The sequence below is a fragment of the Gymnoscopelus braueri genome (assembly GCF_963280865.1).
Source record: "Gymnoscopelus braueri genome assembly, chromosome: 6".
Classification (NCBI taxonomy): Eukaryota; Metazoa; Chordata; class Actinopteri; order Myctophiformes; family Myctophidae; genus Gymnoscopelus; species Gymnoscopelus braueri.
Genome location: NC_137607.1, coordinates 45,992,486 through 46,064,574, shown reverse-complemented (window position 1 = coordinate 46,064,574; position 72,089 = coordinate 45,992,486). Strand labels below are relative to the sequence as shown.

The following is a 72,089-nucleotide window of genomic DNA, read 5'->3' as shown; positions in this document are numbered from 1 at the left end:
TTTTCAGGTTCTGCATCAGGCAGGATGATAGTATAGGGTGTACTGTATACATGTAGCCTATACTTTATTCATGTTTGTTTTAAGGTGCATTTATGGTGATGTTATTCTTCTGTACCTATTGTACTTCTTTGTCCTCATCTGTAACTTGTACTGCTGTGCGGTCTCTGGCGCCTGAATTTCCCCTGCGGGATCTATCTATCTTTTAAAGGTATCTATCTATCCATCTATCGTCACTGCATGTTTTTTGCACAGGTTTTTCATGTCCCAGTGAGCACTAAAGCAGCAGCTATACTGTAATAACTCAATCACCAAATGGGACCGATTTCTAGACGAGACATATTGTGTGGCTTTGAAGAAGCATAAGGTGGATAGGTGGGATTGGTGCAGCCCGGTGCCCTCAATTCAGTTGTGCTAAAAATGTACGATGAACGTCAAACCGTTTTAGAGGGGCGCACAGTCATCTGCCATCTCAACTGAGAGCAATAGAGACATGAATTTGTTATGCGTTTTCTGTTTCTGGACAAAACAAACAAAACAAACCCCCCCAAAAAACAGTTTAGCTTATTGAATGTCTTTGTTAGATGTGGGTAAACGTATCTATCTGTTTATGTGCCGTAACAGCACATGCACCCGTGGCAGCAGGGCATGACATTACATTACATTACATTACAGTCATTTAGCAGACGCTTTTATCCAAAGCGACTTACAATAAGTGTATTCAACATAGGTAGGGAACGAAAACTACTAATCACCAGAAGTCTTTAGTGCATTTTCTGCAAAAACAAGCAACCAAGAGTATACCCAGCGCTAAGGTAAAAGTGCAATATATCAGCTACCTATTTCCTTAAACAGATGAGACAAAATAGCTAAATCAAATGAGCATGAGCTAAAACAAATAAGTGTATCGACTAAACAAGATCCAATAAACAATCCAATAATCCAATAAACAATACAGCAATAGAGAACAAGCGTTCGTACAACTAGTTAACAACAAGTAGGTCAGGCAGAGAGGAAGGGTAGTGTTTCCTGAAGAGGTGGGTTTTCAGTCTGCGGCGAAATATGGGCAGTGACTCTGCTGTCCTAACATCAGTGGGAAGTTCATTCCACCACTGTGGGGCCAGAACAGAAAAGAGTCGTGACCGTGTGGATCGGCCAGAAGGACCCTTGAGTGACGAGGCAATCAGTCGCCCCGAGGTGGCAGACCGAAGTGGTCGGGCAGGGGTGTAGGCATCGACCATAGCCCGGAGGTAGGAAGGAGCTGTTCCTTTCACTGCCCTATAGGCTAGCACCAGGGTTTTGAACTGGATGCGAGCCGCTACGGGGAGCCAGTGTAGAGAGCGGAGAAGGATGGTTGTGTGGGAGAACTTGGGGCGGTTGAACACCAGACGAGCCGCAGCTTTCTGAACAAGCTCCAGGGGTTTGATGGCGGATGCCGGAGCACCAGCAAGGAGGGAGTTGCAGTAGTCCAGGCGGGAGATGACGAGAGCCTGGATGAGCACCTGGGCTGCCTTCTCCGTGAGGAAGGGGCGAATCCTCCTGATGTTGTAGAGCAGGAATCTGCAGGACCTCGTCACTGATGCGATGTTTGCCGAGAACGTCAGTTGATCGTCCAGGGTCACACCCAGATTCTTCGCAGTCATGACAAAATGTGCACTGTCATATTCTAGCTGAAGTGACTATTATAGACAATTGTCATTGCCTGAGAAAGTTGTGTGGGAGGTTCAAAGTTGTTTTGGATTTCTTTGAGTAATTATCGCATGACTTATTTACTTACTTGCCATTCACTGCACTGCTCAATGATGTTCCTGAGAGTGAATATCTGGTCGACGCATCCCTTTCCTTTCCTAAAACGGCTTGTTCCTCGTGGAATACTTTGTCAACTGCTGATGTAATATGGTGTATAATGATTTTGCAGAATATTTTGCTGGGAACAGAAAGACGTGTGATGCCCCTCCAGTTGTTACAATTGGACAGTGTGCCTTTCTTTGGAACCTTAACTATCATTCCTTTTGTCCAGTCTGATGGTATCTTCCCTTCCACCCAGATGTTGGTGTATAGTGGAAGTAGGATGTTTGCAGCTAGCTCTAGATCAACTTTAAAGAGTTTTGCGTCTAGGTTATCAGCGCCTAGGGATTTTCAGTTTCTGAGTGGAGGATATCCTCAAAGAAAAGGTATTTTTCCTCTTCTTTGGCATCATTGGTGGGAGAATAGCTTTGAATAACTGTAAGGTGATGTTGTCCAGCTAGAGTGGCAAAGACCAAAATACTTGTAATCAGCACATCACTTATGTAGATATGAATCAGTTCCCTGCTCTGGTGGCCCATTTGAATGCCTTATACAGAGAGACAGAACTGTGAATTTTGGTCATTAGTAGTCAATAAAGTGCATCGATTTACAATATTTATGTAGTCCACCAAAAAGTGTATGTACTTACATCAACTTAAAAATAAATGTCAAATTTGCTCGTATTTGAGTGTGAACAGCTAATGTTACGTGCCTTTTTTTTTTACATTAATAGTATACCTATTCAGGGGGGAACATTCATGAAAACATGTCTCAATGTGTGGCACATTGGTAGATTGACGTGCGTGCGTACGTGCGTGCGTGCGTGCGTGCGTGCTTAGGTTGGAGTGGGCATGGGCTGAGTTACAACAGCTGTCTTTGGATGCATGCAACTGCACATGTTGCCATGGGGATATAGGGGGCATGGATTGAAAGTTTTAAATGATGGCGCACAGGCACAGATTCTCTATCTGTGTCCGAGAGAGAGAGAGAAAAGAATCTCTGACAAGACACTCAGTCAAAGAGATTGACTGCCAAGGGAATTAACACAAAAAAAGAAAATATATTTGGCATTCTGGGGCTCAGCAATATTGTTCACTGACAATAACCAAAGTGAAACAGAGGCTTTGGCTTAAAATGTAGCCAACACCAGTGCCACCAGGAGTTGATGCTCCTTTTTGCAACTTTGTGTGCCAATTAAATATCATCTGAAAAGAAAAACATTCTCAGGAATGCGTTATATTCTAGTCATGAACTGTGCACACTTCATCCAGGAGCAATCAATGGAAACACATTTGTTTTCAGCAGATGGAGGAGAGAGAGATCAACAAGCTTAATTAGAGTGTTATAGACGTGTTGGTAGGACTGTTAACGACAGGATTTAAAGCTGCAACCCGTAGTTTGGTGCCATACATAACCTGGATTCAAACCTTCGTGGGAGTCCAAAAATATCTCACGCTGGGTCAAGAGGAACCCCCGCACATGGATATAATGTGCTTATGAGCTTCCGGCAGTATAGGCTACAACTTGTCATCTAATATGTTGTCCGTATACCTGACACCAGTGTAAATGTCTCAATGAAAGAGTAGGGAGACCACCTCCAACCACTGCAGATGTGTTAGTTATATTGTATTAACATACTCTACCATACAGATCTTCTTTTCCTTTCGGCTGGTCCCTTCAGGGGTCGCCACAGCGAATCATCTGCCTCCATTTCACCCTGTCCTCTGCCTCCTCTTCTCTCACACCAACTAACTTCATGTCCTCTTTCACTACATCCATAAATCTCCTCTTTGGTCTTCCTCTTCTAGGCCTCCTGCCTGGCAGTTCCAACCTCAGCATCCTTCTACCGATGTACTCACTATCCCTCCTCTGTCCAAAACATCTCAGTCTGGCCTCTCTGGCTTTATCTCCAAAACATCTAACATGCACTGTCCCTCTGATGTACTAGTTCCTGATCCTATCCATCCTTGTTACTCCCAGAGAGAACATCAACATTTTAGTCTCTGCTACCTCCAGCTCTGCCTTCCGTCTTTTCCTCAGTGCGACTGTCTCTAAACCATACAAATGTGCTTGTTATATTGTACATACTCTACCATACAGATGTGCTAGTTGTATTGTATTAATACTCTACCATACAGATGTGCTAGTTATATTGAATTGACATACTCTACCATACAGATGTGCTACTTATATTGTATTAACATACTCTACAACACAGATTGGTTAAAATACAGTTTTATTTATTAAAATAATTATGTTCCGGATTGCACCTTTAAAGGTGGAACGCTGCAACATCTGCTCCTCTGTTTTCACAGCCTTCATTATGAGTATGCTCACGTCATCATAACGACTCAGACAAAAATAATGTAATCGTGTGGATCTCGGGGTTCACATGGAAATGGTGTGGCTCCAATCAGGGTTAATTTTGACAGACAATTGTGATTACTAATTTTTTTTGTCACAGTCTTTTGAATAAAAGTCCATTTTATTTTTAGTCACATTTTAGTAATCTATAATGTTTTAGTTGTAGTTGACTAAATATCACAAGATTTTGGTCAACCAAAACTACAGTTTATTTAGTCGACTAAAATTGTACATGGTTTAGTTCAAGTGTGTGCCAATTATTCTCAAACGTGCATTCTTATTAGGCTAATTTGAGGACAGTGAAACTTTACACTCATTCAGAGTGTCAATCAATCTTCTAAATTACAAACAAACATAAGCATCTATGGGCTGTTATTACTTAATTTAAGACGTGGAGGTGTGACCAATGCCATTTTGCTATGGGTGAGGTAATCTGCGCACTGGACCAAGGTGCTATGCAGTAAAACTGCCCTGAATTAGTCATGGGTGTGTTTGGGCGTTACTTTAATCCAGCGCTACTCAACACGCGGCCCGCGGGCCGCATGCGGCCCGCACGCCGCGTCTTGGCGGCCCGATGGTCAAACCCCCCAAAAAAAAAATATATATACATTTTAAAAATATACATTTCCGTTCAAATGTATGGGTTGCTAAAACATTTTTCAAAAACAAACAGACAGACATACATACAGGTGCGTCAATTGTTACAGGTATAATGCATAGTTTTCTATGCATTTGGGGTTTTTGGGGGGGTTTGACCCCCACATTTTCCCGCCCAGGATAGGTGTCCCTTATTTCAATCTCTGGGAGTTGGCAACCCTAACCTTGCCATACCTTAGCTTTTGCTGAACTGATGCCACTGGACATACACACAAAATAAACTGGTACAGTGAAAAGAATATGATCAGGGGTGCACATAACTGGTGCGCAGGTGCGCATGCGCACCCAAAATAAATAATGAGCACCACATCAGACGACGCGAGGCGCTTTTGCGTACCAACAGCTGGGACCGGAATTTCCAAGCTTTTATTTTTTAGCAAAACTAAAAAATAAAAGCCTGGAGATTTACTTCCTGAAGCCACACTCACACACTCACGCTAAAGCACGTGTCGGCCCCATGTACAGCCATAGGCGCAGGGGGACGCATGCTGTGATTGTGTGAGCCTCGCATCCTGACACACAGACAGGCTGCGACTCGCAGCCCGCTGCACGCAGCGGCTGTTAGAGGCACTCGTCAGTCACCGATGATGAACGTACCGTAATGGTGCAAAAATATGCCGTGAACGTCCCAAATTTGGCGGATAAAAGCAGCGCAGCACAGGGCACCAACCTTGGGGGGTTCACCAAACAGCGTGAGTGAAAAAAAAACGGCGAAATTCTGTCCCGGTGGGCACCGTGCTGAAACCCCCCCCCCCCCCCCCCCCGTTGACAAAACGGAAAGTTATGTGCACCCCTGAATATGATGTCAAAATGTACATTTTATTGTGTGTTACAAAATCGAAAAATCCAAAATAGGACCGTAATTTTTATGGCGGCCCCTTGGACTTTTGGTATTTTGCTGAGTGGCCCCTTAGCCATCTTAAGTTGAGTAGCCCTGCTTTAATCAATCCAATCAGAGTCCGTTGCCATTCCCTTTAAACTGCCTTACAACCTAATATTTCTTTTTGCACTTAAGATGTGGTCTGTCCACGTCTTAGCGGTATGCGGTGAGTCTTTTTAAGTCAAGGTGCATAATAGCAGATACCGCATTGCGCCCCTTAATTAACATATGGACACTCCCCCATGTGATGTGAAGCACTCACCCATGACCCACCACCACAAGAAGCATTAGAGTTCTCGTAACAGCAGCAAAGGGGCTTTTATTTAAATGCATAAAATTAATTATACATTTTCTGGTCTTTCTACAAATCTCAATTTATTTTTCTTTCTGGATTTGTTTACAGTGCTTGGCAAGGTGTCGTCACCACGGGGGGTGGGGGGGGGGGGCGTGGCATAGGTGCAGACATATTAGGGGGTAAGAGCATAGAGTTAAAAATAATAGAGAGGGCACCCGAAATCTCCTCCCATCCACTTGCATTGAGTTGCTCACCCAGCGCATAGTCCTAAATCACCCCTTCTTCCGGGTTGGAAATTTGGTGGGCGCGGCCTATTTTGGGCCCCAGTGCGTCACTTCTGTGACGCGTTTTGCGTCACAGAAGCGCGCAGCCCCGTGCGCAAGCTCGTGCGCAAGCTCGTGCGCATGCTCGTGAGTCGAGCCCATTGGTCGAAACCGTTTTCGCTCGTTCATGGCCCCTAAGCTGCAGTACCATGAATGGCCAGCATGTCCATTTGGCTTCAATGAAACCACTGGGTTCTGGGGGCTTGGGTAAGAGTCAATGTCAAGCTGTTTATGACCCCCCCAAGATGGCCGCCGCTACCAAGTGACGCTTGTTGGCCCCCTTCAGGACTTTTTGCTACGCACTATAAGCCTAATGGCCTATATATGCACTAGTTCCATATATTCTCTGTTGGGTGGAAACCTCCAAAACTGTTACTTTTCAGGATTCAAATAAAAAAAAATAGCAAAAGTAGATCGACAAGGTAAAAGCACGCCCCTTCGCACCGCGTTTCACGCCACGTTTCAAGCTTGTAGATCTGCTACTTTGGATGCTTTTGTGTGACATGAGTATGACGTTAATTTACGAAAAAACACAAAAAGTTAGAATGTGGAGAAGTTTCTGCCCAGCAGCAACGATATACATTTGAGAAGTAGTACAATTTCCTCATACAGTTCCAGCTTCACAAGCATCACAACAACTACAGAGGATTAGAGACACAGTTCAAAACATACCCTGGAAGCTTTTAGGTCTGACTGGAATCAATGAGTTATTGAGTGTAGCTATTCTTTGCCTGCCTGCTGTGTAAGAATCGGCGACCCCCGAAGTGTCATGTCACTTTTTATGCCAAGTCTAGACAGCCTAGTGCTTTTAAAGCCGGTGCTGATGACAGCAGTATTGTAGTGCATCGTTAGCTTAATTACTGTGTAATTACTGTGAGCAATAGGATAATGGACATTACTGGATAAGCATGGCAGCAGAAAAAATTAACTGGTGTAGTTCGTATATATCAACTTTTTGATTCCGTTTGTTGAATAACTTTGTAGACAAAATATACTAAATCTAGCAGCAGAGGAAATTCATTTTCAAGAAACACTTCATCATAGCTACTACAGTATGAATACTTCCTTACCACCGCAAAAATGTAATGTGACGTGTTGTAGATTTTGTCGAAAAGATTTGCGTAAAAGGGAAAAAATGAGGGGACCAAGTGCAGGGGGACCCCGGTCAATGAAGTATAGAGTTTAAGTGGTTAAAGAACCGTACAACATACAGTTGAGTATATAAACTTTTCTTTTTTTTTCATACAAATTAATGGCACATTTCTTTCCTGGATTGTTGCCTGCACATGATGGATTATCTGTCACAATCACTAGGGAGATAAATTATTTCTGCTGGCAAGCGAAACAAATGATCTTTGACTGTTCGTGATGGCGTTCAATATGTGAGGTGGGCTGACTGCCCTGAGACTTGTTAACCACAGTGTTGAAGACAAGAGCCATCACTCTGTCCTCATTTAAAACCGTTAGCCTCTCAATACACTTTTGAGAACTTTACTAAAGCAAAACAGAATTTCATGTGGTTTGAGGGGACTTAGCCAATTAAACTTGAGACAAACGTTTTAAGTGATATTTGTCAAGCATATTTGGTGAATTTAAATGTTTGATTATTTGAGGGAGTCCTGCATTGGAATTTTTCCCTTAATTTTAATCACTTCTGCCTCATTTAGAAACTTTTTAGAAGCCTAATATATACGGTACCTAATCATAATATGATTAGGTACCGTATACCGTATATTATTGTGTGCTGGCTGTTTTCTCAGTTTCATGTTATTGTGAGCCATGGACCTTGAGACTTTCGTTTAATCTGGCATTCTGTTTTTGCAGTGCTGTCTCTCAGTATTATTTTTGTACCTTTATTTAACCAGTAAGAGCACATTGAGACAGTCTCTTTTACAAGTGTGAACTGGCCAAGAGGCAGATAAATAATTACACAGCTATGCTGAACAAACAATATATGGATGCCTAGGCCTTTCAGCTTTCACACCAATTGACAAGAGAAACATGCAGTAATGGACTAATAATAGACTAATGGAATTTCTCACAGGCATACTGTAATTACCAATGGCTTGCATAATTATTATTATTATATCAGTCGAGCGAGCGTCGGTTCCTGGTGATATTGGTGCTAGAGAGAAGGACACATCGACATGTGATGGACACATAGTTATTCAGGGATAATGTGTCACAATGATGGTCCGAGTGACACGGCCGACTGGACTAACGATGTCCGTTCTTAATGTCAGCAACAAGGGAACAAACGTGGCTGGTTGTGAACTTGCTACTGCATCTATCTGGTTAAGATAACCTTTTTGGGCTTGTGGCAGCAAAAGAGAATGACTACAACAGATTACTACAGAGTACAGACTGGCAGTCGAATGAAGTCGGGAGATCGGTCGGTTAGATGGTGTGAAATAAAGTTACTGAATGCACTTGAGAGCCGACACCGACAGACCACTACTATGGTGCTAAAAATAGCCTATGGCATGATGTCTTTTTCAACAACAAGCCCGCTGCTATAAGATACTTCCCTACAACTTGTGACCCGAGGCAACAGCGTACCCACCGCACATTCAACAGCAGATTTTCGCCAACAGACGCTTTCCAGCACCTACCGTCGGCGACGTCGTGCGGTGGAGAGCTACTTTAAAAGGTGCAGGGCCAGATGTTTCAGCACTAAGATTCTTCCTGGTGTGGAGTTGCAACACTCTCTCACTCCCCAAACGGCCTATCGTGACTTCTTGGGACAAATGTGACCAAAAGCAAAGACTGGAAGGATATATATATAAAATCTAAAATGATACAGATGCTTCCCCGGATTGATTGGGTTAATAGGCTACCTCTGGCATCAGCAGACGACTAGAGAATAACTAAATTGATTTAACTGAACCTGATCACGTCCACGTTTCTATTTTAGTTTTTTCTACCTCATCAGCTCATTCTTATGTGACTCATCGCATCTGATTTTCCAGTTGGTTGCACAGAGGAAGCCTGCAAATCACTGGAAAGTGTGTCTGAGAAGAAATGGTCACAGCCTGTCTTCCATCAAATTATAGGGATTCTAAGCATGTTAGTTAAGGCTCTATGGTCCTATAGTAGCACCCCAGGCCCCTGGCGAGTGACTCCCTGCAGTTTGTTTGTCAGACAAACATTGATGTGGAAAATGCCATCATTATCAATTATCTACCTGCTCAACAGAGAACACACACACATCGAGAGGCCAAGCAGCGCTGTGAGTCACGGTTTCTAAAGGTTTAATCATGATTACTGTAGTTGTTGATTTTGGATACTAATGAGCAGAGTCTTTACATAAATCAGTACTTCTCAAACTTATTTGTGCCAAGGACCCCCAAATTGATACGTATTTGGCCGCGGACCCCATCTGAAAAATATGTTGTGCCAGTGACCTCCAGAAGCTAAGATTTGAGTAAAAAATAATCTCTTTAAATATTGTAAGATTTGCACACATTTTCATGATTTAAAAAAATAAAACAAATCTACACTCTACAATCTGCTATTTTTGAATAGCCAAAGTATAAGATATGGTTAATGTGGTTAAAATGATTGTAACGCCATATTAACTAATTTAGCTGGGGACCCCTTGGTACCCACCCAAGGACCCCTGGGGGTCCCCGGATCCCACATTGAGAACCAATTACATAGATAATAGGCTCCGTGTTGGAGTGTCCGATGTGCAACTTAAAGTGCTGTAACAGAAAGATAACTTGAATAATAATAAGAGTACATAAAATATTTTTTAAGCTACTACGGACTACGTTCACTTTTAACTGCTGTGATTGGGGACCAGTCCTTCTCAGAATCAGAATCAGGTTTATTGTCACATCACAGGTTTACTAATCTCTCAAGAACAGATTCTGCTCTCCGCTTGAATCTGTCGGGGGGGTTCGTCATAACGTGTTCGCACTGGCCTACAAGTGGGCGTGCCTTCAGATCAGGAAGCAGGCCGTGCTTTACCCAATCAAATGTAGTGGGCGGGATTTACTGTCTGTGCTCCCGCTTCCCACTAAAAACAAATAGCGTCCTCGGAGCAGACAAAACCACGGATAGATATTCACATTTTAACTTGCTCTTTCATCATAGAAACAAGTGGGCTTATAACCAAAACGATCCATGTTCTCTGGGAGAAGTGGTGTTAGTGTTCCGTGTAGAAATATTGTTAGTGGGAATGAAAACATAGTCGCACCACCGGAAGTGCAGCGCTGAGGGCAGACCAAAACCTTCTTTGCGCACGGGTGCTACATTGAGCCCCCCCCCAGAGCCAAGTGAAAGAGTAAAAAACAGCAGAGGACGCTGTTTTTCCTTTTTTATTTGGCGATGGGTTCCCAGATTGCAGATTTACAAAGAAGTGGGTGAAATTCGCTTTTGTACATCGTTCCCATCGTAACGTTATTTCCATAGAAAGAAGAGGGGGAGGGAGAAGATAAAGAAGAGGGAGAGTCACTCCTCTGACTGGCGCAGAAACAGGTTAGCAGACGTTTAGATAGAAGACCATCATTGACTTGGAAGTAGTTAAATATGCCAGGGATAATTATTGATGGCAAGCCGGTCATTGTTGAGAAATAAAATGATGATTAGATCCCGACACAAAGCGGAGGTGTCTAATCATCCTGTCTGGGTTTATTTCTCAACAATGACTGGCTATCCCGCTTATTACACAGCTATAAAGAAATTAATAAATTGCCCCAAAAGTAACAAAACGAAGGATCTCATTGCTTACGGTAATGAAAGTAGTCTATTAATTTATGTCAGGTCACGGTGCGTCCAGTGCAACATGTCGCCTCGGAAAACAACAGGAAGTGTTGATCAAATAGAATACATTTTTGGTTACTGCATTGTCCATTTCTCGCTTCAAATGTTTTCAAAAATATTCTTGAGAGCAACGTTTAGCTGTAAATTGTGTGTTTGTTTTACATGGCTGCCATGTTGGATACGGCACAAAATCAAGCAGCGCAGCAGGTGCTCTGAGCCTTTGATTAGACAGCGGCCGGTTATTTAGCTCAGCGGTCATTATTCAGAAATAACACACCGCTGAATTCAGTGATTGAATCAAGCATTCAACCAAACCGTGTAATAAAACACATTAGTGTACCTGGATAAAAATAATAATAATGCCATGCTCTACAAGTGTGTGCGTGTGCGTGTGCGTGTGCGTGTGCGTGCGTGTGTAAAAAGGGAAATAGAAGTCAGTTATATGCTAGACAATGTGTGTGCAATGTAGACAGGCAAACCCCATGCAGAACATGCTACAGGAATCTATTGCCTATTTCCTCGCAATATGTTCAATATGAACAACATGTTCCTATTTAGAGCCAATTTAAAGCAGATATTTTGATGGGTTAAAGGAGTAGTTCACCCAAAACATTAGTTGTTTTCTATCAATTACACACCCCATGAAGCGTTGAATTCATGGATATTTTTTTGTTTTTGTCGCATTCCCAAGCCAATAATTTGATGACCGGCGGTCCATGAATTCAATGCTTCATAGGGTGTGTAATTGATATAAAATAATTTATTTTCTGGGTGAACTACTCCTTTATCACAGCTGCATCTTGCAGGTAATTAAATTCATTGTGAGTCCGTTTCATTTTGCAACACGTGAGTTTGTAGATCAGCCATTTTCGGCAAAGAGATTTGGTGTAGACTACAGGGGAAAAGGAGAGGACATAGAGCCCATGCTGGTCAACTACATTTTGATTGTACGACCTACAGTTCAAGAGTTATAGGCCAATAGTTGTAGATCTGCTATTTTCTAAAACATTTGACACATATGAATAATTTTACTTTTGAATTGTATTTATATTTTGATGCTAATACCTGTGTACTTTTATACAAGTAAAATGTTTAACTCTTTGACTGCGGACGACGCGATAACGCGTCAAGTGCTACTTTGTCCAGTTGGCCGTCGACGCGCTCGACGCGCTGGACGCGCGTTCATTGTTTAATCTCTGATTGCGCTATGCTGCTTAATATTCAATGTTATTCTCGAGTTCCACTTACTTCACGGACATCTGCATCCGGTTTCATGACCTGGATTCCGTTTCCGGTTTTTGATTCTTTTCCCCAGTCATTTTCGTCCAAAATAGGTAAATAAACGGTCTTTCACACGGTATGACGGACAAACGGACAGTTTCTCTTCTATAATCTATGGTCTGGGTGACGATCAGTCATCGCCGTCGTGTATCACGACGGCATTTTGGCGATCAAAACAATCTGGGACGACGTCACTTCCGTTTTCATGTTTTTCCTTGTCTAATCTACCAAGAAGGCTGAGAGAGACCCAACGACTTGATCAAGCAGTCATGTGCTGCACTCTAGTGGCGGATTTGTGCTGGGTCTTTACATTATGTCCCCTTAAATTATTTTCATGAGAAAAATTCAAAATATAAAAATAAAAAAACACGAAAATTGCTGGCACTGGGGGAGTACTTTATGAAAATACTCTGGCAGTCAAAGAGTTAATACAGGCCTTTTACTTGTCACATAGTATTTCCATACTGTGGTATTGCTACTTTTACTGAATAAAAAAAAGAATATAATAATAACAACCAGGGACTGGGAGCCCTGTTCATTTTATTTCTTCAGTTTTATGTTAAGCACTTTGCCACCTTGTTTTGATAGTGAATTGCCATTATTATAATTAATATATAACTGGAATATCTACAGTAATTATAATCTTTTGTGATTTTGTAGCTTGAAGACATGAGAAGATGCATTTACATTTTAAAACATTTAATTTTAATTGTTTTTTTGTAAGACACATATACAGTAGGACGCAATCAAAGTTGTGCAAAACTATTCATGCAGATTCTGTATATTAATCTTAATTGCATGCATTTTGAAACATGTATGAAGAGAAGTGGTTTTGACTTGTTAAACTCTCTTGTCTGCACAGTACAGAGAAGACCAGAGCTCAGATATCACTGAGTACTGGAGAGGGCAGGTGTAGAGCGACATCTAGTGGCTGAATGTTGTCTATATAGTAATTTTTGTTCTGGCACTCTTACGTTTTTCTAGTATACTGTACCCTGTCACAACTCACTACCTTCAACAACACAACAGCCTAGTACTGTATATGTATACCATATGCTGTCACAGCTCTTTACCCAACAATAACCACAACACAACAGACACACTGTAGATTCCCATCAGCCTTTAATTCCAGAGCCAGAAACAGCCACTGAACATGTTTCATTGCCACCCAGTCATTGAGTCATAATATGACACCCATAGAGCAGCTTAAACCACTTCACATTAGTACACAACATAGGGTGGGGTCACACTTTAGAAGCCATGGGGAGAAAAAAAAAGACAGAGGAATAATGTCCATGATAAAAATGCCTACATAGACCGATGTGTTGCCACTTGCAAGCCCATCATATGAAACAATACATCCACCCTGTCACAACTCACTACCTTCAACAACAGACAACACAAACAACGGACACACTGTAGATTCACATCAGCCTTCAATTCCAGAATCAGAAACACTGAACATGTTTCATTGCCACCCAGTCATTGAGTCCTAATACTTATGACAATGGAGCATGAATCACATTAGTAGCCTACACAACACACTATGACAACAATACAGCAACAGCTTGAATCACAAACACAACATACACATACAAACACAATCAGCAACATCAGCAGCAAAGAAAAACAAAACAAACAGGTTCCTACCCTGAGAAGTCTTCTTCTTGGCTGTGTAAGTGAAGGCCAAGGTCAAACTTTGGATCTCATGGACCAAACTCATGGTAGACCCCCTTTAGGTCCTCCTCGGACGAGCCCTACAGTGGCGTCTCCAGTCATCTCCATACTATACATCTGTACTCTTTAGTACGTCCATGTATGCATGTGTGGGACGCCCTAGTGATTAATGCCCATGTGTTGGGTCCCATAGCACACGTTTGCTGGCTGGGAGCTCCCAGTGTCGATGGCAGTGACGGTCACCAGCCTTATTCTCCTGGCTGGTATATCTTCTCACTCTCCCTGCAGTAGCCCTCCATGCCATCCTAAACAAAACATGCACGCATTATTGTTAAAGGTCTACACTAGAAATCTGATAATGGTATACCCAAGTAAATTGACATTAAATTTACTGTGTTAATTCAGGTTGTAGGACTGTAGGCTCTAATATCAAGTTACGAATGATGGTATAATTTAACGCCAAGTAGTGTGAAATATTTGTATACCATCTTATATTCAATCATTTCTCTTCAGCCCCTTAGCGTCCCTATTCTAGAGCAAACATTCAGCGAAAATAGACGATCTACAAGCTCATAACGCTTCGGCTATTTTCGTGTATATGGAAAAAAGCAGTCTTTTTTATGACAGGTTGTAGCAGTGTATGTTACAGGGAAATTGGAAAAACAGTGAAATTGAATAAGGAGCGCTCGTTTTCACCCCCCTGCTTCCCCCTTTGTTATCGATTCACTTTGATTGCGACTGGTGACGTTAATCTGTCTATGTAATCAACACACCTGTTACTAGGCAATTCTGTAGAACCAACACTAGAGGGCAATGCAAGCCACACTAGAGCCCCCCCCCCCCCCACACACACGCATGCACACTAATTAGCGTGTCGTGGATAGTAACCCATGAAAAGATCTACTCTCCCCCTATCGGTTTACAACTCGGACGGCGCTGAGTCCACTAGCAGACCATCGGCCGGTCGGCGCGGGCACTTGCGTCTGGAGGCGCTCGGGCGTGCCTCCTCGGCCTCAAGGTCTGCTGAATCGGCGCGCCTCCGTCATGGACAATAACTATTATCACGTCTCGCGAGTTAAAAATACAGCATTACTCTGCTCAGTTTGGCTAACCGCTTCATTATCCAACCTGTCATAGAATATTTCTCTCATATTATCCATCTCATTTTCAGCACTCCTCCGCCTTGCATCAAAGCCCCGTGACTAAAAACGAGCATACCTTTCCAATTTCCCAACGAATGCCAATTTCCCTGTAACATATAGTAGAAACATCCTCTACTTCAGTGGTTCTCAAAGTGGGGTCAGGGGACCGCCATGGGTCCTTGACGGGGTTCCAGAGGGTCCCCAGCAAAATGGGTGACAATTTAACCACTTTAACCCTATTTTATACTTCAGATATTCTAAATGCAACACGTTGTGTGCTTGTAGATTGTCTATTTTGTATTTTATTTGGACATTTATATTCACAACTTACAAAAGCTAGTGGCTATTTAAAAATAATAAAATAATAATCTAAAAAAAAGAAAGAAATACATTTAAAAATCAATCAATTTGGGGGTCCTTGCATGAAAACGTTTGCGAACCCCTGCTCTACTTGATCACTTTGTTTGTTGAGAGCTGATGCTCTTTATACATAGGAACTTACAGGTGAGGGTTTAATAACTATGAGGTTTCATACAGGAGTTCTTGCATTGGTCTTGGGCCAAGACCAATGCATCCCTGACAAGGACACTGACAAAAACCCAACAAAACATTGTTAACATATAATATTTACATTTACAAGTAGCCTACATATTAGCCCTGAAACATCGACAGATATTATCTGACAGTCATGGATGAACTTCAACCTGGTGTTTGCACGTTTTTCCTTTTTGGCCCGTCGTACATCTATAAACGTTCAGATTTCAAATATAAAGTGCTTACCCCATGGCCATGGATGTTAAAATTCTGTACGGGCCCTCAGAAGTACCCGTATGTTCCGTATTGTTCAATAAAAAGCATTTTAGTCTGATCGGTGGCAATTTTCTCTGCATTTCCTCCATGTTATTTAGCCCTGCATGTTGCGTCACAATCAAACACTTAGCTCATTCAATAACACATGTACTATCCTGACTACTTTTTGCTTTAGCATTATATCTCAAAGTAAAATAATAGCAGTGAAAAGACATACAGTTCAGCACCTCTATTTCATGGACATATCCATGCTGAGTGGCAGCTTTAACTACCTCACATGAATAGGCTAATATAATAATTCACTCGTATATTTGCAAAAAAAACGACGTTGTGAAGTTAATTAACTTATACTGCTGTCACACTAACTCCTGGACAACTCTAACAACTCTACAATTCTTCCATGTTGTGTAACATTAGCCTACATAAGAAATTAAAATGAGTTTGTATCAATCAGCTGTGTGTCTCCTAGCCTAGGCTGCAGAGGTGTGTGGGATTGTGGCAGTGTTGCCATGTCTGATTATTCTAAGCGACTTTGGGCTTGTTCTTCTATAAATTCGCGTGTAAATATTGGTAGTTATTTTTTGTATTGATTAAATACTTTATTAAGTCTGCAAAAAAAAGGCACGGTGGCACAGATGTATACAAAAGAATGCTAAAAGGACTACTCAGATAGGTCCTCAGGGCTTGTTTCCATTAAGGTCCTGTGTATTCAATTCATCATCATTCATTCATCGAGTTACAGGACCACAATGGATGGAAACAAGCCTTTTTGTGTTTTCCTTTTAGCATCATTGCATAATCGTACCACTGTACTAGTTTCTAAAGATGCTCATTTGGGCTTGCTTCCTAATTAAGAAAATTTTGATACCAATAATTTTGTACTTTTACTCAAGTACATTTTGAATTCCGGACTTTTACTTGTGACAGAGTACTTCTACATTGCAGTATTGATACTTTTACTAAAGTAAAAAATTTGAGTACTTTTTCCACCACTGCCTAGAGGTCCCTAACCTCATGTCCATGGGACACTGGGACATGTCAACTTAACTAGTTCAGATGGAACTATATACAGAACTCACTCCCACCTCACATCAAAAGGTGCCCCCACCCTCTCCTTAGACCTGGAACACCTATATGTTGTTATAACTTTCAAGCCGGGAACACCTCTGTGTGTAGTTGTTGTTGCTATATACAGTATAATAGCAACATTATTTCTTTTTTTAATTTTTGGAATACAAATTTTAAGTATTTTCAGAAAACTTCGGTCAGGATTTAGAAGGCGTTTTTATAATCGGCCTCAGGTCTAAATTGGCAACACGATCTCATTAGCACACGTACAATGGATAAGTAATGACCACACCACGAAAACGTGCATGCATAGATTAAGTTAGGTCGCGAAATAAGTAACATATTTACTGCCAATACTTACATTTGTTACGTGTCCCCAGTATATATGTTACAGTATGATTGGAGAACCAGTACGATTGAAGAAGGCTCGCTCGTTTTTACCACCCACCCAGCAATTCTGTAGAAGCAACACTAGAGGGAGCCACAAGCCAGGCTTGTGCACAAGCATATATTGCCGCGACCACACACACACGTGCGCGCGTGTGTGACCGGCTTCGAGTGCTATCAATGCATTGAATGGGGAAATAGGCGAGTTTATTAGACCTTTCAATGGGCGAAATAGGCTACTACCTACCCGCGATTTATCAGACCATTCATTCAGGAGCTACTGACCTACTTGGAGGCGGAGCAGTCCGCACAACAATATTTACGATTCTGTGCCTATCGGTACATAACTCAAACGGCGCTGAGTAGGCACAGGCGAACGTCACACCGTTCAGGACGGCAACTCGGTCGCCTTAGCTCCCTCTGTGGTCCTTCACGGGGTGACAGTTCGCCTGTGACTGCGCGCCTCCGTCAGGGTCCAAAACCAAAAGCGAAACCTAAACTGAACTATTAAGTCATGTCAGTTGGTAGGTTAGTATGTCTTGATAACACCCAATGAATGGTCTGATAAATCGTGGGTAGGTAAGTAGGTCGCCTATTTCGCCCATTCAAAGGTCTAATAAACTCGCCTATTTCCCCATTCAATGCAGATAGCATTCGAATCAGGTGGACTGTTAAGATACTTTTATTGTGTTCTGCTGGCTTTTGTTTTAGTTTCTCCCTGACACACACACACACACACACACACACACACACACACACACACACACACACACACACACACACACACACACACACACACACGGAGGAGGAGAAGGAGAAGGAGGAGGAGCTCCTCCTCCTCGCGAGCCTCGCTAATAAACCCTGTCTCGAAAAGCCCCGCATCGCCCCGAAGCCCCGTGCCTAAAAACGAGCGCTCTGTCTTCAATCGTACTGGTTCTCCAAACGTACTGTGACATATATATGTATTCAAATGGGTTAAAATCATCCTCCAAACACACCTCTTCAGATATGCCATCTCTATTGTAATTCCCATTTTTACCATTCTAATTGAATATTTTACATGTTTTAAGTGACTTTGAGTACCTTGAAAAGCGCTATTCTCATTCTCATTATTATTACAACATGCTGAACTCCATTAAATAAAGAATACAACTGGGTGCTCAATCCAACAAAAATACACAATCAACAACATTCGAGGACAGCACTCCCAATAATTTTAATTTGCACGACTGTTTCAGGCAAGGCACCCCTTCTGAAAAAGACCATTATGCCCAATTTGTATGTGCAGAATTAGAATTATTATTGGATACATTCAAGCATGACAGGACAAATGTACATACTGTAAATACAAATTGTTTAATCAAAATAGAAATCTTCATTACAGTCACATATGTGTACAATAGCTTTTAACTCATTGTCACAGTCATGTTGTAAAACTAATTTATTTTCATGTATTATACAAAAAAAAAACTAAGGGTCATCATTGGAATGCACCTCAGCATCATTACAACATGTTTAGGATCAAAGGGAAACCAAAGGGACCACTATTAATGTTGGATGACGCTGGCCTCTGAGCAGCATCATTAAGCATCCTGTAATCTTCATCAGACTGACAAACTCTACCACCTCACTGTCCTTTGTTCCTCAGTAATAATAGCATCCGAAAGCAGCCGCCATGCAGAACAAACTGTCCTGAGGAGGCAAAGCAAAAATCAATTAACGAGTCATTCAAATACATTATCCAGTTGAACAGACAACAACTTGAAAAGGTGCCCCTGGTATTATTACAGACTCTAGCCATGGACTGTTTCAGAGATGCTACCGCATGGCAAACAGTTCTGCATCTTCAAGACCCATACAGTACCAGTAGGCTCCGAAACAGATACTTCTCAGAGACAACACACAACCAGTTTATGAACAATTTGCATTGCCACTTTTATAAAGTCCACTATAGACTTGTTGCCTGTCTGCCTAGTACTGCATAGCACCCCTCGCACATCTACTATATTATTTATTTTAAACACACCACACAGACACCTGACTGTATCAAGATTGCACAGACAAACATACAGTTGTTGCTACAGTACAATGTTGAGGATCCGAAACCAAAGGATTTTACTCTTGTTTAACACTGACAAACAAAGATAGATGAAACAAATAAAAATCTTGAATCCTTACGTTCATGAAAATGTCTTCTGCATAGCTGTCTGTATCGGCATCCCAGAAACACCTTGAAGCCATCCTGGTGAAAAAAAACTAAGTATATTTTGATTCCAACATTGTGTCTTTTGAACATCAAAATACATAAAATTAGCAACCAGACATATTAGACAGGTAACAAATGAAAAAACTGAATACATGGAAAAACTAAAAGGAATATTTATTAAAAAAAAGGAATATAGATGATTCCAGGTGTACTGTATGATAGAATTTAACTATGTGCGGCGTACACCAAGAGAACAGCATAGGCCTGAATGCTTGACCCATACAGTGAGGGTGGCTCTGTTATGCTGTGGGGGACATTTCCCTGGCATGGTTTGGGTCCCTTAGAGGTAAGGGTTCCCAAACCTTTTAGGCCGTAACCCCCCCCAAAAAAAACATATTTGAACTGAGGACCCCCCCACCCCCTGTCAAGCACTTGGAATTGTAGGAGTTGAGGCATTACATTTACTTTGACTCTCGGTTCCACAGATGAATATTGTGAAAATAGTCAATCTACAAGTTCACAACGCCTCGAGTTGAAAAGCGTCTTTAAGTTGAAATCTAACCAAACCTGGCGTGGACATTCTATTCTTCAATGCAACGAGCATCTATTGTTTCAGTCTGCCCAAGAGTGACTCACACAAATGGGAAAATGGGTTTTTAACAAAAGCATATGTCCAGTCTTTTCCAATACTTTATATACTGTACAGTAATAGTGCACTTATTTTCTCACCATCATACATCCGTATTGTAACTTGTCGCTCACTCCCAATACGATCTCAACACGACAATATTAAAACTATATATATAAAAATAAATGCAGCCCAACAAAGTTAAACAAGCCCAGTCAAAAAGGTTTGCCTTTCTCTCATCAGAAACATCATGGACTTAAATAACCTGCCCTTATCATACAGTATACCCTCTAGTAGTGACTCAGAGGAATATACACTAAAACATAATTCAAATATATGGCTCTGACAGTTGAATGACACTTGTTTGTAGCAGCACTTCACTTACTTGACTCCCTGACCTCGTTGCTCTCCGATGGCCACTTGTACCACAAGCTTGTATCTGTCAAGACCCACACCTGTGATGAGAAGAGATGACATGAAAGTGTGACCGTTGACAAGGTGTGTGTGTGTGTGTGTGTGTGTGTGTGTGTGTGTGTGTGAGACAGACAGACAGACAGACAGACAGGCAGGACATGTGTGATGTCTCACTCTTCAGTTTGTTCTTAATGCTGTCTGCCAGGGTCCTGGACAGCCCTGGAACCTCTTCTGGGTCATACTGAAGCCCAGTGAGTTGCTCACGCAGGATTTCACGAATACACTCCTTCACAATGGCTGGTTTAAACCTATAGGGTGATTGAGTAACAATGGTGACGTTAACAGACGTCAACACACACACACACACACACCACATGCACGCACGCACGCACGCACGCACACACACACACACAATTTTGTATTACTATACTTTTGAGGACATCAACCTTTTTGGACATTTAATTGTTTTATATATTTTGCCATTTTTAACTTTAAGGCTGAAGCTGAAAAATAGCAGATCAATAAGCAATTTTTTGGACCAGGAAAATGGTCCTCACAACTTAGAATTCTCATATTCTACTATACTTGTGGGGGACAGCTGGCCCTCACAAGTATGGACACACACACACACACACACACACTTTAAAATCCCAACGTTGTGACATAGCCTATCGGTCAAATTACCCTTGACATGACGTTCTGTATAGTAGTGTGTATATCTGTCTATCTCTTATATGTCATCATGATTTGTGTGCATGGGGATCTCATTTTAAACAAGCTTAGTGCTTTATATTAGTCTTCCAGTTAAGTAGACCTTGTATTGTGAATGTGTACTTCCGTGTACTGTTGTTCTCATGTCTTACTAAATAAAGTACATCAATCAATCAATAAGGGCTAAATTAATGTGTTCAGGGATATATTAAAGCCTGTATATCTAAACTGTGCGATACGTGTGAATGGAACATGAATTAGAGTTACTTGATCATTAGCAAGCAGGCTAACACAACTCTAACTCTAATCTCGAGTACTTTGAACAGCTTACTTGTTGTGGTAATTAGGTCTTATAAGGTATGTGTTTCCCCCGGTGTCTCCGCCCTCCATAGCTTGCTAAGAAACATTAGAATCCAGACAAATGTATGAGAAGTCTGTCGGCTTGCCTGGCTAACAAGAAGTTAGCTAACGTTAGCTCATCTCTGCAGATGCAGACATGTGTTACCATGGCGACGCTGTGTCGTCATTTCTCCTTTTCAAAATAAAATAAAATAATGTTTTTTATTGTGTCTAAAAATAATGTAAACCTATTTTAGGGACGATGTTTTTAGGTCACAAATACAAACGCATACACGTGTCGGTTCAACTGTTTCAATCCAAAGAATGTTGCATGAACCATTCATATCCTTCAGTTGGAATTAAACCAGGCATGAATAAAATAATATCTGTTTCCATTTAAACTGGCAAATGAGCCTTATGACATGAGTTTTTAATAATGATTTATAGGCCCATTTTGAGGAGGGGGGGGTGCTGCATGCTATTTTCCCTTTGATTAGGACAAAAATGAATGAACCCCCTGTGCCATGCCATTTTGCCATTTTGAATTACAGTTACAATTAGCTGTTTTTGCCAGATAGACGTGAAAAAAATATTATTATTAATGGTGAAGTATTAATGTCAATCAGTATATGTTTTTCTTGAGTATTCCAGTTAATTCCAGCCCTGCCATAAACATCATCATGTTTTTGTTTTGATTTAACACCACTAGATGGCGGTGACGAGCGCAGTATGACGTAATGTCTCTCATAGATAAAAGCCCAACTAGTCCCTGTATTTCTTGCCGGGCGCAGTGGCGTGCGCCTGTAATCCAAGTTACTGGGAGGCTGAGGCTGGCGGATCGTTTGAGCTCAGGGGTTCTGAGCTGCAGTGGACTATGTCGATCGGGTGTCCGCACTAAGTTCGGTATCGATATGGAGCTCCTGGGGGAGCCCGGGACCACCAGGTTGTCTAAGGAGGGGCGAACCGGCCCAGGCCGGAAACGGAGCAGGTCAAAGCCCCCGTGCCGCTCAGTAGTGGGTTCGCGCCTGTGAATAGACACTGCAGTGCAGCCTGAGTAATACAGCGAGACCCAGTCTTTTTTGACGGTGGTTCTCAAACCTTTTTTTCTAAATCCCATAACGGTTGTCAAATTTGACCCTGTCAAATGGAAACTTGTCTTCACAGGTCCATTTGGTACCGGTAATAGGTCAGAGTTACAGACCTCGAAAAGGTCCATTTGGATCCCCTTCAATTTTAGGAACCCTGATCTGAGAGTCCCTGGACCTTGACAACCACCGTTTTATGCCCCCTTTTCAACAAAGTTGTTTTCAGTCCTTGTTGACAACTATAACAAGTTGTATAATAATAATAAACTTTATTTATATAGCACCTTTTCATAGTAGATGTATGCTTGTCTCTGCTGATAAATAATATCATCATAATAACCTACTGTGTACAGATTTCTGTTAAAAAAAAATAAGAAGATTCTGAACGGTTTTGTGTTCAGAATTATACTTATTTCAAATATATAATGTAAATAACCATATAAACATGTTGTGGACTGTATGGTCTACACTGCCTCCTATTGGAACAGAAGGGTAAAACAACAGACTTGAGATGTATAATGTCCCTAGCTGCCCAGTGGGTGTCGCTATTTAACAACATATCAAGGTGGGCTTTTCACAGTCAACGGTTCTCTCTCTGTATACTGTATACTGTACACTACATGTTTGTTATACATCAGGCTGATACTCTTCTTGCACTTTAATGTCTATATTATAAATAGTACAGCTGCTATGCTCATACACCAAAAGCCTACTATCTCCCCCGGCTTAGAATAGTATAGAATAGGATTGTACTTTTACTCAAGTCAAGTAACATTTTGAACACAGGCCTAAAAAGTATTTCTACATTGTGGTATTGCTACTTTTACTTTTACTTTTACTTTTTGTAAAATATCTGAGTACTTCTTCCACCACTGCTTGAGCTCTGCTGCGATGGCACTTTGTAACGTTGTAGAACACTGTTTGAAGATTTAAATCCAGTGTTCTCCACCACTGAAAAGGCTTGCATGTCACGAGACTGCGCTCGTTATTTCTTGAGCGCGACCCGCGAGTTGAATTATGTGTGCGCGGAATGTACAGGAAAACAACGACGCATGGCTACCCTTCGACCAGCGTTGCCAGGTTTTGTGAGAGAAACAAGCAACCAGGTCTATGAAAAGAAGTCCAAAATAAGCGACTAGGGCAGTTCAGTCAAACTTTATTGTCGAATGTTGTTTTAGAGCAGTGGTTCACCAACATTCTCATGTCAAGGACCCCCAATATATTCAAGCGACTTTACAGAAAAACAAGCCCGAAGTAGCTTATAATGAGCAGACTTGGCAACACTGCCTTGGACGCACTGCTCTAGTCTACACTACACAAATTCTGTCAAATGTCGATGGCTGCCCGTCTGCCACCGGGCCCACCCCGCGATCGACTTAGAAGGCTTTGATGATCTACCTGTAGATCGTAATCGACTGGTTGGTTACCCCTGGGCTAGTGGTTAACCAGAAACCAGCAGTTATTATGTGCTCAGCTGAGAACAGGTATCCTGCCTCTTACTATATTTACTATACTATATTTACTATATATATTTAATTAAATGTATGAGAATACACAGGACCTCAATGGAAATAAGCCCTGGGCTTATTGGGTTATCCTTTTAGCATTTGTTTGTATAAATCTGTGCCACCGTGCCTTTTTTTTTTACAAACTGTTAATAAAGTATTCAATCAATCAAAAACGAGAGATACAAATATCTGATTTCTGGAGTCAGCTTGCTTTTTTTCCCCTCACTCTCTCCAGCTGTGCTAGCACCCTTGACATCGAGATATGGTGTTATATGACACAGGGTCAGTTGGAAATATTCTTTATTTAAAATAATTTAAAACATTGTCATTGAAAATTTTCATATAAATAAGCAGTAGACTTGCAGTGCAGCAGGAAGTGATGACATGTGTTGAGATCCATGTTACAATAACAATGCTTCAGTGTACAGGGAATCCTTAACGGGTACCTACATATTGGACATAGACATGGTTCTCTGGCAGTGTAAAAATGTGCAACAATACAGTGGTAGATAAAAGCATGAACACAAAACATGACATTAGCTAAGAGAGGAGCTAGAAGCTGAAGACTCAAGGGAATCCTTGCTTGACACATTGGCATTATACATATATATATGGTTCTGATCTGACAAGGGCAACATGCGCATAATTTCTAATTACTTTGGCGGCCAAATTACACCTTGTAAAATACTTGAGTTATGGATCTAATATATGACATTCCATGGCCTTGTGTTGAGATTTTATGAAAATAGTGAATTGAGTCATTGCAGACATACATGATACATACTCATTTTGCAATCGTTTTGTGGCTCAACTAATTTGTGAAAACTGAAGAATGACGGTGTAGAAACAAGAGAATACTCTGACATAGTTAAATCTTTACAACACTCAAGGTTAAACTTCAGCCATGTGTAAGACAGGCTTTTACATGTGTGGCTGAAGTTATACCTTTAAAATATATGAAGGCACCCCTTCACCTGTTTTTTTTACGTTCTATTGTCAGAATGATAATATAAAATGTGATATTTATACGATTTCCCAGTGCATACATGCAGTCCATTTAACGTTTGAGCTCACCCTCAGAGGCTATGGAAAAACTTCAGCCAGCCTAAATAAAGCGCATCGTCCGGCAGGGATAGCAGGCACGTTTTTGTGTCAGGCTGGCATCATTTTCCCAGCTCCGGACACACAGTAGCCTACGCATTGGAAGGTTTTTGCTTAGTTTTTCTCGTTGTTTATTTTTCATGTCGTCCTCACTGTAGCACTTTTTGGCGAGATACGTGTAGCCCTTAAACTAAAGGCGCTGTAAGTTATATATATATATATATATATATATATATATATATATATATATATATATATATATATAGAGCTGGAGGAGAGACAGTCAGACCCCTGTTCTGAAGAGACACTCTATATAGAAATGATTACTGTTTAACTGCTTTAACTAGGTTTTAACCAACAACAACAAAAATATCGTCTCTGTCGGGTGGAAACCTCAATATGTCCAAAACTGACTTTTCAGCATTCAAATTCAAAAATAGCAAAAGTAGCAGATCTACAAGCTCAAAATGTGTCTCGAGTTTCAAGCCTGTGGATCTGCTACTTCTGATGCTTTTGTGTGACGCTGTAGTATGATCAAGCAGGGCATTCATTTACAAAAAAACACAACAAGTTAGAATATGGAGATAACAGGTTTCTGCCCGACAGCAACTATATATATATATATATCACTTATAGCACCTTTAACTCATTTCAGAAGTTCACAATAAATCACAGTGCCAGAGTCTCTGTAGCAGCATCTCTGCCCTCAGAGGGAGGACAGGGTCAGGAGAGCAGACAGAAGGCCCACCAGGAGCAGCAGGTGACTGGAGTGGATGGAAGCAGCGTGGTCGGGAGCGGTAGTGGGAGCGGGAGGGTCCAGCGAGCAGTTCTCATAGGGCTCCAGACAGGCTGCGTAGGCCATGGCGTGGGCAATGTAGTTCTGCTCCTGGACGCCGTGGAAGAGGTGGGCCATGGGGCCCTTGGCGAAGATGGCAACATCTTCCGAACCATGGGTCTCTGATTTCAGCGGGACAGCTGACGGCTGATGGTAGTCCTTATCGGCTGGTGGAGGAAAAGGAGGGGAGGTTAGAAGAGAAAAATACGTTTAGTCTAAATCAGTGGTTCTCAACCAGTGGTCCGGGGACCACCGGTGGTCCTTGAGGGGGTTCCAGGTGGTCCCCAGCTAAATGATGGAGAGTTGGTAACCAAATGGACCCTTATAAACCTTTAATTCTTGTGAGAGTGTAAAATGAAACCAAATGGACCCTTACAGGTCCATTTCGTTTCATTTTACGCTCTGCATCTGCATTACTTAATTAAAGAATTGTTATTTTGATCAGCGTTTGCCTGTCATCTCTCCTTTTGGTACCAACATCAATACAGCATGGAATTGTGGACAAAATCTTATCCAACGATAACTAAATATTCTAAGTTTTGGGTCTGAGAGTGAGAGGCTAAATCTCATCTAATGGTCGTCCGTGGCTCAAATGCCGAATAAATAATGGACCTTGATATGAAAAGGGTTGAAAACCACTGGTCTAAATGGTGGTGCATCCATTGAGTCATAGCCTTGTAGCTTAGCCATTTAAGCTCTATTTTCTACTACTGTCTAAGCTACTGTAGCCTATATGAATATAGCAGATCTATAAACTTGGACGGTTGCAAAAGCCCCAAATAGCAGGGACCTACAAAGATTCCATGAATTAAAACACTGCTGCTGTCGGGTGGAAACTTCATATGTCCAAAACCATAACTTTTCAGGAAATGGAAAGAAAACTCTCAGAAATAGTGAAATACAAGCTCACAATGCGTCGTGCAATGCATTGTGAGCTTGTAGATCTTCTATCTTCACTACATTTGCTTGACACTCTCGTATGATAAAGTAAGGCATTAAATGACAAAAAACATAAAAAGTTGAAATATGGAGATATATGGTTTTCTCCTGTCAACAACGACATAATGTATTGTTTAATAGCTATTGTCGTTCTGGAATACAAATCATGTCATACTTTATGTCATCATTTCGTCCATATTCCAAGTGTCTGCAGCTGTCCAGTTTCCCCAGAAGATGGTGGTATTTTACTATTCAATTTTATTTTCATCCACTATAATGCTCTACCATATGAAACTGAAGGAGACTTACATGAAATGCTTTCATTCACATCTGGCCGGGGCACCTCGTACCCTGGTCCGTTTCCATAGAGGGCGTTGGTAAACTGCTTGCCATCTTCGGCCTTAGAACGAGACACACCTTGAAAACAGAAGACCTTAAGATCAGTGGTTGATTCAAAGTTTGAGCATCAGACTCACTTCCATTGACAAAAAAAACCCTCAGTTTTATAACTGACAGCATATTATTATTAAACCACTATTTACAGTCAGCCACATTCACTGCACGTACGTACAGTATGACATGATCTCACTCTCCTCACCCATTTGAAACTTGCTTTGTTACTAACAGGACTTACTGTCTTTTTGTTTAGCATTACAGCACCGCATGCCACCATACACGTTTTGTGGCTTAATGTAGTTTGTAAATACATTCCTTGTTTGACTGTGTCTCCAAAGTTTGTCACATCTTTCAGCCGGTTAGTGTCGTGTTGCTTAATCGTACATTTCCCACACAGGCATGTTCAAACACACCACCAACTCCCAAATATCTTGTTTTATAAATGTGATTATAGTACTTATTATCCCTGGCAGTAGACCTATTATTTTTGCCCTTATGTGTGAGTCCGGTCCTAAGTTTTCTGTGTAGTTAAGACAAGTTGGTTAAAATGCAATCTTGAATATTTTGAAAGAAGTGAATGGACAGTGTTTATACTTTTACTGGGGGGAAAAGTCAAACAATGAGAGGGAGTCATTGTAGAGACATTTAGATGATGTAGTCAGTAAACTTAAACCACTTAAGCCCTATATAGTTCATTATATAGCAAATAACAAAAATAGCTGATCTACAAGCGCACAATGTGTTGTTTGGAGGTGATGCGTTGTGAGCTTTTACTATTTTCCCAAAATAGGAATGCCAGATTTAATGTGGTAAATATAATGATTTTGTTAAATTGTGATATTATCAAACATTTTAGACAGTCTACATTTCCCAAAAGTAAACACATGTATTTAATTCAGTCTGACCAGGATGAGGGATAAACCATAACCCTAATGGCCATAAAAATGAATGACCAGTGGGGTCAGGGTATCAAAAGTCATAGATCCTCCCACCCCCCAGCAAAACATAGGACCAGGGTTCGATTTGCTAAACATGAAGTAACAAAAAAAAGAAAAATAATTAGATGGTATTTTCTCTTTAAAACCTTGAAACATGTATTGTCATAGTGATACCAATAGAACTTAAAGTATACTATCGTTGCTGTTGGGCAGAACCCTCTTATCTCCTTATTTTAACTTGTGGTGTTCTTCTTCAGCCCACCCATCTGACCACTTAACAGCCTATCGCCTGCCGTATTAAGTGGTCAGATGGGTGGGCCGTGAACGCTTTCAAGATTTTCATGTGGGTCCTGATCCAAAAAGGTTGGGAACCACAGAATGTGTATCTTATTGTTTACCTAAAACTGAGTTTCCTCTGCTAGCATATCCTCCGAAGGCAAACACGTGGGAGTGGTCAGCAGTGACCACAGACAGGGTGTCCATCTCATTGGTCAGCTTGCCTGCGTGTTCAATTGCCTGGTCGAACTCAATCGCCTCGGTCAGCGCCCTCTTAGCTCTCCCGCCATGGTGACCGTGGTCAATTCTCCCCCTTGAAATTCAAACGGCAACCATTTAAAATCAATAACAGTCTTTCCCCCTAAACAATAAAAAAACATTTAATTTGTCACCTAAACTGACAAAATGTATGGCTTTACTGTATGTATCCTGAGCCCCCCTTCTTTAAAGGAATACAAGAATGCTCGCCCCAAAACACGCTCGCCCCGGGTCAAATCCGACGACCTCGAAACGGTCGCCTCCAGGTATTCCTAAAGATAACCTCAGTACAACTATGCCTAAACCTATCTTATTCCTAAACTTCACCTCAGTTAAACTGTGCCTAACCCTAAACTTATTCCTAACCTTAACCTCAGTAAAACAAATAGAAGAACCGCTGGTGGAGAGCGGTCCGCGAAAGAAATGGGGGAGAGTGTGTTTTGGGGCGAGCTTTCCAGTTACCCTTAAAATTGCCATGCTTTTGGAACATGCTATCATTTGTGTTTTTAAATGAATATCAAATTGTCAAATAAAATCTCCTAAATGGTTAAAGGAGATTTTTGGAATGAAGTCTAGTCCAAATTGTCTGATGCGGTGACCCAGGAAAACGGACACTCATCTTCCACAAACAGGAAGAATCCGTTAGGATTCTTGCTGAGGATCTGGATAGCTTTCTCCGTCATCTCAGTGAGGGAGGGGTCCATGCTAAGATCACGGTCCAGCTCATAATCGCAGTCTGATGGATCAAAGAGACCTGGAGACACAGAGAGAGAGAGAGAGATAGGAAGCCATTTACATGAGGAACTCTTAATTGTTCTGTTCCATGGGGATACATACAGCCAAACAGCTGCAGTGGAGAGAGGATAGAGGATTAATGGACATTCTTCTTGTGGTGCAACTTAATTGGTACAGCATGGCACGAACATTGCCAGGGTTGGAGTTCCATTTCCTTTGTAGACTAATGGGTAGAGTATATGGCATGGTTAGAAGTTAACCACTTTCAATAGGTGTCCCTTTTTCGGGCATTGTACAGTTATGTTACGTCTTTCATTTGTCTATCACTGTCTCTGTGCAAATATGGATTAAAGTACTCAGTCGCCACGACTGATTTCAGTCATTTGGATTTCATAGAAGCCAGCATGTCTTCTATGGAAGCATGTTGCACAGCCAAAATAGCCGATCTACAAGCTTGTAGATAAGCTATTTTCGGCATTTGGGGGGAGGGAGGGGGGGATTCTGCCTTTGTTGATTTCTTTATGCTGATACCACCAAGATTTGCTGCATATTTATTTGACTTAAAAACAGATTCTGATGAATATCACTACACGTTTCTTACCCATGAGGAAGTCAGTGTTCTCAGGATTGACAGCATCAAACTCAGTCTTATTCCACACATATTTGGCGTTCTGTAAGCCAGACAATGCAATAGTGATGGTTAAGGATTCAACTCCTCCTATAGCAACAAAACTGCAATGGGGTGATAAGAGCAATATGTGTGTTATTTGTTATTAATAATGAGCCAAAAAAGGCATTTGTGTCCATCATCATCATTCACAATAGTCTACAGCACGCTATGTCTTCATAATACTTTTTGTCTTTGTTTTTAACTAGACAGGCTGGCAAAAAGCAATTTTTGTTTACCTCCCACCTGTGAGCGGTAGACCAGTACACACAATGTCTGGTAACACTGGTCAATGGGCAGCTCCACTGGGACTGGGGTTCAGAACATTGCTCAAGGATGGTATGTTGTTGATGCTTGTGTGATTCACGGTATTAGCATTTTTGTGCTTACAAAGTGGAGCAGTGGTAGCTTAATTAGAGAGCCGGGGATAGTGCTTAAAAATAAGGGGTTTATGATGGAAAGTCATTGGTTTGAATGAATCCTTGGACCAGCTGATAAGTATGTGCAGGAAAAAAAAGTGAATGCTCTCCCCTTCCACGGCAAGCAGTGTCATTGTGCATTTTTGTCAATAAGCCTGCTGGTTAACACAGAGAAGATGCTGAGCGGCCTTAAGTAGAAGACTAGAGGCTTGTTGTACTCTGAAAGATATCTAGATTTAGTTAAAAAATATATTTATAAAATTAAATACCTTTTTGTTTTCCAGCCACTGTGTGACGAGATCGAGTCCATCGATGCGGCTTCCATTGGATCCGTCTTCTGGGTCTCGGACGGTGTTGTTGAACATGTACTTACGACCTCCACCAAGGATGACCTGAACCCAGAGACATGGCTCTTAACTGTTCTACAGACACTTCACACATGTATAGGGAGTATGTGTATGAAATCCAGTATACAGCATACAATATATTGTACAGCACTGTTGATATAACTAATGATATATACTGTAGGGTTACTGTTGTGCTTTCATAAAAACAAGTTTTACACTTTCTCTACACAGTTTCTTAGCCGTTTCATTGTAACTTCTGTTTGTTTGTTTCTCTCTTTCTTATTCATCCTTAATCTCTTTTAGCAGTGTCTGTCAGCACCACTGCCCTAAACATGTAATGTTGTTGTTAGTAGGAATAAACATAGAAGCAGCCGGGAAGAAGTGGACTAAGGAAGGGGAGGAGCCAAACCGAGTTCCTGTTTCTACACAAAAAAGGTGGTGGTGCCCCCATAGAGAAAAAAAGGGAAAAAATATTTGTTTCCTTTTTTTAAAGAATAGGTTCCCAGTTTGATTCATCCTCAAAAGCCAATTATTATTGATAAGGCCTTACATTAATCTCTGTGTTGTGGACCAGTTGGTATGCGATGTCTCGGCAGCCATGTTGGACAGCCTCGGGGGTGAGTTCAGCGTCAGAGTACCAACCACGGTCAGCGCTGTGGGCGTAGGCGGCGGCGGGCGACGCATGCTGCACACGAGCAGTCGACACGATGCCAACGGATTTCCCTGAAACATGCAGAGAGGAGGAACCTGTTTACATACAGACAATGGACCAGCCAAAATAACATACAATAAATACATTTGCATACATACATACTATGGCATACTTGAACACACATACACATAATATGTGTATAAAGTTTATATGTCCAGTCTGTACCTCCAAAACCCTTACTTTACAGAAAATGGAAAAGAGGACCTTTGTTCCATTGGATCCAATGTCGTTATTATTTAGTCACAAGCTCTTGTTAACACTTTTATCCATGACTTATCAACTTAAAAAGATGTTATACTGTAAAAAAACAGATCTACAAGTTCACAACGCGTAGCGATGCAAAGCGTCAATTGGTTTCACTACTTTTGCACAACACTCTTGTACGATGAAGTAGGCATTCATTTACGGGAAACACAGATTAAAGAGTTCAAACATGGAGATACAAGCAAGGTTTCTGCAACTATATTACATACATAGTATATATAAACTGTATGTACTGTGTATATATGCACATGAACAACAAATACACAACACAAAACTAATTAGAATTGAAGAATCAAGTTAATGTTATATAATATATGTCAATACACCAGCAGTCACTAACAAATGGCTAGCAGCAGCAGTCTGTTTTATGCCTTGCTGCACACTAGACTGTTTCTGCTTTATTTGCTAAAATGTCTTTCATGTGCATGGAAATCTGGACCAAATCTGGACCAGAAACCTCTTATCTCCATATTTTAACTTTTTGTGTTTTGTTTTCTTACTTGATCATACAACAGCGTCACACGAAAGTATCAAACAAGCTCAAAACGCGTCACTTTGCACCATGTTTCGAGCTTGCAGATCTGCCACTTTCACTATTTTTTCAATTTCAATCCTGAAACTTGAAGCTTTGGACATATGAGGTTTCTACCTGACAGAGACGATATACCCATCCTACAACAAATAGTGTTTGACTTGACTTGACAAAAAAACAGCCAAGCCATGTTTTATATATATTTTTTATATTTACAGAATCCATTTGGATGTATTGTAAATATCTTTTGGTAATGTTATGTTCACATATGTATGCACTGAGGCACTGCTCGCTGTCCTATAATCGTGCCAATATGTTTTGTTCTCCAAATGTTCCAAGAGATAAGTCCCCCCAACAAACAGCCTCAATATGACTTAGAAGAACTACTTGCGTTGCGTAGGAGTTGGACCGTCAAAGCACAGCCCACATGCTTTTAATTTCCTCTAATCAATTATATTTATGATAAAAGCTTATGAGCCCACCCACAAGTTTGGTCGGCAAAGCTTGTCTTCAATAGGGAAAATATTGTAACACACAAAGAATCCATGACTGTTTGGGAAAATTCTCTACCCTGCTCATTTCTAAACAGCAGTATACTCTGCTGTTTTTATTTTCCTTGTGCATTTTAATGTACAACGAAAATACATTCAAGGAAAATAAAACGTATTAAGAAGTAGATCAAATAGACTTGAAAATTACAGCATTCTATAGATTGCTAAGGAAAAAACATTGAATATTGTACATTACCTGCACAAACAACCTGGAATAAGTAGACCAGAATGATGCCTTTTTAAGTATTGTGAATGCTACAGTAGGTTAATTACCTGCCATCTTGGCACGATGGAGGATGGATTTGACCTCGTTTCCGAAGGTGGCACTGCAGTTATCGCGCGGTGTGGCGGCAGTCACTCCCAGAGTGCCATAGTTGGCCTTCACGCCGCATAAGTATGCCGTGGCTGTGCCGGCACTGTCAGGCATCTGTTGGTCTACGTTGTACGTCTGTAAAGGAAAAAACACAAATGACTCAACCATATGTAACGCCCGGAATTTGAACCTCGGTCTCCCGTGTGGAAAGTCAACATCTTATCCACTAGCCTAAAGGGGAATTCTCCCTCGATTGTGGGAATCGGTATTAGGGCTTTGATCATCAGGTAGAGGCTCACCGATGACACAACATATAAATGTACACCCAGTCCCTTTCTGCACACTCAATCAAAGTCACAATAGAGAAGACGTCTAAATTTAGCTAAATGTCTAAATATAAATACATAAATAATGCTATCGACAGTTTGACTAATGATAACAATTTTAATAACGACACCATTTCTTATTCAACCAGGAAAGCGAGTCAGTAGATTCTTACCTCACCACGTCAAGGTGTCTAACCCATTTAATCCGGGAATGCATTTGTGTCATTTTAGATTTGAGCTATAACGATTTTTTTATACTTTGGCTATCAAAAGATAGCAGATCTACAAGCTCATAGCGCGACACCGAGTGCCACACTACGAGCTTGTAGATCTGCAATTTTTGAGAAATCTTGAACATTAAGTGCAAATCTTGTATATATTCTAAGATTTGCACACATTTCACTTTTTTTTCCAAAATAGCAGATCTACAAGCTCATAGCGCGGCACTCGGTGCCGCGCTATGAGCTTGTATATCTGCTATTTTTGAATAGCCAAAGACATCTAAAATGACAGAGATGCGTCCCCAGACTAATAATAACACATTCTCATTGCAACCCGATGAGTTTCAACCGGCTGGTTTGACTCATCAACAGTTTGTCATTAACAAGCAGGAGTCATGTGGGCGTGGTGAGGTCAGAGAGTGGGCGGACCTTGGACAACGCCAGGTACGGGAAGGTGTCCATGGTCAGGTTGCACTCCTCGCCGCTCATTCCCGCCAGTTGACCTTTGAGGATTCTGGTAGCCGTCACCGTGGTTATGCCCATGCCTGGAAACAGGTGAGGACAGGAGGACACGCCCCTGACTGTTAGATCACTGCGTCTCAACGTCTGGTCCTGGGCCCACCGGCGGGTCACAAATGGACCCTTATGGGTCTGTAACTCTTATATATGGGTCCATTTGGTTGCATTTGTACACTCTCAGAGTTGAATTGATACAGATAACTTGTTCTACAGTGTAGATTGGGGTTCTTCTAATACAGCTTAATTCAGTGATTCTCAATCAACCTTTCTTAATTTCAAGGACCCCCAAAATCTTCAGAGTTAATTCAAGTTGAAGAGCTAGAACCATATTCTGCGGTCAATGAAGCATAGCATCAAATTGTATTTAGGGGAACTAATGTCCTTTTTCTCTCTGTTCTTGTACAGTCTCTTGCTTTGATGTGTTAATTTATCCAATGTTTTCAGTTTCGTGAAACCAATAATATTATTATTAATTATAGGAATGTCCTTTTAGCCCAAATGTCCGACTGTACCTCGTGCTGTTTACATTTCTGTCTAATAAAGTATTCAATCAATCAATGTTATTTTGTTTTGTTTTGAAACTTCAATGTTATTTTGTTTTGAAACTTTTGTTACTTTTCAAAAGGTAAAATAAGCCTCGGCTTCAGCCTACACCTTTTAAGGGCAACATTAGTTGACTTAAAGGGACAGCTCAACCCCAAAATGACTTTTTTTCATATCGATTATAGTCACACCATGGAGACTTGAATTCATGGATATTTTTTTGTTTTTGTCCCATTCCGGAACCGCTGCTGGTCATCAAATTATTGACTTGGGAATGCGACAAAAATGCGACAAAAACTAAAAAATATCCATGAATTCAAGTCTCCATGGTGTGACTAATCGATAGGGGAAAAAAACGATCCCTTTAACTGTGTGCATGCATATCAATGTTCTGTTAAATGGACCGAAATAAATAAATAACTAAGTTAAATGGAACCAAATGGACCTGTGTGTACAGTGTTACAGACCTGTAAGGCTCCTTTTGGACCCCGTGGTGGTCCCGGGACCAGAAGTTGATAACCGGTGTGTTAGATAAGATCAGCATAAAGACAGAGGATCATTGTTGTGCCCTGTGACCTGTGTTGCCAAGTCCGCTTATTATAAGTGACTTTGGTATTTTCTGGTATGTTGCTTGGTAGTTGTGGGTTGCGTTTTTTTGGGCTTGTTTCTAAAGTGTAGTTGCTTATTTAGGCTTGCTTCCACATTTTTCAACTATTATTTAAACCAGTGGTTCTCAAATATTTTCATGAAAATGTTTTGTGCTAGGGAGCATTTGAGTTCTTAGAATGTTTCAAAAAAGATTCCAAATATTGCACATATTATTTTTTTAAATAGCAGATCTACAAGCTCACTTTTCAAATAGCAGACGCATAGGTTTAAAGTGCTCATTTGGCCAAATAGTTACTTCTATACTTCTTTTGGGCTTGTTTTCCTAGACCAGGGTGCTTGTTTCTCTCACAAAATATGACAACACTACCTGTGACCTGTGCACATATGTGAGCAAAAGCCAACATCCTCCTACTCTGCAGGCAGGAGTTGATAACAGACAGGCTTTGATGTCCATGCGAGATGTTTATGATGGTGAATGTTGTTGCAAAAGGTCACGTTGAACTTGAATGAGGTACCTCCAGATCTTACAATACAAATGAATGAACAGCACAAAATATTAGTTTTTAAAGACTAATAATTATTTAAAAGGTACTGTAAGTCAAGTCCTTTGGTTAAAACATGTTTACAGATGTGACACACCATACTGTATATATTTGAGATAATTTCACTCATGAATTTCAAGTAATGATTGTGACATCAAAAGGTAAAGCTATAACTGCATGGTCAACTGATTCATGGATAGTAGTAATAAAGTAACTGTTATAATATTGAATCTGTCTTCTCTTGTACTCCACTAGAAGATTCATCTTATCTTAGTCTGTCACAATATGACATCGTAGTGAAACAAACACACTCCCACTGAAGGACTGTCTTTGACTTGTAAGTTGATGTTAAAAATAGGCCTTTTAGGTCTGAAATTCCACTCAGACAAATTAGTCATTTACATATTGCATGTCCAAAGATATGCTCCACAGCGGTGTAGCATTAACCCGGACAGAGTTATACTGTAGTTGGTTCTGGTGTAACTTTACCCATGAGCAAGGTGCATGAAAAACAGAGGGGGAAAACACTGGGAGAAAAGAAAATCAGCTAAATGCGCAGTAGCCTACTGTAGAGAACAATGTTGTTATATATTCTAAAAAACGGTTGCATTTTCAACTCATCACGTTTAAAGTCCCTGCAGGCATAATATAATGTGGGGAAAAATATAAGTGGGGTAATCAAAAGTTAATCAATCGCACATTATCAGCTACTGTGATCTGCTCTTATCAGTGTTGTACAATACATACATTTTCTTTGGAGCTTCCCCTGTGTGTTGTCTAACAGCTGTCCATAGGTCATGGAGTTTCCCCTATTGCCACTATATTGCCTCTCAGTGTGTCATTCACAGCACTGGTTCTCAAAGTGCGATCGGGGGACTCCTTTGGGGTCCTTGAGGGGGTTACAGGGGGTCCCCAGCAAATCGGTTATGTTTCGGCTATTAAAAAATAGGCGATCTACAAGAGATTGTAGGTCTGCTATTTTTGAAGGATTTTGAAAAATCTCGTCCCTGGAACAAAGGCTTTTCAAATGGGTCCACTGCCAAATACAGATCAATTTGGAGGTCGTTGACTTAAAACTATTTGAGAACCACTGATTTACAGATCTGTATGTGTATTCCTCTGACGTTCATAGTCATGACAACCAGTGTCATCAAATGTTGCGAGAGAAACAAGCAACCTGGTCTATGAAAACAAGCCCAAAACTAGAAAAAGTGCTCCTCGGAGCACAGGTCTCTGCCAGGTCAGGTAGGTTATTGTGGCCTCCAGGTGGCGCTATAATAGGCCAAAGTGAAAAGGGTGGCATTTATTCTTAGGCCTTTCACGGCAATCGGACACTGCATTCATGATTTGAGGCATTTTGTTCCAAAATGTGTTTTGCTAAATTAGACCTGCTGGTGGCGCTATAACAGGCCAATGTGAAAAGGGTGGCATTTCTTTCTCGGCCTAGTGGGAATGTGCGTGTGAAACTTCACGGAAATCGCAAGCTGCGTGCATAGTTTGAGGCATTTTGTTCAAAACGGACCAATCCTGCAAACTTTGGAAGCCAACCTTAGCGAATCAGGATGGAATTAGGAAAACAGGACAGATCCGTGTTGATCAAATGACTATAGAGATACTGTGTACCGATTTGCATGACGTTGGGATACAATCTGTAGGAGTAATATAAAAAAATGAGTTTTGCACAAATCGGCCTCCTGGTGGCGCTATAACAGGGCCATGTAAAAGATTTGGGGCAGAGGTTCTGAATTGGCATCCAGGGAGTGTGTGTGCACAGTTTCGCAGCGACCGGGCCAGCGGTTTCGGAGATTAGCCGCTCGCAGACAGATGGACACACGGACACACGGACACACGGACACAGGGACGGACGGATGGACAGACAGGGGGTAAAACATACTCTCTCGCCATGCCTTTCGGCCTGGCGGAGAAAATAAGCGACTATGGCAGGTCAGTCAAACTTGATTGTCTAATGTTGTTTTAGGGCAGTGGTTCTCAAACATTTTCATGTCAAGGGCCCCCAAAGGACCACCCAAATTAACAAATGTAATTTGGCAGCAGATACCCATCTCAAAATATTTTGTACAAGGGACCCCCATATAAGATTTGTGTTGTAAAATGTTTAAAAAAACAATCCAGATGTTTTACATTTTATTTTCAATATGTTTTGAAAATAGCAAATAAAAGCTCACAAGTGAGCTTGTAGATCGAGTTAAAGAGGTTAAATTGAAGCAAGCTCAAATAAGCAACTAAACTTTAGAAACAAGATAAAAAAACCGAAATGCCCAATATTTCCAAGAGACTTTACAGGAAAATAAGCTGCTTATAATAAGCAGACTTGGCAACAGTGATGAGAACCCCATGGGCCCTCCTTCAGGTCAGACTCACCGTCCCCCAGGAAGAGGATGAGGTTCTTGGCTTTGTTGACGTTCTGCTTCCTGTTCAGGGCGTTCCTCACGGCCTCCCTGGCGTTGTTGTTCCAGTAGCTCGCTTTGAGCTCTTCATCTGTGGGGAAAAGTTAGCCATCAGTTTGATGTTGCAGAATATGGAACCTGTCACACCCCAGAGACTTGCATCCAGAATACTTTGTTCAATATTAGGTTAGCAACATTGACCCTGGTGTCTCTATTTTGGGGACAGCGTTATAGGCAAACATTTTCAAAATGTTAAAACGTTTACAAACATTTTCATGATTTTTCATAAAATAATAAAAAATAATTGCAGATGCCGTTAACAAGCTCACAGTATAATGTCACGTGAGGCCACATGTTATACACTTATAGATTGGCTATTTTTTATCTTAAAAAAGGACTATAATAATGAACTTTAGAACACACCAATTTTTTAAATAATGAAAGCTTAAACGTCACTACTGATGATAAAACAGTTATTTTGAGGTCATGACGTATACAACATTCTGTTGAGTCAATCAGAGTCATTTTGGAATGTGTGACAGCACAGTTATGCTGCACACCCTGCATTCCAATCATCCTAGGTGCATTTACCTTGCCTCACCTGTCAGGTTACAGGTCTCATTAGCCACCCTTCTGCGTTTCTTTTTAATAGTGTTATTGGTGTAAACATCATTCTGTAACAGTTGAGTTTCAACATGAACAAAACATTCAATCAATCTTTTAAAATTTCAATTTCAAAACACTTGAAGTGAGGGAATAATACCTGGGCACTTCAGGAGAGACTACCCAAATAAAATACTGGAGCACGCAACTGGTCTGCACATATTTATTATTTTGCAGGGGTGACTGACGTTTCTTTCTCAGAGTAAAACAGGGACTTGAAGTGACATTTGTTAAACAACATCTTCAGTTGACACGAAGGCAAGGCAAAGAGAACATACATATTTACAGTACAATATCACTGCTGCCTGCCTTTTTACTTAACAAGTTTGTTTGCCAGGACAAAATGTCATATTTATGCAGTGATGGCATACGGTATTCTTTAAAAAAATATAATGGGGCTTCAACAAGAGCCGCTCCACTGGTGAACTGAGAGATCACATGGCTTATTAAAATTTAACAAAACAAATACAGCAGTACAGAGGGATTTTTCCCACATACAAAAATGAATGAATATCCCAACAGACGCTTACCATTTTGAATGTAGGAAAGAGTCCATTCAAGCGAGAGGATAAGCAGTATTCCTGTTATGACGCGGTGATGTGGCTGAGCCATGGTGAATGATGTGATGTCAGGAATATGTAAGGAAAGTTAGAGCCAGAGGTAAGCTGTTAGCCCTGGAGCAAAGGGCACATGGACAAGAGACTGGTTATATAGTACATGGATATATGATACATACACACACACACAGGCGCACACACACACACACACACACGCGCGTGCGCTCGCACACACACACACGTTTATACTCTCTATCTCTCTATCTCCATTATGTGTGCGCGCACGCACGCACGCACGCACGCACGCACGCACGCACGCACGCACGCACGCACGCACGCACGCACGCACCCACCCACCCACCCACCCACCCACCCACACACACACACACACACACACACACACACACACACACACACACACACACACACACACACACACACACACACACACACACACACACACTGCACTTTGGTATCTAGGAGAATTTGTAAGAAAGACCGTCTTACTCAACTTACTAAAGGTTTTTCTCTTCCTCATTATGATTTTAGTTTATGATTCATCATCCATATACCAAAGTAGCACAGCCCACTGCATGGACTGGTTCATGGTTAACTGCATGTTAACTTGTATTCTACATATCATTTCACCATACCACACTGTGATAACAATACAGGTGTCAGCCACTTAAACCCCAGTATCCGGATTAGGGGAAAAATCTTTGCAGAAAATAGGAGATCTACAAGCTCTCAGCACTTCACGTTGTGATGCGTTGAGAGCTTGCAGATCAGCTATTTTCAGCTAAAATATTTCATGTAGAGCGAAAACAGAAAAGACACCCTGAGGGACTCTGGTCAACCATATTTAAGTGGTTAAACACTTCCAGCGAACATTTTCATCAGCGCACATTATACTTGAAATTACATTTTAAATTAAATAGATTTTCATATATATATATATATATATATATATATATATATTTTTTTTTACATTTGAGGATTTTGTAACATAACATTATAAAATGCACAATGCATTTCTTGTAATGCTGTGTGTGTAACATAATCATATATTTTGTTTTATAAATATCAGGGCTCATATAAATAAAATAGGCTTTTATGAATAAATACATACAGTGTAAAAGTTAAAACAAAAGCGGAAGGAAAATATTTGTAACTGACGTTCGTAACCTTTAATCTGAAGTTGAAATGAGTCCATAATGTGTGTGTTTTTTTGGAAGCAGTTAGGTTAAGGACAAACATGTGATAAGAGAACGGTGTGGTTTAAACATTAGTGTTCTGATAGCCACTATAAAATGTATGGCTTCAGTGGAACTACACAGCAAAATCCTCTGTGATCATTTACCAGGCACACGTACACCTAGAGAGGTACACAGACGTACATTAACACTCACAAACACACTAACAACTACAGCAATTCACATACATACTTGCTTGCTGCAACAATCTCGTCAAAGTGAATGTTCCGTTTAGCCCTGGCCTGAATATGAATAAAATAATACAGGAATTGTGATGGTTACAAGCTCAGACCGGTACTTTTTCTCTGGTCTGAGTCAATATCTTAAATTCAGAATTGAGATCCTAGGGGGGTGTCGCGCTGAAAATGGAAAAATGATTCACATGTTTGGTGACTTGGGAGGTGTCTGTGTTTGTGTGTCTGTGTCTCTTGTATTTTCATGATACAGTAGCACTTGATGTCCACAACAGCAATTTTGTCCTGTTATCTTATCTTATCTCATATAGGCTGATCGTTGACGGGTGGGATGGGGTGGTTAAAAGACATCATAATCAATTACAAGCATAACTTTACAGAAGGCTATATACTGTTGTGTGTGCCCTGCCTCAGCCTATAACTTCTAACATTTTGAATTTTTCTTTATCTTATTGTCTTCGCCAGGCCGAAAGGCATGGCGATTGAGTATGTTGGCTTGAGTATGTTGGCTTGATCGCAACGAAACTGTGCACACACACTCCCTGGCTGCCAATTCAGAACCTCTGCCCCAAATTGTTCACATGGGCCTTTTATAGCTCCACCAGGAGGCCGCTTTTTACAAAACCCATTTTTTGACAGTACTCCTACAGATTTTGTCCAAACGTCACACAAATCGGTACACAGTATCTCTATTGTCATTAAACAAAACTTGTCTTTCAGAATTTTCATATTTCATCCTGATTGGCTAAGAATGGCCTCCAAAGTTTGCAGGAGTGCTCTGTTTTGAACAAAATGCCTCAAATCATGAACACAGTGTGCAATTTCCGTGAAATTCTTCAAATCAGCCTCATGGTGGCGCTATAACAGGATGATTCGTGTTTTTACCTATAACTGCACCGATCTGTGTACAACTTTGTATGTGCACCCTCTAGAGGCCAAGAAAAAACCCTTGCCCTGCATTTTTCACATCTGCCTTTTATAGTGCCACCAGGAGGCTGATTTGAAGAATTTCAAGTGGCATTTCTTCCTCGGCCTAGTGGGAATGTACGTGCAAAATTTCACACATTTTTGGATATTTATACTACGTCAGATTTGATCCAAATTGCACAATTTGTACACATGATCTCTATAGTCATGTGATCAAGAAAGATCTGTTACATACTTTATATTCCATACTGATTGGCTAAGCTTGACATCTAAAGCTTGCAGGAGTAGCCCGTTTTGAACAAATGCCGCAGCGTCCGATTGCAGTGAAACTTTGCACGCACATTCACACTATGTTGAAGAGAAAATGCCACACTTTTAACATTGGCCTGTTATAGCGCCACCAGTAGGTCTAATTTAGCAAAACACATTTTTGGAACAAAATGCCTCAAATCATGAATACAGTGTCTGATTGCCATGCAAGTGGCACCCTTTTCACATTGGCCTACTATAGCGCCACCAGGAGGCCACAATAACCTACCTGAGCTGGCGGAGACCAGTGCTCCGAGGAGCTCTTTTTCTAGTCTAATCTTATTTTTCATGTTCTTTGTCTTGAGGAATATGCCACACCAACATTTCACTGCTTGTTGGAGTAGGGGTGAGTGACAAACAAAAGATAATAAAGTCTGCACCCTGGTTTAATGCTCCACTTGTTTATTGTATTCTCAACGCATTACATCAGTGTGCAGACTTTATTATCTTTTATTTGATCTTCCGTTTGTCCTGCACCTGGACACTCTTTATCTGAGTGACAATTAAAACCTCTTGTTTATTAAGTTATTAAGTGTTGAGTAATCACCAACGAATCAAGATTGATTGGGTGTCTTGCAGCTATGTGGGTGCCTGTGTACGTGCGTCAGTGTTGTATTAAGTACTTGAAAACCATTCATGAGTACAGATACCTTACTTGAAAGTTGATCTGGTAGGCCCCGGCCATTTGTGCCAAACTAGATTTAAAGAAAATGTAGGGGAACAATCAGTGATGGAAGAAGTACTCACATGCTTTACTTACATAAATGTATCAATACAGCAATGTTACAAGATGTCCTGTATTCAAATGTACTTGAGTAAAAGTACAAAAATATACTTAAAGTACCAAAAGTAAAAGTACTCATTGTGCAAAATGTTCAATTTCACAAGTTCAAAATGCACCTTTTGAAAATGTATTTTATTTTTATTTTTTGTATTTCTTTTATTTTATACAGAACTAACACTTTGTAAAAACATGGTATAAAAATACATTAACAATATCTGGTTAAAAAATACATTCATGTTTTCATGTATTCAAACAGATTACATGACAAGCGATACACAATCTTGAAGAAGAAAAATAAAGCCTTGACATTTGGAAGCCATTGAGGTCAATTTACAAAAAATCCTTGAAAGCTACACATCTTTGTCTTTGTTCTCTGTACTTGGTGAGAGGTTTATGTGTTCCTTGTCGTCCCTGCCCGTGACATATTGTAGCAGCACGGGGGCACAGTTGTCATAGAAACCTGTCCTACATCCAGATCCCCTCCATAGCTGACCTGTGCCCAAACTGTCATGTGTAGCCTACTTGAGAAGGACACTGAATCCTTCCTACGTGCTCACTCCTTAACAGTTGCCCTGGAAAATGGTGTCAGCCTGAATGCTTAGAGTGTAATAGTAAGTGTAGAGTAAATTTCAGTACAGTGTGACAGTTTGACGCACCAGTGTGTCATTCCAGTATTCCTAATGTTGATTTTATGGGACCGTTATGTTCCCAAATACTAGAGCGTGCGCTACTGTCAGTTGATTAAGAGAAGGACAGACGGGTGCAGACGCTCAGTGAACCGTCTATAGAAACAGTCGGCACTCACAAAGTGAATTTTCTTTGATTTTTTTAATTTACCGCAGCAGCCTTCATGACAAACGGATGTGTTTCGGCTACTCAGGCCTTAAATTCACCTTATGAGTGCTGTCTATAGACAGCGTACCTGTCCCCAGGTCCTGCGTTCCCAGAGTCCTATGTTCCCCAGTTCAATATACTGTAGGTTTTAATGTTGCCCACTTGCTGCCAGTCTGTATAGCTAGCTAGCAAGCCTGCTACTGGCTAGCCTAAAGCGGACATCATTGTCATAGTACGTACCTGACATGTGCAATTTTGAAATGGGTGATAAACTATCCATCTGTCATGCTTGCCACATGGACAGCGCACTTGTTGACATGAGAGGGAGCCTCAAGCCTTGCTGTTGATTTCTCAGTTAAATCACAGTGATGGGGGCGTGTTACTGTACATGTATGTAGAACTGGGGAACTAGGACACTAGTAACATAGGACCCCTTTTCAGATTTCTAAATAGGACCCCGTCACCCCGGGAAAGAACCCTATAATATAGCAACAGTCCCATTCATATTTAAGCACACAACCATTTTGACCAAGTGTTGGTAGACAAAAATGTTGTCTCTACAAATTAAAAATGACAACAACCGATGTTGATGAAACGGGTTGTGCGACTAATTATAATTAGACCTCTATAGACCTTTTTCACAACAGCCATTTTAAAAAGAAATATTAGGGCAAACGCAGGTGTTAACAATGATAGCAATTAAGGTTGTGGTCCATTCATGGCCAAACATAGTCATGGTGTTGCTAATGTGCATGTTGGCTCACTGGATAGACTCTGCTACACTAAAGGCTGGTACCACGCTGGGCAAGACCAGCTGGTTGAGTGTCTAAACGGAAGTTACAGAATTTGGCGGAAGTACCGCCCAAGTAAATTACATTGAGGCTGCTGCTCTTGCACCACCGAGATGTTCTGACTATCCGAAGAAAGTTCGGCTACTGTGATTGGTCAAAAGGTTGGTCAGTCGTTCAAGGTGGGTCCGATATATTTTGTTTTGTTTTCCACATTCAGCCCAAGGCTTCATTCTGCCAGCAGTGAAAGCATCACCATAGTTTTGATGAGATGCTGGCTGAGGAGGTTAGGAGGTACTAGTCTCACGAGCCAACCTCCAAGGGGCCACTCACATATTTGTGACAACGTACAAACACCACTGAAATCTCTCTCAAAGCAACCTGACAGCGAGTCGTGGGCTCGAGCCCGACAATCTTTGCTGCGTGACCTTCCTGTCTCTCTTTCTCTACTGTGTTATATCAATAAAGGCAGAAAACCCCCAAAAATATATTTAAAAAAAAGAAGTGGGTTGGATTATGTAGGCCCGTTAAATGGAACGGAACCTTAATTGGCATCCTTTGCAACACCTGTGTTTACACTACTATTTCATGTCAATATGGCTGCTGTTAAAAAATATCTATTGATGAGACACAAGCTGAACCTGGAGATAACTGCTTCAGAAGCAGCGACCATGATGTGTGTTGTTAAAGTCTGTTTTTTTCCCCCTTCTATTTAGTTAGTTCTTGAGATGAAGGTGCATTGGAACCGTGCCCTGGGAAATACCCTGTGAAGTTCTTTGGGACTCAACTTGTGTGAGATGTGCCATCTGTTGGATAAAGCTTTTTATAAATATTGTGTTGGTGTGGTTGTTTTGAAAATCAAGTGCATGGAGTGTTTTTGTGTTTGTTTTTGACGTGCTGAATACCAGCCTGTGTGTGTGTGTGTGGGCACGCATGTGCCCGACAGTTTTTTGCCTTGTGTATTTGTGTGTGTGACCACATACAGTACATGTCCGTCTCGTACACGCACGTGTTTTTGCCTGAATACAAGTCAACTGTGTGTGTGCGTGTGTGTGTGTGTGTGTGTGTGTGTGTGTGTGTGTGTGTGTGTGTGTGTGTGTGTGTGTGTGTGTGTGTGTGTGTGTGTGTGTGTGTGTGTGTGTGTCTGTGTGTGTGTGTGTGTGTGTGTGTGTGTGTGTGTGGTCATCTGAACAGTAGCAGCCAGAGCAGGCTGGTTAGCAGCAGACCAGGCACTGTGTGTGTCCTGGGAGCGCTGGAGCTGGACGGGTGCGGGGGACAGTCCTTGTAGGGCTCCAGGCAGGCTGCGTAGGCCATGACATGAGCCACGTAGTTTTGCTCTTTCACCCCGTGGAAGAGGTGGGCCATGGGACCCCGGGCGTAGATGGCAACGTCCTCCCCGCCGTGGGTCTCCGCGTCCAGGGGCACGGCCGCCTGCTGCATGTACTCCTCATCATCTGAGATCACAGAAACGCAGTGCGAAGCGACACGTTTTGAGCTTGTCGATCGGCTACTTTTGCTATTTTTTGTATTTGTATCCTGAAAAGTAACAGTTTTGGACATTATGTCCACCCGACAGACGATATTTTTCATTTTGACAATTTTCCCCACTGGCTATAGAGGCGAGAAACAAGTGAAAACATAATGATAAATCAACGTTAAAGAAATGCTCCACTAGCACATTTGGGATGTTTAGTCAATATGTAACATTACCGGCTGAGAAAACACAATTTTTCTGTCCTTTTCTGAACATGGTGCTTTGTTGTCGGATCCGACAAAACCAATAATTCTTTTTTGTGTCTGCTGTATGTTACTGTCCTTCTACGTTACAACTGTGGATAATCTGTGTTACTTTCGATTGCCTGAAAGACCCATATATTGATAATTGCTCTTAACTATGAATGTTGAAAAACAGCGAAGTATAACTTTAAGGGCTATGAACAGAAGATTGATCAGCCAAGGCCTCCAGCTCTGAAATCAGTAAATTATGGTTTCTCGTCTGCCCAGAAAGTGATGAAACAATTAATGTACTACATGCTTCCCCGCTATTCCCCGTTAAAGACAACTAAACTAATCACTAACGAAGTCCACCTTTTTATCAAAGTTCCACCACGGTCAGGGAACAGTTAACATTTACTGTGTTGACATAATGCTTTGCGTCGCTTCGCGCTGCGTTTCGAGCTTTTGATATTCGAGATCTGCTACTTTTGATACTTTTGTGTGACGCTGTAGAGTGATCAAGTAGAGCATTAATTTACACAAAAAAAACACACAAAAAGTTAGATTATGGAGATAAATGGTTTCTGCCCGACAGCAATGATGTAGAAAATGTCTATATTTTCTTACTTATTAGCCAGTACAATGGAACGGGGAAGGTATACAGAGAGACGACATGTCGGAACAACACAGTCCCATCTGGATTCAACCTGACATGCATTGAACAGGCAGCTCTGGTAAGCTTCAAGGCTATAATCCATCCAGATACATGTGGGTCTACAGGGAGGGGATCCTTAACCGCTGCTCCAGTGGGCATCGACTGAGGAGGGTTTTAACCAAAACTTGGATTCAGTTTCCTATTTCTAAGACCAAAGCCTACAATGGAAATGATCCTCTCTTATACGAAGAGTTTGCCTCAACAATCTGTCTTGACGTGCCAATTGGATGCAGTTTCCGCTTCTGGGACAATTCTTCTCTTGTTTTCATTACGTTAAGCGAGGTTAGTGTTTCTCAGAAAAAGGATAGAAAAAGCTGATTTTTTTTAGGTAATCCAGCAAGTTTATCTGCATCTGTATTTCAGAGGCATAAAATCGACTGTAAAATGAATGGTGTGGAACAGGAATGGGTGTAAAGGGGTGATCGATGTTCCACGGTTCCACAAAGGAAAACAAATGAGTTACATAAGGCAGGCAACGCATATACAAACAAAAGACACATGAATAGAACAGAATCAAGTCAGCATGCCCCTCAATGCCAGACCCATCATATTTTAGCAACGCTTTACGTAGACTGGCGCAGGAGTGAGTCATCCATAGACCGTATACGGTCCACGTTGTCTATACACACATCACCACAGACTAGACACAGGCATGCTAGCAGCACAGCTGAAAGACATTACGCTGTTGCAGGGTATTTAGACAAAGACAGAGGAATACGTGTTTGTGTGCAATTTTAACCGTGTCTTTTATCTTGCTGTGTATCTCGGTGTTCTGTTGTGCCGTTGTGCCCTGATGAAAAACAAATGTGCACCTTTGATGTGAGAGCGTGGAACTGGGTAAATCAAACTGATATCTCTTAACTTCTATTGTGCTCTCTTTTGTATGATTACTATGATATTCCACTGACATTTAAAGTCACAGAGTGACATTTAAAGTCACAGAGGAAACATCTTGTGTGGCAGTTAGGTTCTATGTGTGGCAAGTAAATACAGTATGAGTAAGCGCCTGACACTACTTGTGCCACTACCATTACAGTCCTATTACTATTAGTACTAGCCTACTACTACAGCATTACTTCTGTTACAACTAATAGTACTTACATTAAGCTATTATTGTTACTATACTGTAGCTCTGGTATGGAGGCTAACTGATTGGGCCAGGATAGGGCCAGGGCATATTAAGAGATCCCTCACATTCATCCATCCATCTCTCTCATGCTTTCTTTCTTTCAAAAACAAATTGCACCCACTTTTTTACACCTGTAAACCTGTGATCTGACAATAAAGCTGATTCTGATTCCTTCCTTCCTGACAATTTCTTTCCTTCCTTTAATTCAGCTCATACTCACAGTAATCCACCATGGTAATGTTCCCTCTGGTTCCATTGACGTGCACATATCCGGGTCCGTTGGCATACAGGATGCTTGTGAAAGGCAATTTGTCATCTGCTTTCTTTGACGACAGACCTGGAGGACAAATAAATGGTGGTTAAATGGAGCGACAACAAAAGCCACCATAAAATCGTGAAAGGAAAGCAACAAGAACAGGATATGTAGGAATGTAAATCTGGCCCTTTCAACACGGTCTGCAGATTAGTTTAGTTGAGCTAGTAAACTTCACCAGACCAACCCAAACTAAACCAAACCAAACCATTATGGCTAAATAAGACCTCACATGCCCCTTTGGCTGAGTACTAAATGCTTCCATTTTTACATTCAGTTTACAGTTTACAGTTTAGGCATTTAGCAGACGCTCTTAATACAGAGCGATTTACAGTAAGCAAGGACACAAGATAAAACACATTCCTATGTCTTGTGTCAGTGGTTCTCAACTGGCTTTACCCAGGAGGACTGAAAGACAGGGTAAGAGATATTTGTTCAATAAGTATTAAATAGCTATATTGTGATAGTAGCCATTGATAAAGAGTGTTTGTTCAGGAACACACACCGAACAAACACTCTGTATCAATATCTCTCCAACTCTTTAAAACAAAAAATAAATTTTCACTTTGGGATACCAATTTCATCCAATCAGGAGAAAGAATTCACGCAGGATACAAAAAAACAAATGAAATTGGAAATGATGACACAAAGAAATGAGCAGACAGAATTGGAACTGTAACACTAAACAATTGAAGCTGATAAATGGGTACTCTCTCCTGATTGGCTGAAATTGGCAACCCACCTGAAAAAAAATCCAGGAAAACGTTACAGTAGAATAAGGTTGAATTTCTGTATCTTCAACAATAGTACAATGTTCACTGAGTCATTTGTTTTTGTCTCTACGACTCAATCGTAAAATACTCTTGGATCGTACCGAAGATAGGATTTCCTCGGGGGGTGTTCCCGCCGAATGTGAAGACATGGGAGTGGTCGGCGGTAACCACGGTGAGCGTGTCGGTTTCTTTGGTGAGCTGCGCGGCACGTTGTACCGCCCGGTCAAACATCACAGTCTCTGACAGTGCCAGCTTGGCGATGCCGTCGTGATGTCCATGGTCGATTCTCCCTCGTAATGGAGACGGAAAGAGCAGTACATTAGATAAACATGTGCCTGAGAACAGTGTAATGGTTAAAATGATGAAATCATCATCTGCTTTCACGTCGGGAGAAGTAAAAATACAAGTAACGATCAAGTTCAATGTTACAGTGTACGTATATACATTGCAGTCTGTGGCTACAAAAAGGGTACTTTTAAATAGCTTTGATTGATTGATTGAATACTTTATTAACAGTTTGCAAAAAAAGGCACGGTGGCACGCACAGGTTTATACAAAAGAATACTAAAAGGATAACCCAAATAAGCCCTCACGGCTTGTTTCCATTAAGGTCCTGTGCTAACGTTTGTCCATGAACATATTGACTCATATGCAATAAACAAGGGATGTGGCCTTCCCATTTCCCTTTAATAATAATAAAAAAGTATATTTTTAAATGGCCACATTGAATTGAACAGTAGAATTATTGTAGCGGTGGTGGTGGTACAGTATACTCATCTTCAACAAACAGGAAGAATCCTTTGGGGTTCTTGCTGAGGATGTGAATGGCCTTCTCTGTCATCTCCACAATGGACGGGTCGCGCGTGCCATTCCGGAAAACCTCAAACCTCATGTCCTTTGGCTCAAACAGGCCTGGAGGAGAGACAAGAAGAAAGACAAGACGGAGTCAGGCTCAGGGAAAGCCACAACGGAAGGAAAAAGACGTTAACATTTGCCAATGGCTTCTGACGTTTAACAAGTAAATGTTATGTTATTTAGAATAAATGTGTACACAGGAAAGTGTCAGTCGACACTTTTATCAGTTAGAAATATGTAATTATTGTCTGGCAATACTTGCTGAAAGGGTCTTGTGATTAACCCATTAAGACCTGAGGCCGATTCTACAAATGCCTTCTAAATCAGTAGTTCTCACTCTCTCACGATTTTTCAAAAATGTTCAGATGTGCAAGCTCGTATATCTGGTATTTTTGAATAACCAACGCAGAAATCGAACCCGGTTTCAACGGGTTAAGTACAGCATAAATGAGCCTTTAGGATATAAGTGTAACAGTAAGCTATATGAACAGCAATATTCAACAACCTAAATATCTTCAGCTGCCGTTAAACTCATGACATGTGACATAATGTGAAACTCATATACTGTAAGGAGCAATAATGCCAGATAACAATTTGTGAATTTACTGTATAGTTTCATGTCTTTCCTGTATAGAGACTGTAATTCACTGATAAGGTTTCATAAAAAATGATGGCACTCCCATACTGATAAGTACGCAAAAAGGTACCGTAGACTTGTGCAGTATGTGTCTATGTGCGTAGATCAGTCTTGGGCAGTTACTTATTACTAAGCATTATTTTACTTTCATATTATTACTTTCCCCAGTAATGAGTAGTGTAAGACATTACAAAGGCCAAAACAGTAATTGTATCACAGAGCTCTACTGCTAAATTAATGACAACTGGCTGTGATGTAATGAAATTACACGCCAAGGCTGGCACAAAATATAGTATATTATGGGTGTATAATGGGTGAAATGTTCCTTTAATTCTTCAGTATACAGTACCAACCCATGAGTCTGTCTGTGTTCTTTGCATTGATCTCATCAAACTGCTTCTTGTGCCAAACGTAGTGGGACCTTTTTTTCTGAAACACAAAGCAGAATACATACAGATGTAGTAGGCCTCATTTATAAAATGCCAAATGCTAAAATTGTGATGAATACAAATTTGATCTGGATGCTTAAACATTTTCAGCTATACTGTATATATCAAACAGGTTGTTTCTAACATTACTCATGGTATGAATGTCATAAATATAATGTACTTAATTAAATTAAATTAAATCCACAAAAAAGCAAGTAGAGATTAATAAGCAAACCAATTAAACACAATCTATAGTGTGATTGCTTCACCGCAGTTTTTATGTAAATCTAACATTTAATTTAGCTTTCAACATGACTGCCCTCCATTCCCATCACTGGTATAGGCAATACAATTACACAGATGCTAATTTAAGGTGTCTAAATCATACGTGCAATTTTATTCCATTTGCAATAAAGCAGTGGTGGTTGCCTATTTTGACAGATGCTATTTATACTTCGGTACTATACTGTATATGTATATGGTACTACTTGTGTATGTTATTTAGCTCTACTGTTTTGATAGTTAGGTTAGGTTAAACCCACTTAAACTTTGTTGACTGGAGTCCCTCAGGGATCTATGACCTCCTCGTTTTCCCCCTCTCTACACCACATCTCTTTTGGTGCGTTGTTGCGAAACACTGTGAGATTGTAGTTTTCGACATTTTTGACAAATGCCCGTGGCTTCATGTGGTTAAATGCAGGGCGCACATTTTCTCACAGGCATCAATAGACATAACAGGTTTGTTGTTTACAAACATTACTGGGTGTGTGGGCTTTCAGGGGGCCTGAAACATGCCCTTTAATCTGCTGTGTGTGATTAGTCAGCTTAGAGCAGAGAGCTGCAGTTTGATCACGTGACCTACAAGTACAATTCCATCTCAAACTAGAAAGATGTGTTCCAGATATGCTGTAAAGACTGCTGTGTTGTGCCCCAATAGCTGCACAGAAACCCGTCTATACAGTACAGTACAATCCATAGCATCACAGTACAATCACAGAATCATCCATTAACATATAACTAAATGCCACAGGGAGGAGGCCGAGGAGGTGGAGGGAATTTGAACTCTGACAGCTGTATACCACGAGCTGTGACAGCTAAGCACGTAGAATGAACAGTGAATAGTGGACTGCTTAAAAGAACTGCCTGACTGAACTGTGAGAATGAGGGCGTGTGTTTGTTAGCTTATTGGCGATTGGGAGTTAAGGGAGATGAGTGAGGTTGAACGAGACCATCTGACTTATGTGGTTGTATGAATCCATTAACTTGTTAGCGAATGAGAATGGGGGGGGGGTTGAGCGTGAGTGTGAGTGTGTAGTAGCCTACCCTCCTTGCCTACCTGAACTAACACGGCGCTCTACATGATTTGAACATGCAGGCCTACATCATTATTAGACTTACAATTACCCTTCAACTTGTGTCCAAAATTATTGGATTTACATGTTTTGTAGCAATTTGTAGCAATTGTAGAAATTAAGACCTTAAATGTCAAATGTTTTTTTTTACATTTTGGACCAAATAGCCAATTATACATAGAGGTGCCCACTCTTCCTCAGTGCCCACTCTTCCTGCTACCATACAGTATAACATAACTTCATAATCATGAGTGTTGCTCTTACCGGTTTGGCTCTCATCCACACGTCAATCAGGTTCTTCTTGTCTTTGCGATCCCCCTTGCGGGAGTTAGAGGTGGGGTACTCGGGGTCCGGGGTGCCCTTGGGGGTCATATACATCCGTCCTCCTCCCAGAATCACCTTTGAGGGAGCCCAAACTTGAATTAGCAGAGGTACAAAATAATTTGTCTTTGTGCAGAAATATTGAGAATACAATAGCTACTAACACAGCGGTTCCCTGGGAATCGCTGTTATAGCAGCGCACATCCTTGAGGGATAATGCAAAGACAATGCAAACAACCATACTAAGGGGATATATGTTGTGCTACAAACATACTGTGCACTTTCAAGTTGTTAAGAGGACAACTTCTCAAAGCATTCTGTGTGTCCAGAAATAGCTTCATTGGAAAATCGCAGCTATGGCTGTGGATTTGGCTCTTTTATGTGGCTTGGGAGCTTGAAAACAAATATTTGGATGTCCCTAAAAAAGGTGCATCTTAGCTTTGGGCACTTGGCATCAAGCTTGACTAATAAGACAGCTGCATTCCCTTTAAGAGCCACAAATGTAACCACAGCAATGTTCCGTAACGTTTTTTTCAGGGGAGTCACTCACAACTGTGTTCGGCATCCTGGCAAAGGAGCGGCATGGTTTCTTGCTTGCCTAGATACAGGATACGTATTTATAGAAAGTTTTACAAAGTACAGTATAATAGCTCTAATGCATCACCATGCATCAACAGTAGCTTATCTGTGTGGTTGTCCAAATAAAAGGGGATGTGGGTAGATGGCCGCCACGGGCACTAAAGTATTAATAAAACTTGCACAATGTCAGCAGGATATTGCTGACACACTCAGATCAGTAACACCAGGTCATAATTTTTGGGAATCCCATTGCTGACGGGGTATTTGGTCACACTGCACTGAGTGTGTCAGTTTACTGTGCTTTACAGTGCTTCTCAAACGGTTTCAAGTCAAGGATCCCCCAAAAAAATTATACGTATTTGGCAGCAGACCCCCATCTGAAAAGAGTTTGTGCCAGGGACCCCAGAGGAGAAAATGTGTGTATTGTGATATCATTTTTTAATTCATTTTACAGATGTTCAGGTATCTGTTATTTTTGAATAGTGAACATTTAAATGGACAAAATGATTGTGATGATCAACAACCTCTCCTGGGGACCACCTGGAACCTGGTGCCAGGGACCCTGATACAAGATTTGTGTTGTTAAAATGTTTCATATATATACAGTATAGACGCTTTTCCAAAGATTTATTTTAAATAGCCCATGTATATACTGTATATACAGTACCGGTATATACATGGGCATATGTAGGCTATATATGTATATTTTGATGCTATATTAACTAATTTAGCTGGGAATCCCCTGGAACCCCCTCATGTACCCCTGGGGGTCCCCGGTCCCCACTTACATTGAGAACCACTGCACCAGACAGCGACAAAGAGCGTTTACATAACGTACATCAATGTCGACGTTGGTGACCATCTGGGTGGCGATGTCCACACAGCCCTGCTGGCGGGCACTGGAGGGCAGGTCTGCGTCGCTGTACCAGCTCCTGCTGACAGAGTGGGCGTAGGCCGCAGCGGGCGAGGCGTGCTGGACGCGGGTGGTGGTCACAATGCCCACAGATTTACCTGAAGAGCGTGCACAGCACGCACGCACGCACACACACACACACACACACACACACACACACACACACACACACACACACACACACACACACACACACACACACACACACACACACGCACACGCACACGCACACGCACACGCACACGCACACGCACAGCATTCACAAAAATGTAATGCTATTCAATTAGAGCTTGTCAAAGTTCACACTGTATGTTGTTGCTATGAACTTTAGGATACCCTAGTGTGAAAACGTTGGTGTCTTAAATGAATAAAAGTTTATTGCATTGTGGCTACGAGCTGTGCGACCGCCTTTCTTTGAAACAGTTATCTCCCGTGGTCAGCACCTCCTCACTACTGGTGTGCGCTCCTGTTCCATTGTTTGCCAGCCTGATGCATGAACTTTACCTCCTAACCGCCATCATTAAAGTTGTTGGCAGTTCACTACCAAGTTTATTATCTTATTATTCCCAGTAAGTTAAACAGGTGAATGAGATAGGAGCAGTCCATAATAAGATGGCAATCACATATTTATTGCAGTTGCCAGACTCCTGTCATAAAATGTCCTGATTGATGTTGAGAGATGTGAGTGTGGCAACTGGGCAGTGTTTCTCTACTGGATTTCGTCTCTGTCGGGTGGAAACCTCATATGTCCAAAACTGTTACTTTTCAGGATTCAAATTCAAAAATAGCAAAAGTAGCAGATCTACAAGCTCAAAACACGTCGCTTTGGCTTCGCGCAGCGTTTTGAGCTTGTGGATCTGCTACTTTTGATGCTTTTGAGTGACGTTGTAGTATGATCAAGTAGGGCCGTTAATTTACGAATAAACACAAAAAGTTCACATGTGGAGAGGTTTCTGCCCGACAACAACTACTTGTTTTTTTGGTAGTGGATATTGATTGGTCAGTCTGCATTCTACACCAACATGGTTTCAGAATGCAGCTTGTTCAGATTAGGTTAAAGTTAAGCATTGTTCGTACAGTTAGCTTTAGGTATGGGTTTGGTGTGGTAATAATTAAGCATTATAAAAGGATTGGCTGAGCTGCCTATGAAGCTTGTCATCAAAATGCTCTTTAAACACATAACCTTGGGCGCATAACATCAGATTACTGCACCAAACAAATTGTTTCAAAATGTCAGATTTTGATTTACAAAAACAGCTTCTGGTAACATTTAGGTGAGAAATGGACAATTTGACTACTTTCCTGAACCGGACTGAACTCTGTGTCTTTATCCACCCAATATTTAACGAGCACTATACGCTCCTTCAAGGCTTCTATGTCCCATTTTTAATTACAAAGGTTACTTATTTTAATGGAATTGGTACATCTGAAGTTCAGGAAGGAAGAGCAAGCCTGCTGATAACCACACGTCTACACCAAGCCAGATGAGCCCCTCGCCTGTCAATCAAGCAGTTGACAGCTCCGTCCTGCCTGCCAATCAAAACGCTTGCCTTCAATCAAGCTCATGACAAATCCACCCTCATGTCAATCGGTGTGCATTCAAACCAAGCCTTGTGTACCTGTCAGTGTGCATGACATCCACTTCTCCGATGATTCTTTCTATTCCTACAATGATTTCTGTCCAGCGACAACTGAAATATAATGACCCTAACCCTAACCTTAACCCCCTGCAGGTCTAGCCATCGTTCTATTGTGCGCAAGATTTAAGTCCTATGCAATACACAACAGATGTCAAAGGAGTCATTCGATGTCAATAACTTTGTACACATTAACGACACGGACCTTAGCATCCCTATTCTGGGCATGTCATAATAGGCAAACATTTCTCCAAAATAATGTGGTTTAGAATGTTCATTGACCTCAACAAAGTGTATAGGGTTTAAGTGATTAAGGGATCTTCTAATGTGTCTGAAATTGGGTCTTTTAAATGTTAGATCACTCTAGAATATATATTTTTAAATTCTCATATTGTTTCTACCTAAAGTTTGAGTTTATGTTTTAGATAGAAACGTGGTTAAAAAGTGGTGTTGGTGGTCAAATGAATGTTTTAGTCAGCCCAGACTAAGTGGTCAAGGTGGGCGTGTAATAATCCTTTTAAATGCTGCCCCATAAGTGACATCTGGAGTTTTAAGGTGCTTGTGTGTAGTTAAGAGCGCCCCATATATGCTCTGTGTGGGTATACTGTATATACCACCCTACTAAACTTGAATCAACCTTTCTGTCTGAATGTTCTACTTTTCTTTCCTCTATGGTACTGACCTATGAGAGAATGTTCCTTGTAGGTTAGTTTACTATTCATATAGATGATTCCTCTACCCTTTCACTCCTGACTTTCTTTTAAATATCACGAGGTCTTTTGACCTGAAGTAACATTCTGGGTCAACACAAAACCGTGGGCATGTTTTACACTTATTATGTACATAATAATATGGTGTGATTATCTGCCCCCTAAACCAGGACCAGACTCTCATATAGTGCCCTCTTACATAAAAAGAGTGCACTATGATTGCACGCGCTCGCACACACATACAGTACACACACACACTTGTCGGGCGTAAACCTTGTATCTCCATATTTCAACTTTTTTTTGCAAATGAATGTCCTACTTCATCATACAAGAGTGTATGATGCGAGATCATGCGATGCGTTGTGAGCTTGTAGATCTGCTATTTTCACTATTTTAAAATGTTTCCAAAATAATAATAAAAAAGGAACGGTTTTGGACAAATAAGGTTTTCACCCGACATGAACACGCACGCACGCACGCACACACACACACACACACACACACACACACACACACACACACACACACACACACACACACACACACACACACACACACACACACACACACACACACACACACACACACACACACACACACACACACACACACACACACACACACACACACACACACACACACACACACACGTCGGCTCTAACTAAACTAAACTAAACTCTAACCAAAAGTTAACTTATCCCAACATTCTTCTGCTGATAATTTACTTAATGGCTTTAAATTACTCTGCAACTCCACTTTTCCATACAGTAGCACCCGTTAAATGCAGAGTTACGCCTATACAGTCCATCCATCTCCCTGGAGTAGAGAAAATATCTGCAGTTCTAAAAGAGAATGTGGGAGGGTTGAAGCGTAGGTGGAGAAACACAGAGCATCATGTTCACTACCAAGGTCTTAATGGTCTCTTACAATACGTTAGTTAAAAATGCGAGAGCCAAGTACTTTTATTAAATGTAATTCATGTCAATAAACATGTAGTATTGACAAGGCTGAGGAAGACCTGTTAGGTTGAAACGTGTCCGTTGCTCTATCCGAGGTAAATAAAACTATGTGAAAGGGACATTTATTGTGTGCTGGCTGTTTTCTCAGCTCAATAAACATATACAGTACCCTATAGTGCTAGATTGTGACCGTCTCTTAAACACGGCTAGGGTTTATAATAGGCACAACTCTTTCAGGGAAGTATGCCTTAATGGAGCACTTCACCCATTTTCAACCTAGTCTTCATATAATTGGTCCTCACTAATGGTCATTATAAGAAGCATTACACATTCTGTCTCCTCATTCTGTCTGTTGTCTCAGAGGAGGGCTGAGGACAGGCATCGGTAGGCAGGTTTGGTCATTTCAAACAGGATTTCAAACTTTATTTTCCTAATTGATACAAGAACAGTGGCTTCAGAGCGCTTTAAAGAAAGAGAATGGGGATAGTTTCTATTAGCTAATCCCCTTTGAGGATGTGATTGGTAGGCAGGTTTCTGAACTGTCCATTATAGCCCACCTCAGAGACCCCAGCACGAGTAGACGGACATTTTGCCATTCTATAATGAGCATTAGTGAGGACCAATTATATGAGTCCTCATATGAGTTCTCCTTTTTTTTACTGACAAGGTTGAAAGTATCAGATCTATGATCTCTGCTGATTCATTAATTAATTAAACTTAATAGAAACGAACCTGGAGTGACTTTTCGGTGGCCCATCCCATCCCTATGGAACTCACTCCCAGCTCACATCAAAGCTGCCCCCACCCTCGCCACGTTTAAAACCACACTCAAAACCCACCTTATCACAGTTTGGGTATTTAGCAGACGCTCTTAATCCAGAGCGACTCGCATTCCCTACCTAATTTATTTCTATACTGTAGCTAGTTTTTAACCTTTTAATTGTGTTTCTGTTTTGCATAGCGATTTTTAGTACTTAGAAAAGCGCTATATAAATTGTGTGTATTATTATTACTGTCTATAACACTTTAACACTGGCTTTATAAGTCAGTTTATGTCATCCTTGCTTGTGATCTTATGGACACTGTCTCACATGAAACCTGGGAGTAGTTGTCACTTATTGCTTTTATAGATAGCTCCCTATCTTCTGGCCCCTGATTATTTGCACCACTTAAAAACCTATGCTTAGTTGACCAGAGTCCCCCAAGGCTCTGTACTAAAAAATATGATAAGATAATAAAGGTCCAACAGTGTGAAAGTGTGAGTAATATAACAGAGTGTAAGAGTTTATAAAAGTTTGATAAGATAGGCTAATACAGTTGTATGTGTGTAGTAAGATAGTACCCAGTGGCGTAAAGTAAGTGTCCAATTTTCAATACCTTTACTTCTACTTCACTACATCTCAGAGACAAACTCCACTACAATTATTAGAACATTTTAGTTACTAGTTATTTGTAGATTTTGATTATATTGTTATTACAAAACGTACATTAACCACTTCAGCCCTATTTGAACTTTGGCTATTTGAAAATAGCCGATCTATGCTGGGCTTGTAGATCTGCTATTTTCAAAAGATGTATTTTATAAATATTAGACATAATTATGATAACTTGTGAAACGTGACATTCTGCATATATAGTACTTTTACTTTAGTAGTCTTTTTTTTTTGTATATTTTGAACAGGGTATTGATACTTTTACTTAAGTAAAAAATGTGACTACTTCTACACCACTGGTAGTAAGTAGTAAGATGGTACCTTGTGCTTTTGCACGTCGCAGCACTGAGAAGACCTCGTTGCCGAACGTGGTGTTGCATTCGTAGGCCACAGCGTTGGCGCTCAGGCCCACGGTCTTGGCGTTGGCCTTCACTCCACAGTGGTAGGCTGTAGCTGTGCTGGCGCTGTCTGCTACCTGCTTATCCACGCTGTAGGTCTGTGAGAGAGAGAGAGGGATGGAGGGCAAAAACACATAATTAGAGTGAGGGAGGGAGGGAGGGAAGGGACTTGACAGCAGTAGTTATCAAACCTTTTCATGTCAAGGACCCCCAAATTGGTGTATTTGACCCATGGACCCCCATGTGAAAATGTTTTGTGTCAGGGACCCCCAAAAGAGAAGATTTACGACAGATAAATTTTTTTCCCCAATACTTTCAAGATTTTTTAAAGATTTTCAGAAATAGCAGATGTACAAGCTCGCAGTGCGCCACGAAGTGACGCGCTGTGAGCTTGTAGATCTGCTATTTTTGAATAGCCAACGTATGGATGGATATAGTGGTTACAATGATGTTGATGCAACATTAACACATTTTGCTGGGAGGGAGGGGGGAGGGAAGGGGGGGGGGGGGGACTTGACAGGACTTGATGTACAGAAGTCAGATCTTGCTCATATTGCCAAGGAACCTTCAGAGCAACGTTTAGGGAAGTGATTAGTCTTCTGTCTAATCTCAATAATGATACCTGGAAGAGTCATAAGGCGATAAGGGAAATTAGTGCTGCTGAGGCAAAACAAACCTGGTAGTATCATTATGATTTGGATAGCATCTCAAATAGAAGCATAAACCATAGAACGCGCGCGCGCAAGAGAGAGAGAGAGAGAGAGAGAGAGAGAGAGAGAGAGAGAGAGACTACAGTAGGTCTCAGCTCTCTTTTCATAAGGATAACCTTCACCTCTTAACCACTTGAATCCTATTAGGTGAAGATATTTGGTGTAGAGGGGAAAATTATGGTGCCTAAAGACTACAAGGGGACACCAGTCAACCAGGGGTCCAAACGGACCCTTACTCAGAGAATAAACAGTGTTATAACTTGTCACACTACAGGAGGGACAAGAGGCCACGCACGCACGCACGCACGCACGCACGCACGCACGCACGCACACACACACACACACACACACACACACACACACACACACACACACACACACACACACACACACACACACACACACACACACACACACACACACACACACACACACACACACACACACACACACACACACACACACACACACACACACACACACACACGCGTCCATTTGGTTCCATTTGTATACTCTCAGAGTTATATAAGCAATGAGGATTTTGCAGTGTAGATTGGGGTCCCACAAGGATAAAAAACTAAAAGGGTTACCAAATGGAGGTTGGTGGCCTAATGCATATCAAACTGGGGGTTGTTGAAATCAAAAAGGTTTGAGAATCACTGGGATTTATGACACCTGAAACAACTTATGGATGAACATGAGAGAGCAGTTTGTAAAGCAAACACGTACAGATGCTGAGCATTGGGAACTACAGTATACACTTGAACAGACCTGACATTCTTTCGACAGCGATATAAACGAGAGTTGAGGGATTAAGCTTGGCCACAGGGCTGAACCTTACTTTTTTATCTGGCCGTAAGTCTAATTTCACTGTTTTCCTGCGGTTACTGCAGCATCAGCGTTTCGTTGAGTGTACAGCTGAACTGTGTGAAACTCTAGTAACTCTTTTTCCCTCAGTCGGGGTGAGAGGGCTTAGCAACGTTGTGGTGGGCTGGAATGAGGCAGGATGCAACATGTCCACAGAACAAAGCCTGTGATATATGGACACAAACCTTCTGCTACTGACCCACCCACATAGAGGGAAGAGGGGGAATTATCCCCTCCACAAACACGCACACGCAGCCCCAGCTTCCATCCACCCCATCCATTTAACAGCAGTCAGAGATGACAGAGAGAGAGATGACCCCTCTGAACCTCTCCACTGACAGACAGCAGCAGTGACAGAGGGGTGTGTTTGCACACGATGCACGTCTCTGTGCTTGTGTGCTCTTCTGTATGTTTTTGAATGTACTGTACAGTAGCTATGTGTGCTGCAACTAACATTTAGCAATTATTATTATCAAATTAATCGAATAATCGAAGTGTTTTTATTTGTTTAAAAAAATATATATACCAGCGAATCGATTTACCACTTAAGCGTTATTTTATTCTTTATCGCACAATGGTGTCGTGCATAAATAGTGAAAATAGCAGATTTACAAGCTCACAATGTGTCGCATCGTGTGCACCCATGGTGAGTGTGTGCGTGTGTGTGCATGTGCAAGTGTGTGTGTGTGTGTGTGTGTGCGTGCATGTGTGTGTGTGTGCGTGCATGAGGGGGACAATTATAGGTTCACAGTTCAGAGCGATATTGTTTTACAGTTTGGTGTCTCACCTCACACAGGGCCAGGTATGTTTACAGTTTGGTGTCCTACCTTAGACAGGGCCAGGTATGTTTACAGTTTGGTGTCCTACCTTAGACAGGGCCAGGTATGGGAAGCTGTCCATGGCCAGAACCGTGTCCTCCCCGGAGCCCCCCTCCATCTGACCCCTCAGGATGCGAGCTGCAGACACCGTAGACACACCCATCCCTGGAACGCAGTCAGTGGTGGGAAAAAGTTTGACTTGATTAGAAGAATGTAGAAATACTCTCTTACAAATCGTTGCTGTTGGGAAGTAAACTTTTGTATCCACATTCAAACTTTTTGTGTAATTACAGTAATTACTGTAATGCTCTACTTGATCATACTACAGCGTCACACAAAAGTATCAAAAGTAGCAGATCCACAAGCTTGAAACGCGTCGCGAAGCGACGCGTTTCAAGCTTGTCGATCTGCTACTTTTGCCGTTTTTGACTTTGAATCCTGAAAAGTAACAGTTTTGGACATAGGTTTCCACCCGATAGAGACGAAATACAGGTCCTGTATTCAAAGTTTTACTTGAGTTTTACTTGAGTCTAAAAGTATTGGCATCAAATACAAATCATATACTAAAAGTACCAAATGTAAAATTACTCATTATGCAGAATGTCCATGTATTTTCAAAAGTTTTCAAAATCTGATAAAAATCTTTGAAAATAACCTATCTATAATATCTATAAGCTCACGAGTTGCATCGCGACAGGTTTGTTAGCTTGTAGATAGGTTATTTTAGATTAGCCAAAGAAAGACCCAAATAAAGTAAAAATGTACTCAAGTTCAGTACTTGAGTAAATTTACTTAGTTACTTCCTACCACTGAAGGGTGACATGGTGAGAGTCACAGTAAAGTCTGCCCACAAACTGGCTTGAAAAAAAAGGTTGTTATTGTACATGACACGTTGACATTATGTTAAGGCACATTTGGAAGTTAAGTATAATGCTAGGAGTTCTCTGTACAATGTCTGAACAAATTCAGTGGTGTCCTGCCAGAAAAGCAAACTGTGGCTGAGTTTTTGGAATACATGAATAAATAAACACATAAGGTGCTTTGATGTTTTCAAGGCAGCTGCATTGCAAGCATGCCTCAGAGACAAACCCCTGTGTGCTGAAAGAAAGATGAACACCAACACAAACAAACATAAATAAAACAACTACCTTTGCCTTTGACATTTTTATTTAATCAACCTCACACCCCTTTCATTGAAGAAACCAGGGGAAGGCCTGAGGAACAATAAATACATATTCTGTAAGCTTGTTTGCAGTGGTGGACAAAGTACTCAAGTATAGATACTCCTGGTCAAATGTTACTATACTACAAGTGAACGTAATTTCTCTGTCAAATTTGTACTTGAGTTAAAGTACTGGATAATCTAAGTATACAAACGTACATGCTTGTAAAAATACTTAAGTATTCACAAGCAAAAATTACAAAAGTGCAAAGTACTCACAAAGCTCATGACATGTTGGGTGGAAAACCTCATATGTCCAAAACTGTTACTTTTCAGGATTCAAATTCAAAAGTAGTAGATCTACAAGCTCAAAACGCGTCATTTCAAGCTTGTAGATTTTGACTTTTTACTTGTGACGCTGTACTATGATCAAAGTGAGCGTTAATTTACAAAAAAACACAAAAAGTTAGAATATGGAGATAAGAGGTTTCTGCCCGACGGCAACAAAATACTCAAGTAGAGTACAGCTACAGTATAGATATATATATTTTTTACTTAAGTACAGTACTCAAGTAAATGTACTTAGTTACTGTCTATCACTGCCTGTTGGTTTCACCCACCTGTGACCAGACTCCAGACTTTTGCAACACCCTGCTTATACAGTTTCAAGACATGTCGGCCTCCTCTATCTTTTACAGGCTTTCTCCAGTCATGGACAAGGCTTTTCACCAGAACATTTCTGGGAGAGGAGGTGTGTGGTGAAATCCTGCTCACTCACTCACTCACGAGTCACGACCACCCAGAAACCCAACAGAGTACATCTGATTAAGACCAGAGCTTCTGACAGGCAGCTAACACTCTTAAAATCTGTGAGCCCTTCAAACCGCTCTGCCCTGCAAACAACGCTAGTCCCGTGTCTTACCCAGCAGCACCAACACATAACATACCATACCGTACCACCCAGGCAACTATTATTCACGTGAAATCCTCTAATGAAACCAAAACCCAACGCAAACGTGGAGATGGCAACTGTGTTCATTTTGTCGACTAAAAACTATGACGAAAAATATTCGTCGACTACCTTTTTTCACCGATGAAAACTAAACAAAAACTAAATAATAAACTAAGTTATGATGACTTATCATGACTAAATACATACACCATTTTGTCAACAAATAAAAACTAGACTAAAATGTTAGGGAAGGAGTGGTGGAGAAGAGATCCATTAAAACTAAGACTATAGACTATATTTTCTGCACACAGCTATGTATAAATCAGGCCATACATCACGGACCGCCAAAATACTTTTTTGCTGACTAAATCAACTCTGTAGATTTAGTCGAATAAAATCCTATGATATTTAATCAACTAAAACTGGACTAAAACTAGTTTTAGTATATGACTAAAGCCTGACTAAAACTAAATCAAAATTTTCCGACTTCCCCAAATCTGACCAGAAACGGTTGAACGCTGAACGTCAGATCAAGTAACCAGAGATCCCATCGGGAGATGGAAGGTCCCTATGAGGTCAGTGTCTGAATGGTTGTTCAATTCACTTTCGATTTACATTTTCTAGCGTCAAACAAGTTGTCTCAAGGCACTTTACTTATCGTTGTTGTCGGGCAGAAACCTTGTATCTCCATTTTACATCTTTTTTTAAACATAAAATTTGTAAATTAATGCCCCACTTCATCAAACACGAGTGTTGCACAAAAGTAGTGAAAATAGCGTATGTACAAGTTCACAATGCGGCGCGATGCAGCGCGTTGTGAGCTTGTAGATCGGCTATTTTCACTAGTTATACTATAAAATGATAAATAAATAATAAACCTAAGCCAGTTGTTATCAAAATGTTCACCCCCCCACCCCCCCCCCCCCCCCCCCCCCCAAAAAAAATCATGTTTGAACTTGGGACCCCCCACCCTGACAAGCACTTGGAATTGTAGGAGTTGAGGCATTCAATTTAGTTTGACTCGGTTCCACAGATACTGTACATGTTATGAGCTTGTAGATCGGCTATTTTTGCCTCTTTCTTAAGTAATATTTGACAAATTGGTATTAATTAATTATGGAAGTATTAAAAAGGTCTTAAAAGTCCTGAAATTGTCACTTTAGAATGGTGCATATACCGTTGTTGGTTTGTTTATTGTTGAGTGAGAAAACAATGTTGCACATTAAGCAAATCATTTGGGGACCCCCCTGGGGGCTTGAGAATCACTGCCCTACGCCAGCGTTTGTTTTGCAACAGTGGCAAGGGAAAAACTCGGGTATAACGGGTTTGGAAAACATACGTAATCTATTTAGTGCTAGCTGACTAACAGAACTCGCCACATGGCTCTTCATTGTGTGTCTGTGGCCGGTGCTCTGTGGGGTACCGGTCTGATTTGCTTCGGTGTGTGGCTTTCTATTGTTTTTCTTGACAAAGTGTTACGCAACACTTTGTCTCGTCTTTGATTGAGTCCTGCTGTTTGTGAAGCACATTGTATGCATGACAGCCACCAGTCAAATAAGGTTTTGGTATCACTCTCATTACTATTATTATTAGTGGTAGTAGAAGGAATAGTAAACAGCTGGATGATTTCCAGAATAAATCTCTCAAGACTGTACAACTCTGTATGACAGTTAAACTAACACTTAGGGTTTTGCTGTGTGTACACAGGTGTGCCAAACTCAGATAGTAGTGTAGACTAGAGCAGTGGTTCTCAAGTGGGGCACGGGGACCCCCAGGGGTCCTTGAGGGGGTTACCCAGCCAAATGAGTTAATATAGCATCAAAATCGGTCTAATTGAATTGAACTGAATTGAAATTGAGAGACAGACAGACAGACAGACAGACAGACAGACAGACAGACAGACAGACAGACAGACACACAGAGAGAGTCCATGTGGATGGTGTATGTCTCTCGTCCTACCGTCTCCCAGGAACAGGATGATGTTCTTGGCCCGATGCTCCAGGGGGCGGAGCTTGAGCGCGGCGTCCAGTGTCCCCCGAGCCTGATTGTTCCAAAACGATGGGTCCTTCTCCCTCTCGTGCTGCGCTGCTCCATGGACACACACACACACACACACACACACACACACACACACACACACATACACAAACACACAAACACACACACAGAGTTAGACATTGTGTTAGATATGCTTTTCTTTCCATTTTCATGTGTGCGTGCATGCATGTTCCTATGGGGTTTTCTCTCTCTATTCTTTTGCAGGTACAGAGAAGCATTGTGTGTGTGTGTGCGTGTGTGTGTGTGCATGCGTGCGTGCCCATGTGTGTGCGTTTGTGTGTGTGCGTGCATGCGTGTGCGTGTGCATGTGCATGTGAGAGAGAGAGAGAGCGTTTGCAAGCACACACGTGTACAGGTATGTAGCCTACTCTATCTATGTCAGTGGTTCTCAAACATTTTCATGTGAAGGACCCCGATCTGAAAAGATTTTGTGCCAGGGAATCGGGACCCCCCATCAGAGATTTGTGTTAAACTTTGTCACAATTATTTAAAAACAGCCGATATACAAGCTCACAAGGCTATTTTTGAATAGCTGAAGCATAAAATAGGGTTAAAGTGGTTGAACTGATGTCGATGCTATTATTAACTCATGTTGTTAATTAGTTGACCCCCTGGAACCCCCTTTAAGGACCCCTGGGGATCCCCGGAACCCCACTTTGAGAACCACTGCACTATGTCCATTTACAGTATCTGCTGTTTCTCTGAAACTCTGAGAAAGAAGAAAAAAAGAGCAAAAGCCTAAATGACAGGATCTGTCCGTTCATAGTGCAGCACCGCACAGAGAGATGGAATAAAAGACACCCCTGAGGTGGCACGCCGAAAAAACCAAGGAAAGACAAACAGCCCGTGACTTTACATAAACAGGTATAGACAGAAATACACGTGTGGGCGCACGCACGCACGCACGCACGCACGCACGCACGCACGCACGCACGCACGCACGCACGCACACACACACGCACACACACACACACACACACTAAACACAGACTCGTCAATTACACCTACACACCTGATTTAACCTTACTTAACCTGGTCTGTCTGAGGTTAAGCTCAACTGGTGTACACACACACACACACACACACGCACGCACGCCACATATACACACAGACTCCCACTTACCACTCACGTACAGTATGTATATACAAATGCAGTCACACATGTACGCGTGGACACGCTCCTTTCGCCAACACAAACACTCACTTCCCCGCCGCTCACACACACACACACACACACACAGTACTCACCACCAGCCTCCTGCAGAACAAGGTAAGATATCGTCTCTGTCGGGTGGAAACCTCATATGTCCAAAACCGTTACTTTTCAGGATTCAAATAAAAAAACAGCAAAAGTAGCAGAACTACAAGCTCGTGTTTCGAGCTTGCATATCTGCTACTTTTGATAGTTTTGTGTGACGGTGTAGTACGATCAATTAGGGCGTTAATTTACGAAAAAAACTAAAAGTTAGAATATGGAGAGAAGAGTTTTCTGCCCGACAGCGACGATAATAACCTAACATAACCCCGTCCTCCGTCTGTCCATCCGTCCATTAAAGTGTCTTGATTGTCCACCCACAGAGGGGCCACTAATATCCCAAACAAACCCATTGGCAGCAGCAGCACTGTGACCATGTGTCCTGTCCTGTCCTCACCTTGGCTGTCCACGGTGTCCATGGCCCTGCCTGCAGCCATCAGTAATGAGAGCCCTGTGAGGACAAGCCTCTGGGCCCTGCACGGTGCCTCTGGCATCCCCCCCAAGCCCAGGACCCCCAGACACACTGCCGTCACTCAAATACTGAAGTCACACAGAGCTAGAGCAGGGAGAGGTAGAGACACACAGAGAGAGAGAGAGAGAGAGAGGGTGTGTGGCTGCGAAGACCTCCGGTCCTGCCTTTTAAAGACCCACTTTGTGTGTGTGTGTGTGTGTGTGTGTGTGTGTGTGTGTGTGTGTGTGTGTGTGTGTGTGTGTGTGTGTGTGTGTGTGTGTGTGTGTGTGTGTGTGTGTGTGTGTGTGTGTGTGTGTGTGTGTGTGTAAGGGCCCGCGCCAGCTCATAGGCTCAGAGCCACAGAAAGAGGGAAGAAGAGAGAGACTGAGTCAGAGAGAGAGAGAATGAGTGAGAATGAGAAGAGTGTCATGATAATGGGAGAAAGAGGAAGAAAAAGAGAAAGAGAGAGAGAGAGAGAACAGAGGAAGACGTCATGAGGGAGATATAAAGAGGAAGAAAGAGAGAGGAGAGAAAAGGAGAAGGAAAGAGATCGGGGGGAGGAAGAGACTGGGGGAGAGAGAGAGAGAGAGAGAGAGAGAGAGAGAGAGAGAGAGAGAGAGAGAGAGAGGAAGAGAGACAGATTTGCCAGGACCACACAAGAGCACTCAAGCATCACAGCGCAGGTTTTTTTTTGTTTTGTAAAAAATGAAAGCTTTTTTTTTCATTTATTTCTCTGTTTTCTCCCAGCTTGCCGTCTCTCTCTCTCTCTCTCTCTCTCTCTCTCTCTCTCTCTCTCTCTCTCTCTCTCTCTCTCTCTCTCTCTCTCCTCTCTCTCTCTCTCTCACCCGCTCTCTCTCTGGAACGTGTGTGTGATAGAAAGTCGAATAGCTCTTTGATGTGGTGAACGTATAATGGGGTTCTTTTTATGCGCCCGTTGATTTAGCGGGGAGAGAGAGAGAGAGAGAACCCAATTTGTGTTGGCATACATCATAATATAAATCATAACGGTTTTTCTTTCCATTCCTTTCTTTTCAGACCCCCCCCCCCCCCCACTGGAAAACAGCCTGGCAAGAGAAAGAGAGACAATATTCTCCGGGCTCTGTTTTTCATGTTAGGGAAGATAGTTTTATTTGCACATAATTTCCATTTCACTAAATCTCTCTCTTTCTCTCTCTCTCTCTCTCTCTCTCTCTCTCTCTCGCTCTCCCTATGTCTGACATCTTTGCATTAAAACGACCCCAATATTTCCCCCCGCTCTCTCAACTTGGACGTGTTTCCGTGGGAAGTAAAGTCGGCGAAGGCATTTTTCATCCATGAGGTAGCAGAGAGGAGGACCGCCTGCCCAATGAAAACGGCTTTTCTTTCCCGCTTCTTCCTTTTTTTTTGCGCAAACACAACAGTTTATGTGTGAAATGAGGTGAGCGGGGCCAACTCTGTTCCGCACAGCCAGGGGGAAAGGAATCACGGCCATGCATCCTTCTCTCTCTCTCTCTCTCCGTCTCTCTCTCTCTCTCTCTCACTCTTCGTCTTTCTCTCTCTCTCCATCTCGGTCTTTCTCTCACCCGCCCACCTCATGAACGCGTGGAGGCTGCACCTCATTACCGCGCGTAGCTCCAGAAGACCTCTCTCGCCTCCTGCCAACGCCTCGCCAAGTTTGCCAACGGGGGGATTTGCGGTCTGTCACGTGGGTCCAATCAAGATTCTAATAAAATCGGAGCTAGCTAGTGCCTCTCTGGGTAAGAGGAGTGAGGGGCCTCACATGACGGCGGCCCCCCCCCCCCACCACAGCACACCACACACAAGTGAAAACACTGGCAGTGACGTGCGTTAGAAGTGAGGAAAGACTTGCAGAGACACGTTCCAGCCCGTCCATTTGTTATGGGATTCATGCCCGGAGAGAGGGAAGGGGATTTATCGCTGCATGGGGAAAAGTGGATACGGTTTCGGTCGAGGCAAGTGTAAACAGCCGGTGGCTGTTTCTGGTCTCAACGTGGATCATCCATTCATTGGAAAATAAAAGGTTGCTTATAGGTGCTTTTGTTTGGTTGATTACATAGACAGCTTGGAGGCTCACGGGGGGCCATATAGGAATGAAAGCGACAGGTGTCCACCACCGCAACAGCAGCATTAGAGCTCGCTCCAAAAAACAGCTTTCGGTCTTTATCCACCTGGGTAGCTCGCCAGTACTTTCTGCTCCTGCAGCTTTCTTTAGTATGTCGTTGCTGTTGGGCAGAAACCTATTATCTCCATATTCTAACCTTTTGTGCTTTTTCATAAATGAATGCCCATAATTGACCAGAAACAGCCACCGGCATACTACAGCATCACACAAAAGCATCAAAAGTAGCAGATCTGAAAGCTCGAACCGTGACGCAAAGCGACACGTTATGAGCTTGTAAATCTGCTCTTTCGCAACTTTTGAATTTGAATCCTGAACAGTAACAGTTTTGGACATTGAGATTTCCACCCGACAGAGATGATGTCCATGTTGGAAGGTGTGGGACGCGATCGATACCCCTGGGGTTGGTTTGCTGGCTGGGAGCTCCTGGTCTCCTTGTCTATGACTGTAAACAGCCAGCCTCATTCTCCTGGCTGCTTCTCACTCACCCCTGGTAGCCCCCATTCAGATGTTGCTTGTTGTAACGTGTTCATCATGGCTATTGTTTAGCATCATCCTCATCATCATGGTTGATGTTTAGTACTGTAAGTAGCCTTGTAGAGAGTTCCGTCAATGTGGGGGCAGAAACAGCACCGGTCCGTGGTTCATGTAAACTCGAAATAGTGACAAACGCTCATAGACTCGAGAGCATTCCGTACACTTCCGGTTCAGGGCTTTGTCACGATTCGCCAATAGAAGGCTCTGTAGAAGACTGGCCCGATGAAGTGAACGCAACGCAACTCTCCTTAAATGGCTCTGGCATTCTGGTGTAGCACCCATCCAGGGACTTCTGTAGGTCAGGCTTCAGGGTCCAGCATTCACAGCCGTATAGGAGAATGGACTCTACAGTAGCAGAGAGGAGGAGCTTGAACTAAATCCCAACAGCAGCTTCACAGCTCACTCCCAACATGCTATATGTGCATTAGAGGAGGGAGACATTTCTTTTCATCACTCACCTTGAAATACTAAATACACAATGCAACCATTTTCAATCTGGCATTCCAATTTTGGGCACGTCCAAAAGACCAAAACAAACAATACTAGTCAAATTAGCAGTCAAGCTCTGTGATCTTGTAGATGTGCTAATATCACTATATTTGCCATAAAAGAAAGTAAATAGGGGCTCAAGTAGTTAAATCATCTTTGGTTGTTTCAATGTTTGCAAGAATGTTTCGTGAGACTGCCATTGCTTTCTAAAGGTAAATATGTCCTCTGGAACAAAGTCCTCGGTTGTCTTTCAGTTCCATGTAATTTTTTCCTCTCTTCTGATTCTTTGTTGTCTGCTCTGCATGCACATGAGATTTCTTTTCCTTTGTGTTTCATGCACGGATGATTGTTTCTGTGAATACAAAAAACAGAAATGGCACAATAGCACGACAGGCTTCAAAGTGCCGCAAGGCGTGAAGGGACCAAGGACATTTCTGACTGAGCCGCGCTGTACTGAAGCTCGCACAGGTTTACTCACTCACTACACTTCAGAACCCTTTCATTGCGGCATCTGGATCCTATGTTTGATGCCACTTAAAACTAAATTACAAAGGGCAAAGGTTTAAGGGTTCCCCCATTCTCCCCACCACTCGAAGCTTTGCCCAGCTTCCTCTCTCCAACCTATGGATGCTGTGAATCACCGCGGTTAGACAGATTGGGGCTCCAGATTACAGCTCACCAAGGGAAATGTTTAGGTTCAAGCTGTCGAGACAAGG

At 41.6% G+C, this 72,089-nt stretch overlaps 2 protein-coding genes across 3 annotated transcripts; both read right to left on the bottom strand.

Annotated features, from left to right (window-relative positions):
• Nucleotides 1-18,773: 18,773 nt before the first annotated feature.
• On the bottom strand, nucleotides 18,774-21,874 carry dynlt2b (dynein light chain Tctex-type 2B). Of its 2 annotated transcripts, none has more exons than XM_080430002.1 (5): nucleotides 21,727-21,874; nucleotides 20,859-20,992; nucleotides 20,656-20,725; nucleotides 19,615-19,678; nucleotides 18,774-19,128 (listed from the first exon to the last, which is right to left on the bottom strand). In XM_080430002.1, the coding sequence occupies exons 1-5, from the start codon at nucleotides 21,783-21,785 to the stop codon at nucleotides 19,081-19,083; spliced, it is 375 nt and encodes a 124-aa protein (XP_080286128.1). In that variant the 5' UTR covers nucleotides 21,786-21,874; the 3' UTR covers nucleotides 18,774-19,080. The 2 variants fall into 2 exon arrangements, with proteins under 2 accessions (XP_080286128.1, XP_080286127.1); XM_080430001.1 differs by having other exon boundaries at nucleotides 18,774-19,123.
• A 4,260-nt stretch (nucleotides 21,875-26,134) lies between these two features.
• Nucleotides 26,135-68,326, bottom strand: LOC308086970 (uncharacterized protein; the record flags this gene model as incomplete). Its single annotated transcript, XM_080430611.1, has 24 exons — nucleotides 68,175-68,326; nucleotides 66,424-66,549; nucleotides 62,400-62,515; nucleotides 59,879-60,053; nucleotides 54,744-54,916; nucleotides 53,270-53,404; nucleotides 51,579-51,654; nucleotides 50,511-50,645; nucleotides 49,835-50,026; nucleotides 48,868-48,984; nucleotides 46,280-46,541; nucleotides 45,851-45,893; nucleotides 41,359-41,373; nucleotides 39,380-39,452; nucleotides 38,753-38,869; nucleotides 34,587-34,702; nucleotides 33,571-33,745; nucleotides 31,789-31,961; nucleotides 31,161-31,283; nucleotides 30,407-30,476; nucleotides 29,686-29,824; nucleotides 28,935-29,125; nucleotides 27,512-27,619; nucleotides 26,135-26,430 (listed from the first exon to the last, which is right to left on the bottom strand). Exons 1-24 carry the CDS (start codon nucleotides 68,269-68,271, stop codon nucleotides 26,135-26,137), a joined length of 3,243 nt encoding a protein of 1,080 aa, XP_080286737.1. The 5' UTR covers nucleotides 68,272-68,326.
• Nucleotides 68,327-72,089: the final 3,763 nt, after the last annotated feature.

Excerpts from the sequence above, each read along its gene's own strand:
- dynlt2b (XM_080430001.1), bottom strand. The coding sequence starts at position 21,785 with ATGGAGGGCGGAGACACCGGGGGAAACACATACCTTATAAGACCTAAT. Across the intron at positions 20,993-21,726 it reads AGACCTAATTACCACAACAA|GTTTAAACCAGCCATTGTGA; the intron begins GTAAGCTGTTCA and ends ATCACCCTATAG. Across the intron at positions 20,726-20,858 it reads CATTAAGAACAAACTGAAGA|GTGTGGGTCTTGACAGATAC; the intron begins GTGAGACATCAC and ends TTCTCATCACAG.